Source organism: Sinohyriopsis cumingii, unplaced genomic scaffold (assembly GCF_028554795.1).
Source record: "Sinohyriopsis cumingii isolate HCF-2022 unplaced genomic scaffold, ASM2855479v2 utg001527l, whole genome shotgun sequence".
NCBI lineage: Eukaryota > Metazoa > Mollusca > Bivalvia > Unionida > Unionidae > Sinohyriopsis > Sinohyriopsis cumingii.
This window is the reverse complement of record NW_028316012.1, coordinates 785,883-857,971: the sequence shown is the minus strand read 5'-3', so window position 1 is coordinate 857,971 and position 72,089 is coordinate 785,883. Positions and strand designations below refer to the sequence as shown.

At 37.9% G+C, this 72,089-nt stretch overlaps 1 protein-coding gene and 2 long non-coding RNA genes across 3 annotated transcripts; all 3 read right to left on the bottom strand.

Moving 5' to 3' along the window:
• Positions 1 to 13,235: 13,235 nt before the first annotated feature.
• On the bottom strand, positions 13,236 to 14,438 carry LOC149771996 (uncharacterized). The gene has a single exon (XM_089947960.1). The coding sequence runs from the start codon at positions 14,436 to 14,438 to the stop codon at positions 13,236 to 13,238; it is 1,203 nt and encodes a 400-aa protein (XP_089804086.1).
• A 15,741-nt stretch (positions 14,439 to 30,179) lies between these two features.
• On the bottom strand, positions 30,180 to 33,879 carry LOC149771995 (uncharacterized). Its single transcript, XR_016418052.1, has 2 exons — positions 33,139 to 33,879; positions 30,180 to 30,827 (listed from the first exon to the last, which is right to left on the bottom strand). It is a non-coding gene; the product is annotated as an uncharacterized LOC149771995 (long non-coding RNA).
• Positions 33,880 to 39,986: 6,107 nt separating this feature from the next.
• LOC149771994 (uncharacterized) lies at positions 39,987 to 43,035 on the bottom strand. Its single transcript, XR_016418035.1, has 2 exons — positions 42,728 to 43,035; positions 39,987 to 40,495 (listed from the first exon to the last, which is right to left on the bottom strand). It is a non-coding gene; the product is annotated as an uncharacterized LOC149771994 (long non-coding RNA).
• Positions 43,036 to 72,089: the final 29,054 nt, after the last annotated feature.

Here is a 72,089-nt window from a genome sequence, read left to right as displayed (position 1 = left end):
AATTGTATTGGATCCAGTGACCTTATTGCCGGAGTGACAAACGCGAAATTGTTTTCGAAAATTGACCTGTTGAAAGTCTACTGGCAAATTCCAGACCGAACTGAACATGGAGCAAGACTTGTCTTTGCAACTCCATATGCAAAGTACCAATGAGTAGTCACGCCATTCAACTTATACAGAGTGGAGTTACCGTACAACCATCTAAATTCATTTTACTTTTCACGAAATTAACCTACCATGGTCACACACTCAGTGGAGACACATTATTCCCAGAGATCTCTAAATTTAACCAACGTAGGAAGCGGTACATTAAACCACTAAGCCGGAAGTTCGATCTTTTTTGGGACAGGCAGGGGAATATTGTCGTTATGTTGCTAACTTTAGTGCTACTGCTAGCCCATTTACCATCTTGACTAGGAAGAAGGCTTCTCCGAAAGTAATTTGGACAGACGCATGTAATGTGAATTTCAGATGTTAAAGGACAGGTTGACGTCAGATGCAGTATTAAAATTACCAAAGGTGACAAAGGACTTTATCTTGCCTACTCACGCTTCTGAAAGAAGTTTAGAGGCGGTGCTATTTCAAGAGCATGATGCAAATTTATTTCCGGTTGCATAAAGTAGTAACATATTGTCGACTGCAGAAAGTAATTATTGTTAGTCTCTGCGAAAGAATGCTTGGAAATTATTTTGGGAATATCGAAATTCCAACGATGCTTGTATGGAGAAAAAAATATTATTTTCTAAACTGAAAACCGACCACTTGCCTATTTACCTTAAGCTAAATTTACAATAGAGCGGTTCATGAGATGATCGTTTTTTGTTCAGAAGGACCAGGTCCAGGAAAGTTATATTAATGGTAATAAGAATGTAAAGGCGGATTGATTAAGTGGTATAGGGACATGCGAGATAAAGGGTTCTCTTGAGGACTCGGGTTTCAGCTCCAAATTTTTGGAGGGTACCAATTCATGATTTTGCACTTCAAAATGGAGGTGAATTTTCCTTTTTTCTTATTATGTATTGTCATAATTAAAATGTACGAACTTAATGCTTCAGAAATGTAATAGACGGAAAGTCGAATGAGTGAGCATTGCTGTAAAAAAACAGTTTCGCGACGAACTTAAAATTAATACGAACGAATCGAGATAAACTGGAAATGATAGGAATTTAAAAACCTTTGAAGCCAAAACGTTTTGCACAAGAGATGCATGCTTAAGACCGTGCAACATAAGAAGCCACATTATTGGCAATGGGTGGAATTATAGATATATTGTATAGTCTTTGTAAACACGTGATTTTGGCGATTTCTTGCAATATACAAGGCATTATTGATATATGTGACGTGTACATCGTACAAGTAAAACAAGGTGAGAAATAAAATACGCAAGAACAAATTCCACTTAGATAAAGCTATAAAGAAACTAAGGTACACCACTGAAAGTTATTTGTGTACGGTAAGTGTGATCGTATCTAACGCAGATTTCACAGTTAAGGTTACACAATATTAGGCATTGCCAAACTTTATGATATGATGTGTATGTGTGCAATGGAGAAACTAACTGCTACTGCAGTAATTGACGTGTAGATCAAAATAATATAATGTATCACATTTTCATCTGCATTAACTTTAAATAATACATACAAGTTTATGTCCCATTAAAAATATTTACGTTAATTACATTTTTTCATCACTTTAACCGTCCATTATGCAATGTTACATGTAGACTAAAACCAGCAATTCAAAGTATATATTTTAAGATATTGGTTGTAGAATGTGGCATCGTGTGCTTCGTACAGCCGGCGTAAAAACAGTTGGTCAATGGTAAAATAAAACATGTGGTTAGTTCTAGCTCCTAAGAAAAAGGATATGCATGTTTTTTGGGTCGCAAGTATGAAACAGGCTGGCGTAGCATTATTTGCCTATTGGATATGGGGGTGGGTATTACAGCAAAATCTCTCTCTCTCTCTCTCTCTCTCATATTGAAAATTACTAGTTTGTATTTTTGTGAACACCCAGATAGTCTCAGCATTCTTTAATCTCTTGCAATACACGTACATGAATTTTGAAAGAATAAAACTAAAAAGAATCTGAGTAAGATAGAGCTTGAAAAAGGTATACCCTCAAAAGCAACATAATAATTCGCCCACTGTGTCAAAAGCGATTGACGTTTTTCATGCGGTCAGTTACAAAGATGTTCAAGAGCAGTGTAATTAGACAATGACTTCGACCATAAGTGTAAGAATGGCATCCGAACCCAATTTATTTTGCAATACTTCGGAACTCACAAAAGAATTTACCTACGGGCTGTCGGGTCAGCTAGCAGCGGATGTTAACATAGGTAACAATTTAGTTCGACTTGTCAATGAATATCTGATCAAACGTGGTGTTACTAAACCCTGGTATGAATTGTCATGTAATATTGGTAATGAAAGAGTATAAATTCCAATTTGTAATCAACCTGATGTATCACAACACCTCAAGGCCAGTTTGGAATAATCGTATTATTATTCGAAAATGTTCACGCGTTTACTGCAGTGCCAGATTATAAACCTGACCTGTATCGTTTCTTCAATGGCAAAGTGGAATTCAATGATATATCCACCCTATTTAAGTTCACCATAGAATACATTAAACCAACATTGATTCAGCTGAGAAAATACAGATCTCGACTGTAATCGAACAAGGCCGTACGTGTTCGAGTAAACGGTATTGGGCAAACACGATGGATGAAAAGATGCTGGCGTTATTAACGTGTTTTGAACGAGAGGGCTCCAAACCACCAGAACGCACAATCACATGCTACTTAAGTATACCCGAGGAAGAGGTTTTTATAGCTGCATGATAATTTCGCCAGTAAAAAGGAATAATTGGCTAGAAATGAGCGTTAGTTTTGCGCCTAAGGGTGCTGATGAGACCGTACAAAGCCTGTCTGTCGTACAACTGAAATATGAGATTTTATTTTTTGTACAGAAGAACAATGACGGACCCCAGTCTTGGAAACATGAAAACAAAATCGAAGCGGATCAACAACTGCGAGATCAAAATACCAAGAGAACCTCGCTAATCGTAAGTGCAGAACAAAGGTGTTGTCGTAGCTGTTATTTGATATCTTGCTTCGGTCGCAAATCTCGGTCTCAGTGTGACTGGAAAAACGACATTAACTATTTTAGGTGCACATATCGGTAGTGTTGTTGGAGCTATATCGATAGTAAATGTTGTCCTTGATGTACATGTAAATTATTTTGATGCGACTGATCCGAACTGCTTGGTGCTGCACAGAGCAACCTCAACACAATCAGTGAAATGTAAATGGTAGCAATCGACGATAAAATAGTCAGAGAGACTGAGTTTGAGATTGTGCTACCTTAAAACAAAATCACAGAATGTTACGAGCACAAGTACGAAACAACGGAAATTTACAGGCAGACAAAATAAACTAAAGAACAATCTTTCTGACGCTTGCGTATATTGATCGCTACAATGGGCATGTCTATCTGAGAACATCGCTCTGCGGGATAGTTTTGTCGTTTCTACAATTTCTCCAGACTAGAGTAATATTAGTATATAACTGTCATCATTGACCCTCTTTGCGGGCTTTTTAGTCTACAATGAATGCTTTGGTAAACTAAAATCTGAATTTGGTGTTTTAGAGGGACTGATTAAAACGATTTTTGAAAGGTAAGACGACTCCAGCCTTACAGAAGTCAGCGGACAAAAATCGGTGGGAAATGTTACGTTGAAAATTGCATCAGAAAAATAAACTGTTGGACTCTTCCTGACAATTATAGAACTTCATGACTATAGGGTATTATTAATTAAGTATTAATTTGCTCCAGAGAGCTTTGCACTAACTACTTTGCTTAATAAATATACCTTGATCTCTGCTTTATATATCGTCAAATGATGAAGCATTCACTATCAAAACTGGGACCTCGTAACTGTCGTGCTCCACATAATTGAAGAGTGATAACTCTTCCGGACATGTAACGGAGTTATGAAATAACATATGGTGAAATATATTCTCATCTTAGTATTAGTAATAAATAAAATGGATACAATTCAGAACAGAATTACTGCAGCAAATCGCATTAATATAACTTGTCACTGGAAGCTACGAGAGCACGTCCGAGAAAGATGTTTAAGTTGTACAGTGTTATTTTCTCTTCGGATTTTCGCCAATTATTGAACAAGGAGGTTTGACATCAATTATGCCCGCAGCGCCTGTGTATCTGCCGGGTTAAGAAATAACATACAGTGAAATATATGAATGGCATAAGCAGTATGATTGTAGCGATATTGATAATTTCACAACAATGGAGCTCAATGAATATTTCCCGTTGTTATTTGCGAACAATCAATGCAGCGAAATATGTAGTTGTTAATGAATAACATACATGCTACAGCCCTATCACACAGTTTATAAATGACAAACGTAAATGGCGCAGGTAGCGCGGCTTGCAATATTAGAAGCATTAAACCATTATTAATTTAACACCATGATTTTACGTCTTGAATTCCCTACATGGTAGTACAATGGGTAACCTAATACAGGTCAATGGCACATAATCAAATTTTGTATTAGTCTCTCTCTCTCTCTCTCTCTCTCTCTCTCTCTCTCTCTCAAACACACAGTATCGGTCATTTCTCGTGGACATGAGCCTTCGTACGTAGCATACATACACCTCTACACGGTAATGCACTGTCATATCATACATAGTTTCTACAAAATATTTTGACGTAAATCAGACCATACAGACGTTCATTTCGTTAATTACAAATATGCACAATTCAAACAAGCATATCAATGAAGAGAGATAACTCCATCAGACTTAAATCGCCGTGAAGTAGTAGCATATGACATCAAGTCGAGAAGAGCTTTAGAAGACCAGTAGCTACAACCCTTGCGCATTCGATTAGAGTTAGTGCTTGGTTGCCATGCGATTGTTGCTACGGAAAAATGTTCATATCCACGAAGAACGCACCTCCTCCTCATAAAATAATCGAAAGTAACACATTTTGCAAACTACAAGCGATTGCGAGTAGTATACATAGTCCCGTTACCGAACACCTCCTATCATTGTTGTAACACCACGTAAAGGGATACATAAACACCATGAAACAATAAAAATCATTAGAGCGCTCATATGCTTCAGTTTTTACATCCGGTTTGGGGATACAAATAATCAATTGATCACATATATTCTTGTTTATCATACACTTTTATACGTATTCAGAATAATACAAATCAAAGAAAATATCAGAGCCGTCATACACTCGTATTTTATAAAATGTTTAAAAGTTCACTTTACCAGTTAAACAGTGAAGACATTTAGAGAAACACAGTGACGGTGAGAGCACAAGATAATTAGTTGTGAACTTTCAAACATTTTGCTATTTTTTCATATTAACTTTTAAAGAACCATATATAATATCACAGACCTGTATTGCATTGAATTTACGTAATATCATTGGAGTGATAGAAACAGTTCAGGTTTATAAAATGAAAGCAACAGCCTCTGTAACAAAACCTTTTCTTACAAGTTTGGACAGGATACGGGTGTGGTCAAACCTAATTATGTTTGAAAACACCATTAAGAATTATTGATATACTAATTTGTTGATGTAAAACCTTCATAGCCGCAACATCATTAAAGGGTATGTCCCAATGCAAAAAAAGGTCAAATGCAGTAGTCGACAAGCTATTGACAAGCTGGATGAGCTATCGGGCCTATTCTGTGTTCAGGAACAAGCAGGAAAATAAACAAGACATAAAGCAACTAAAGTGCATTGAATTGTAAATACTAATTAATTGAACAGACTACCTACTTGTTACAGAAACCAGCGAGAAACGATTTCCATATAGAACAGTCCATGTCAGTCACCTTGATGATCCGTGGCAAACAGATGTTGTTCCCAAGCACAATGACTGATATAAAAATAGTTAGTCAGTGATATATATTTGATTTATTTATTCCTGAGCTAAAATGTGATAGCTATTTCATTGGTATCCATCCTCATTGGAAATAATTTCCATGATTCAAATCCAGAAAGGATTAGTTGATGCAGGAAACGGAACGTTATATAATATAGCGTACAGGTACTTCGTTTAAAATTAAGCCAAAATTTCGGTTTACGTTTGGTTAAATTTTATTGATGCCTAGAGTAATGCACATCGTCGTTGATTAGATTCGACTCCGATTAGAGCAAGAAAGGCAAAAAATACATTCCAATGTTATGAGCCACCCTATTATGTGAAGGTATTATTTGTAATAATTAAATATAATACCTGTCAAATAAGCTAAACTTGCAAAGTGCCGTGCATGACATAAAGCGGACATGTTTCAAAAAGAGTTCTCTTTGACTAATGGAATAACATCCACACAATGATTTTTTTAAACTGTCGAAAGATAAATAGCATGTACGCGAGAAACGGAAAATATATGATGAATCATTGAGCAGTAAAGGAACGGGTAAAACATTATGACACTCAAGTAAGTAATCTGCCAATATAACATCTCTGCAACCGAAGTGGCGGAGGTATGTTACAACGATGGAAGTAAAAAGATGTATAACATATTTCGAGCGTTTGAAAAATAACGAATTTATTGGACGTGAAAAATGTGGGGAAATAACAACGAATTATAGCAAGAAACTGTCCAAACATCCGATTTTATTTTTAGTACAATGGTCTAAAAAAAATAAGAAAGTGTGTCGAAAATCATCACGTCAATGTAGTCAATAGCTGCAGTTCGAAGCCTCTTTGATAATCTCTGATGTTGTAAAAAAAAGATACTGTAGAGAACAAAATAAATATGTGTGTACATATATATGCAAAGAAGAAGGATTATGCTCATTAAGTTCCTAATGTCAGATCCAGCAGTGCGATCCGATGCTTAGACATTCAAAAAATGCGTCATAATTTATAACATGTCAGCAACAATGTTGCCAATACATTTTAAAATAAGGAAACGATACTATATATTTGATTTAACTGTATCAGAGGCGATGAACTTCCCTCTTTCACGTTTTGCAAAAACACGTTATGAATTCTTTTTCGACGACGAACTTTTGAAGAAATACCTGACCTGCAGTGACAAGCTTCGCAAAAAATTAAGTTCTGGTATATACTTTCTTTACGCTATTACTCATCATCATCGTCATCGTCGTCGTCGTCATCGTCATCGTCATCATCGTCATCAAACCTTTAACCCAAGACGTCGTTGGGCAGCACAGTTGACTTTGTAACCAATTCACTCAATCTTTCCCTGTTCCTTCCTGCCCTTTGGAAATCTCCAAATACTATGCCTGTCCACTTCTTAATGTTCCCTTTCCACCTCTTTTGATGTCTGCCTCTTCTTTTGTACCCTCACATTGTGCCTAGCAAGATTGTTTTTAAAAGTCCAGATGATCTTTAGACATGACCGTACCACTTCAATTTACGCCTTTTTACAGTGGCCAAGAGGTCTTCACAGGATCCGATGGCTAGTTGGCTCATGTTGTGGATGTCTTTGTTGGTAACATGGTCAATGTATGACATGCCCAAGATCCAGTTGTTTTTAAAAGACAGCGTTTCCACTGCAACACCAGTTCATCTACATTAGGCTAACCGAACAAAATGATTACCAATATTTATTAGACCTTTTTATATTATCATCTTGCTGATCATTTTCGTCTCCTAATGAAGTCCTTCGTCCTCTTGGATCACCCCCACCCCCTCCTAAACTTTGTACATAATTTGCTAAAGATGGTAATATAGTAAATAATGTCACGCCACCATCAATGCCTAATAATGTTATTATAATTTTTCAAATAGTTCATATTATCTGCTGTATTTACAGTTGAAGAATTTACAGATATGAGGATTGCAGGAAAGAACGTGAGAAATCATTCATTGAAAGAGTGCTGATAAGAATGAATCATCAGTAGCCATGCTCTGAAAAAAATTACAAACAGTGATTTAAAAATAGTGATTTGTACAGGAATGTTGGCTTCTGACACTTTCTGCTATAAATTTCACTAACGGAAATAGACATTAATTTATTCAAACACGATTTCGGATATTTTAGGATATTTAGTGTTTGAAGTTAACGTTTCTAATTTTGCAGGGCATTCTTTTCTCAGAATACCCATGGGTACACCAATCAGAATTGCTAAATTTGCTATAATCCAATATTCTCTGTTAAGTTTTAAAAGGAGCAACTATTTTTCACATAACAAAAACAAAATTAGATTGTGTGTACTTAACGTTCCGTGTACATGGTGGTTAGAAGCATAATTGACGTTCCGTGTCTATGGCGGTTAGAAGCATACCTGACGTTATGTGTCTATGGTGGTTAGAAACATACTTGAAGTTCCGTGTCTAGGGTGGTTGGAAGCATACTTGACGTTCCGTGTCTATGGTGGTTAGATGCATACTAGACGTTCAGTGTCTATAGCGATTAGATGCATACTTAACGTTCCGTGTCTATGGCGGATAGAAGCATACTTGAAGTTCCGTGTATATGGTGGTTAGAATCATAACTGACGCTCCGTATATATGGTGGTTAGAAGCATAATTGACGATCCGTGTCTATGGCGGTTAGATGCATGCTTGAATTTCCGTATCTATGGTGGTTAGAATCATGATTGATGTTCTGTTTCTATTGCGGTTAGAAGCATACTTGACGTTCCGTGTCTATGACGGTTAGATGTATACTTGACGTTCCGTGTCTATGACGGTTAGATGTATACTTGACGTTATGTGTATATGGTGGTTAGATGCATACTTGACGTTCCGTGTCTATTGCGGTTAGAAGCATACTTGACGTTCCGTGTCTATTGCGGTTAGAAGCATACTTGACGTTACGTGTCTATGGTGGTCAGAAGCATATCTGACGTTCCTTGTTTATGGTGGTTAGAAGCATACTTTGGGTTTTTGGACTAAATGAATAACACAAACACAGTGTGAGCAAGATGGAAATTTATTAAATGAATTAATAATAAAAAAGATATATGATGTAAAAATATTATGATTCTCTCGCGCTCTCAATATAAGACTGACCCAAATCACTCTACACAACATTCACACATTTAAAATAAACCAAAATATTAAATCAATAAGAAGTACAAATCCAAGAAACCTCATGGACTGCAGATACGCTTCAAACAATATTTTACACTACAAGAGAGATTCGCATAATCTCGAATATGAACTCCTTTTAAGATTCAAAATAATCTTATGAACACAACTAAGATTCAAAATGACCTTATGAACACAACTAACCCTCAAAATAATCTTATGAACACAACTAAGATTCAAAATAATCTTATGAACCGAAAAATGCCATTGGAACAATAATTGAACGAAACGTAAGCTTCTAGACCCCTTGTTAAGTCGCCCGATTCCTTGGGTTGGCCCACACTTTTATCGGCCGATCACATCCTTTATGGATCCACCACATTTACAGTCGTACGTATACACGTACAGACAGCATACAGCACCCTTTTGAATTTGCTACGTCTACGTCCGTGGCACAGACATACGTACATACATACATACGCATCGATAGCACGCAGCCAAATACTCTGGAAACTCCAGACAGCTCTAAACAACTTTAGACAGCTTCAGACAGCTTCAGACAGCTCTAGTCATATTCACAGTCACAATCACAGTGACAGTCACAATCAGAACGACAGTCACAATCAGCTACAATTAAACCAAATTGGTCATACTAATAGTTTCTGTATAATCTCTAGATCTAATAGTGACTTGTAATTCAAAGTTCAAATCTGCGTTGTAATAAATGCATTATTACGCTATAAGACATTACAAACCGAATAAGCTTCGCATATCAAATGAAATGTAAATTTAACACTTACCCCTATGGCTGGAGAACAATGGAGAGTGTACACTCCTTGACGTGATCCAAAACGACCAGTGTCGGTTTTAGAAATTGATCTTACTTAAATCCATAGGAAAGTGAGCAAAAGTCAGGGTAAAATATCCGTGTATATCATGTTATTGATGTTCCTGCGTCACAAGTAATTTCTGGCGAGGTACATGTTAATACAGTCGCTTACCTGGAAAAAACAGGTATTCACCCTAGATAACGTTGTACGCATGTACAACGAGAAATAGTCAAATAATTCTAAGGCAAAACCAAGTTATTTCTTTGCCTAATTATGTGACAATACCTCTCCCCAAGAGAAAAACAAATGTACACATTTCCTTTTTTAAAAACCCTCACAGAATAAAATAAAAATAACTACTAATGATATGTTACAATATTTACACCGGTTATACTGCAATCTGGATTTTCTATGCTAGGTATAAAAAAAAATCAAAATTTCAAATCATGCCCTACTCAAGTAGTCGCCTCTATATTTTCATCTCCTCTTATTGCCTCTACATGGAAGCGATAAGGATGTAGTGTCAGCACCCAACGCATCAATCGAGCGTTAGCGACATTGACCTTGTTTAAACACAATAAGGGTTGGTGATCAGTCTCGAGAACGAAGTCTCTCCCAAAAAGATACGCATGATACTTCCCAGTTCCCCACACTACGGCCAAACACACTTTCTCAATGAAGGAATAGTTTTTCTCCCTGGGTAGCAATTTCCTACTCGAGTACGCTACGGGTAATTTATTGTTATCTTGCTCTTGCAGTAAAACTGCTCCCAACCCAGTTTCAAAGGCATCTGTTCTTAAAATAAAGGGTTTGCTAACATCTGGTAACTTTAATAAGGTGCACTTTTTGTTTCTCTTTCAGCGCGCAAAAAGCTCTATCTTCTGGCGGTCCCTACTCTGCTTTGTTGGGTTGCCCCTTCTTTGTCAGATCAGACAGTGGGGTAGCAATGGCTGCAAAGTTTGGTATAAACTTTCTATAGAACCCTACTAAACCTAGAAATGAATGAACTTGCGTTTTGTTATCCGGCTTAGGTGCGTTCCTAATCGCTTCCACTTGCTTGGGGTGAGGTTTCAACTGACCCGAACCACTGACCCTATGACCCAAACATTCTAAATCTGTACAGCCAATACTGCATTTAGTGGGTCTCACTGTGAGGTTGGCTCTGCGGTGTCTGTCGAAGAGTTCCGTCCATCACGGACACGTGCTCACTCCAAGTATTTGTGTACACAAATATGTCATCTGCAAAGCTATCAACGCTTGCTAAAACTCTTATCAACTTGCGCATCAAACGACAGCAGGTGGCACTGGCACCTACTAACCCGAATGGCATTACCATGAATTGATATAATCCTTTCTGGGTCGCAAATGCTGTTAATGTACGGGACTCTTGAACAATGGGAACCTGCCAATATCCCTTGGACAGATCTAATTTGGAAATCCATCGGATGACCGACAACTTCGCAAATAGACCCTCCATATCTGGCATTGGTTCTGCATCGAACACCGTGATTTTATTTAACTGTCGAAAGTCGATACAGAATCGGTTCGTCCCATCTTTTTTGTGACTAGCACTAAGGGAGAAGAATTTGGCGAGTTGTAATGTTCAATCACCCCCCAGATCTAACATTTTACTCACCTCTTCGTCCACAGCTTCTTGTGTGTTGTATAGTACCGGATAACCTTTGATTCTAATGGGGTCAGGTGTAATTTTGAGGTCTACCAAGGTTGTACAACCGGGTCTGTCGGTGAATACATCCGAGTATTTAACCAAAAGTGCATTAATTTGGTCTTTGGTCAACTCTGCACTCAGTCGACTTGATCTCCCCCTTCCCTTGCAACACCCAAGGAACACTCAATGGAAACCTCGTGTTCTGATTCTCCCACGTCGTCGTCGATGACTGCCGTATAAACGACATTCAAGACCCCTTTTTCTATATTGTCGCTCTGTCTCTTGAGGTACAACTTAAGCATGTTAGCATGGAATGTCTTTAAATTACCGTCTATGTCAATTGTATAGTCCATGTCATTGTTGGCCTCTTTAACTTCGTAGGGACCTTTCCACTGGACTAGTAACGTATTTGTGCTAGTAGGAAGAAGCAATACAACCTGATCTCCTACAAGAAATGTCCCATTTCGTGCTCTGCGGTTATAATACTTGGCATAGCTGCGTCCCGCTTTCATTAATTCGTCACTTGCCATCTGGCATGCACTTTCCAGTTTCTCTCGCAGATCTAATACGTACTGGTAGGTAGTTTTTATTTCCTAGCTCGCGACGTCACCTGTCCATAGTTGGCGTAGTAACCGCATCGGGCCTCGAACTGTTCTTCCGTACAGCAATTCGAAGGGTGAAAACCCTAAACTTTATTGCGGTACTTCACGGTACGCGAACAGAACCACGTTCAAATAGCGGTCTCAGTCCTGTCGACGTTCCGCGCACATCTTTCGTAGCATATGCTTTAGGGTACCATTAAATATATCCACCAGTCCATTGCACATCGGATGGTATGGGGTAGTATTTAGCTGTTTGATTGATAACAGCACACTTATTTCACCCATGAGGTCAGAAGTGAATTGGGCACCACAGTCCGTAAGGATTTCTTCTTGCACCCCTACCCTATTGAAGATGTCAACCAATGCTTCAGCCACCCGTTCCGTTTCAATAGTTGGTAACGCTACGGATTCGGGATATCTGGTTGGATAATCCATAAGAGTAAGAATATACCGGATCTTCCTTTTGGTAACTGGTTGTATTGGACCTACAATATCCACCGCCACTCTTTTAAACGGTGTATCTATTAATGGCATCTGTCCTAAGGGAACCCTTGTGACTCTTCCCTTACATACGGTTTTCTGGCATACGTCACAAGACCTACATAACCGTGTGACATCGCCATTAACACCAGGCCAGTAAAATTCATCGACTACACTGCTGGTTGTCTTCGCCTTGCCTAGGTGACATGCCATGCTAGACTCATGGGCCACCTTAAGTACTTGAGATCTGTATCTCTGGGGTACGACCACTTGCCAATACCTCTTACCCTCCGGAGTGATAAACTCCCTATGACTTAGCAAGTTCCTATGAACGAATCTAGAGCTGCCCCCAACCTTGCAGTGTCTAATTGCACCGGACGCTATTTTCTCAATAACAGTTTTGATGGATTCGTCAAGTTCTTGTTCTCGTTTGAATTCATCACACGAAATTTCGGAGATCTATTCATTATTAATTTCTGAAACGCGTTTTTCTCTCGTCTGGTTTGCGCTCGCGTTTCGACTGCCTGGGCCAAAGGTATCCTGAAATCTGCCATGGTTGAAAGACGGGAACCTTCAACATTACCGATAGTCAGATCTTAAATAGGGTTTTCCATACAAAGGGCATCTACAGTTCCGGTTAGGAAAGGTGTTTCTACCGTGATCCTTGCTACGGGAATGCGACCGATCGTCTGATCGAGAAGCATACATGGGGACTCTGACCCGAGCATTTGGTTATCCTGCACGAGACTATGTTTGATCACTACACCCGTGCAACCAGTGTCACGTAATGCTACGACTTCTCGACCGTTCACGAAACCTCTCGGGGTTGGTACTTGCGCATCGGGGAAAAGACACGTGCCAAGTGTATGAATACCTGGTTCTACCTGCCCCAGATTATCAGATATAATTTTTCTCCGTATAGCCACTGCTACCTTATGCACGAGTCCCTTTCTTTTAGGACATTTTCCTTGAACATGACCCCATTCCTCACACAAGTAACATTGTATACCCTGACGACCTGTATCCCTAACTGACCTACTAGCCTCAGCTGATTTCGCAAGCTCCCTAGGCATCGGTCTCGTAGACTGGTTTCCAGACTTAAAATCTTTTGAAACCATGTTCTGGGTTCCCCCATGAGCCTCGGTATAGAAATAGGCTTGTTTAGCCATATCCTGTACGTTTGAATAGACTTTCTCTTTCAGAAGCTGACTTAGTTCCCGCCCAACTTTGTTCAACAATTGACCTCTGAGCAAGAAATCAGTTAACCCTTCAAACGTTTTCACCGCTTTGCTACATTCAATCAACCGCTGAAAATAGCTCGCTATTCTAGCGATGAACTGATCAAAGGTTTCTCCCTTTTGGCGCTTGCTATACCTGAACTTTTTACGGAAACCCTGTTCAGTCAGCTCGTACCTTTTTAGAAGTGCTTCCTTCAGGACGTCGTATTTGAACACATCGTCTCTAGGAAGTCGCGAGTACACATCCAGCGCTTTACCTTTTAATAAAGCACTGAGATGCAGTGCCCAGTCATTTCGACTCCTCTTCTGATTCTCGGCATACCGCTCAAACCGATGAAGATAACTATTCATGTTATATTTTTCATCGTCAAAGGGGGGTAATTTGGGACCCTTGAATTTACTAGAGACAGAATCGTGTTCTCCTTTTCTAGCTGTTGGTAACTCTACCTTACGTTCATGATCTCGTTGCCTCAATCTTTCTTCTACCTCCAAACCTTCTAACCTTGCTTGTTTTTCTAACTCTATCTTCTCCCTCTCAGCTCCACTTTCCCATTCTATCATTTTCTTTTCGGCCTGTTTTTCTAGTTCTATCTTATCCTTCTCTAATTCTGCTTGCCTTTCCTCTGTTTCCCTTTTTCCCGTTCAAGTTGTTTGGTCATTTCCATCTCCTTTACCCTTCCATCCCTCACCCGGGCCTGTTCTTCCCTTTCTAGTTTCCTCGCCCTTACCCTTTCATCCCTCTCCCGGGCTTGTTCTTCCTTTTCCAATTCCCTCGCCTTTACCTTTTCATTCCTCTCCCGGGCTTGTTCTTCCTTAATAATTTCCCTTAAACTTTCTCCCTCATACCCAAGTTCTGCAGTGTGGCAGTTTACAGTGATGTCTACTACTGAGACATCATGCCTCAGACATGTAGCGTGATGTCCCACCCAGTCACATTATCCTGACACCAGGCCGACCAGTCCTAAAACTAACCTCTTAATGCTGAGTGCCAGGTTTGGAAGCTATTTGTACCAATTTGTATAAGTCTTAGGTATGACTCGGCCCGGGTTCGAACCGGAGACCTGTCGCATCCTAGGCGGACGCTCTAACCAATGAGGCCAACAGAGCGGTAAGGGAAATCTAAAATGTTAGTAGGTAGTTATTTGGATCCAAGACAACTCATTTAAACTTATATGATTCCCTTTGTAGCCAGACTATCACGTTCGCATTGTTCAATGCAAGAGTTAAAGTCATTTAAAACAAACATACTCCCTCCCCCAAAACTATCTGGATTTATCTATAAATCACTGCCGTCTTTGTCATTTTGCAACTTGTAATCTCTTTTCTGGGAATGTGTTAGAGTTGTTAAGACCACCATTAGCTTATCCTCTATACGAGAACACTTGTGGACCACTCATATTTAAAATAATTCGCGATACTTATATATATATATATATATATATATATATATATATATATATATATATATATATATATATATATATATATATATATATATATATATATATATATATATATATATATATATATATATAACCAGTCTTCGCCAAGCCTGGCATTAATCAAACACTTATTTATAAGTAGTATCGATTAGATATTTTTTGTGGTGTTTTTTATTTTTTTGTGGTGTTTTTTCGTTTTGTTTGGAGGTTTTTTTTCATAAACCAATGACCTAAACTCCACGAAACAATTATAGCTTAGTATACACTTGTGTAACCGACCAGTATCAAACCATATTTTATTTATTTAAAAAAACAAACAGCTAAAGACGTAAATATAATCTCAGGCCGTATGCAATTAAGCTCAAGCCACCACATCTGTGTTTTAAAACAAATAAATTAAAAAACATTAATACAAGAGGCTGTAACGCTGTATAAAGTATCAAGCTCTACTGCCGTCTCACCTGGAAGTATGCCACGAATACCACACAGATCTGTTTATGATTAAAACCATGAACTAGAGCAATTGACAGATTGTATTTGCCACCAGCTCTGGGGTTATGAGTTGAAATATAAGGATCAAAAGTTGTTAAGTAGTACCTCTTGCCAACCCTTTCTCCGTATTTTCTACCGTTAAATCAAGAGATGTATTTTATGATACTTATAGCTGTAACACAACATATATTGTTACACCGCTCTTAATAATCAGCCCTTTCAGCCATACTAACGACTGATTCAAGGTTATTAATATATAATCTCAACATGCAAATCTATTAAACGTCCAACTAATTAATTTTAAACAGTTACCAACACCTTTTATTGAACGTCACAACTTTGACAGCTACCAAATCTATAGTTGCTATGAGTCAAGGAAACTGTTTTAAAACACAAGCATTGCCTTTTGAATGATACTTCGTACATCTAAATAGCCGTACTCGTTCTTAGATCGGATTACATGCGATCGATCTCCTATCCGGGACCTGTTTGGACGACGACTACAACTCATCAATCAATATGTTAGTCATCACTACGCAGTATACATAAGAAGATATACTACAAAACTTCTAGGACCAGAGCAGAGACGAAAGTTAAACAAACAAGACAGACTGGAAAATGTTTCAGTTCCTTAAGAATCAAATTCGATAGCTGATAGTTTTACAACGTAGCTGATCAAACACCCTTATTTACAACTAAATCCTTGATGATCCTGGGTATACAATGCCAGCAAGTTTCGTCTATTCCTAGACATGTCAACAACCATTATTTGATCATCCTTGCAAAGGCGGCACCAGGAAACGGAGAAAGGTCCTGTAATATTTCAGTGTCGATCCAGTAACTGAAAAATCTCAATAAATACCTTATATACCGAACCAAACACATCGGGAGGAAAACTAGGATATAATAATAATAATAATAATAATAATAATAATAATAATAATAACAATAATAATAATAATTGAGTACAGCGCCTATATTAGATAACAAATAAAATATAGATAAGGACAATATTATGACAACAAACACCATCAAATTACCAAACTGATAATAATCAAAGGAGACGAAATATACGCTTTTTAAGTGCACTCTTTAATGAGATCACATTTACCTTGTGTTTAACATCTATTTGCAATTCTTTCCTCAAAGCTGGGCCCTGGTTCCCGGTCTCTCAAATTCTTCCAGACTGCATATCTTGGACGATTTGTTTAACGAGACAAATGTCTTCTTAATTTCCACGAAGTCCCTCAGACTTACCTTTCCGCAGATAAAACTGGGCTGCCAAATTTCGCAAGGGGAATTACTTAAATCTTTGGATTTCATCTTGAAAACGAACCATCACGGTTAGCTTTGCCAATCATGATTAATTTACTCTAACCGAAACAATTATAAAATTCCCATCCTATTCTCAGAGTGGAAAAAAAGGATCAAAATCAGCAGATACTAATCAATAGTATGGAACCATTTGGTACTTATTGAATTTACTATATACGAAAGGGATAGGCGGGGAGAGAGAAAAGAGATTTACAATTAATAATGGCTGTTCAGTTATCACTTTAAATAAACTGAGATTAATAAGGTATTGTTGTACTGCAAGAAAGGAAGAAGCAACATTTAATTTTCAGCTAAATGTCAAATTAATATGCAATATACCCAATTCTAAATTTGCCTCACTCATGAGAGAAGGGGGTTGGTGTGAAGCGCCACCGTTAATAATGAGCCCAACACTGCCTAAACGTTCTAAACCATACTTATATTTTGCATATTTAACCAGTTTTACATCTATAAATACAGAAGAGTGTATTGTATGTGCATTTAAAGGCAGAGATATATACCTTTATGCATATTTTCAGACGACTGTGAAATAAAGCTAAGGGAAACAATAACGGGAATCGATTTAGGGGGGATTTTCGTTCGCACAAATAGAAAAAGTAAACATAATTTGCCGTGCCTAGTTATCATTATCTTTTTTTTGCATAATTAATTTGAACATATTTGACGTTTAATGTCAAACTTAATCTCGCATGCAGTAGCATAGACCGATATTATTTCCCATAATTAAGCTAAATAATCGATATATATATATATATTATATATATATATATATATATATATATATATATATATATATATATATATATATATATATATATATATATATATATATATATATATATAGATAGATAGATAGATAGATAGATAGATAGATAGTGTGTGTGTGAGTGTGCGAGAGAGAGAGAGGGAGAGAGAAATACATGTCCATGTGTACTAGTTTTACCTACTGGTACACAAATATATAAATAACATAAATATTCAAATAATAGTGTGTGTATGTTTGTGAAAACTTATAGTATTTTTATATATTAATGACAGAAAGACAAAATGGCAGACAAATGTGACAAGGCGTTTAGATTAATGATTTTGTTATCTTCGAGTTGATTAAAAGAGGTACGTGACTGAACATGACTTTATCAAAAGAAACAGATGAGGGAGACGAAGGAACGGAAAGAACCAGCGAGGTAGGTTGCCTATCTCGAGATCCCAAGCAACCTGTTGTATTCAAATGCACATCGCATAGACTATACAAGACACGATACAAAAATGTGCACAGTTTCATGAATATGTGTGAAAGTTTAAGAAGTTATTGAACAAACAAAACAATGTGACAGATCCACATGCAGACGCTGATATGACATAACCAGTTTCGTTTAATACATCACACTAAAGTCATATCTATGTTACAGAAAACAACGGGACTGTGACGATTCATAGACACACCAATAATCACGACATTTTGACAACGATACGATACGCCATTACAGTACCAAGATGATACAACACATATACAAAACTTCACAATGTGCATTTATAGGTCGATGTCTTTAAGCGAACGCAAAACCATTAGAGAGCACACAAAAAGACGGACAGACAGGATGTATGATCGACCGCAATATATTCACACTAGAGCATATATACGGACACAGAAATATAAATCAGACTTGAAATTTTAATATTAAAAATAATATGTGTTCAGTTGCAGTATTAGCACTAAATGACACAACGATGACAAATGTCACAATTTATTCCTTTCATTGGCAACAATGATTTCAGATTGGGTTTTACTAGTGGAAATAGAGTCGGTAAATGTAGCAAACGCAAGCAAATGTCATTTTGTGGCATTTACTTGTGTTTGCGATGTTAGGTACGCTATATGTCAGCACGTGGAATATAATTCCTTCCATTGTCAATCATTCAACCGTTATCAATTATGTTTTAACGTTCCGACCAGGAGACGGCAATACGTAGTGAAATCTAAAGTGTTACCTCCCCTGTAGGCAGAATTTTCTTATTTTCAACATTCATCTTATCTCTTGCCGCGTGTGATACCGTATCTGTAACGAATGTATGTTTTATTTTACGTACCTGATTCTGTTTTGTATTGTGTGCGTGTGCGCGGTATGTGTGTATACTTTATGTTGTGAGTTTATATGCCTCTGATAGGACTGTATAGTTGTCTGACACAAATTGCATTTTCATGAGCATGATATTTCTTATTATCTTGCAATATTCAATTCATGTAAATATGTCGAAGTCTACGTTATATAATGGTACATTACCCAGTATATCGCGTCAATAAAAATCATTTAAACAAATAAATTAACGAGGAGGAAAAAAGCTGCCACAGCTTTCATTATTAACAAGTTGTTAAATTATTCAATACAAGTCTGCTTTAAATACTTCATAAGTGAAATTCTTTTGAAGCAGTATTAATACTTTTGATTGGTGTTTATTTCTAGCATTTTTGAATAAGTACCTAGAAACAAGAATGTAAAAAGGGAAATGAATATGCATTAAATGCAAGTCATAATCAAAATGAAAGTTGATTGTAAAATGTTTATTTAGGTTTCAAAACTAAACCAAGTCCTGTCATACTTTTCGTTGAACAAAGCAACCTATACGCCATCTTGTAATAATCTATTTCTTTGTTAAATTTGTCAAAACATCGTGCCATAAAAATTCTAATTTTGAATTGCAAAAGAAAGCAAACAGATATAACCAATAAGACAGCATCATCTAATGTGTTCTAATCATGTTGACGAATGTCTTCATTTCAGGAAGGAAAATAAACGTCGAATATGCATATAGTTACGACGTTATCAATATTGTTCCCCTAGTCTTCGGACCCTTTGCGTCCATGACGTTTATTGGGGTCGGGTAAAAGGCATATGAAGAAGAACTGAAATTAAAAAGACTTGTAAAAGAATAGTAAGGATTATTCGGGATTTACTTCACAATACCTTAAGCTCATTTGAAATTTATATTGGAGGAAACTCTATTTGCTGAATTTCACTAAACCTTTCGGGTTCGCGTTTCTGTTACGTAGTGTAAGACACTAGAGTCAAATCAAACTGTATTTGACAGTTGTTTGAGTTAAAAGGTGATTCCAAAAAAGAGGACGTTTGGTATTCTTATGTCTCATAGGATATATCATTGGATATGTTTTTCTGAAGCTTTGCTAATACTTTGTGAAATTGACCTGAAATATTTCACGACTCAACTTCAAATTATGATCAATTTACGTCGACTTCAGATGAGATTTTTCCAGCAATTCAACCCTTGACCTTGACGGTCAACCATTTTACCTGCCATAGTTTACGTTTTTATACATATGTGCTAGCTTTGATAAAGACATGTCTAAGATAAACTGCACTAGGTTGACCTCCTATCCTTGAAATAAACAGTGATCTATCCGCTCATTCTATTAAACGTAATATCTACAGTCTGATCAGTTTGAACACTGTAGAAATGGCAGATATCATATTGACTTTAAAATCATATTTATCCAAATGACGAGGTGAAATAATTGGAACGGCAAACAGGAAGAGGAAATGACTTGATCTGCTACACCTCCCTTTTTGTGGCAGGTTTTATCGACTGGAACAACACATGTTTATGACCATTCACCAAAGAAAACCTAATATTTCCTAAAAACGTGTTTGATAACGTTCCTAAACTTTTAGACAATGTTATCAAAGCAGGCTTCAACTAATTTATCCATTGACATTGAGTACCGACATCTTAATTCATATTTATATTTCATGCACAAACTGAGAAAATGTTATGCAATATCATTTGACGAGTTATTCATGGAAACAGAAAAATGGAACACTTAAAATATTTTTCATCACATGACCTTTAATTGTCTTCACCAAATGCTTACTATATATATTTATTTCATGTTCTGTTGTAAACATATTTGCAGTGTCTGATGACGATGAATCATAGCCAGTATAACTCAGAATGCTGCAAAAGGGAACCCCAATTTACTTCACTCTCTTCATATTTTCTTTGTTTTACAAATGACTACTGGGAACTGAAAGGCAGATAGACTGAATATTCTAACAAATGACTTTCTTTGTAATACCCAGACCACCCACCACTAGCCCAAATTATAGATCTCGTGTTTTTGGGAATATCGCTTCTGACTTTCCTCTCATTCTATAACGTCGACTTCGACATAATTACATAAGTTCTAATCTTCATCTAAATACGTAGGTGTGCAGGTTGTGAACTGTGCAGTTGTGACTTCAGTCTAGACGATCGAATCATGCAAAAGGGAGACTCATCATGATGGTGGAAATAATGGACTAATTTTTGTTTAAATTGACACCATAGGTATCAAAGGATAACAGAAGGATGACTTATTATAACAATATATATTTTCAAATGACTGTGTTTTCTACAATTTCATTGGATGCAAACGGTCACGTGATGCTGATCCGGAATTGTTTACACATCGAGCTACTTTTAGTTCCTTGATTCTTGATCATGTTCTGTGAAATTTTATCAATAGCAACGTTGTACACCATAATAACAATAACAACAACCCCAGAAATACCCAACCCTGTGATTTCCGATCAATATTTACAAACGCCAGATTACAATCACCTGTTAGAAATTAAAACAATGTAATTGCACGAACCAGACTGCGTCCCTTTTACGGAAGAACGCATATGGCAGACTTAAGGAGCCACTCTATAGAAATTATTGCATTTCTCACATGTTTCAGCAGACATATTTAAAGGTCATGATCATATGACTATGAAGGGATCTCAATAAAATGGATACGAGTTTGCTTTTGAAAGATCAGAATGCGCTGAACGCAAGAACAGTGAAGAATAACAAATGTTGAAACAAATGTGCCATAAACATGGATTATGTTAAAAACAGGAATAGCCTGTCTTAAATGGCATGAAACATTTTTTAAAGTTTACACAAATGATCAAAACAAGCCTCTTAGACAACTGACATGACCCGCTCTGACACTCTATCCAGTATTACTTCACGAAAAATCAACCACTCTAGGCTCCCGAAGACGGGACTATATATGATGTTACACTGAAGCGGCTAATGAAAGAAAACTTCCAGTTACCTAAACGTGAACGCTTTGTGAAGGAAATCTGTATTTTCGATGACATGGCAATATAGTGGTAAATTGAAATCGTAAGGATTAAATTATCATGGTTGGGAATTTATTGATGGGTAAATTGTTATATAATCATTCGCAAAGTTAACCTAAAGCCCTTTGGACTTCATTTACTTTGTGATAGATCAGGTAAAATTTACACATCGATAAATATAAAACCTTGATCATATATATATATACTTTACTTTGTGATAGATCAGGTAAAATTTACACATCGATAAATATAAAACCTTGATCATATATATATATATATATATATATACATATATATATATATATATATATATATATATATATAGAGAGAGAGAGAGAGAGAGAGAGAGAGAGAGAGAGAGAGAGAATTATAAATATACACCAGACAGAATGGAAAGTACTATCCCTGGATTCTATAGGAAAATACTTGATAATGGTTGGCAGCTTTAGTATTTAATACAAGAAACACTATCATAACTTATTCTTCATTGCCGATACATACTTTATGATCATTATAGTTTTATGAAAATGACACTATTCTTAATAAATTCAACATGGTACGTAAATATACATCGTTACGAGTGTACTATATTTCCTCTCGTCTGTTCAGGTATGTTCTTTTGGTTTTCCTGTACAACAGCCACATTTCCTTTATAATTCAGTCTCACACCAGACCGCCTCTAAATGTTCAAACCCCGATCGATAGACGGGAAGATCGATAGACGGTTGGAGGAGTGATGGACAATAGAATTGATGAATTTACATGTTTACATTAACGCATGCATATATATGTTTACAAACATAGATAAATAATTGCATAGAGGCATGCATACAAACGAAACGTACATACATGAAAATGTACATGAATATACAGTGAATTGCCGATATAACAGGGTTCCTTTGTCATTGAAACAATATCTTTGGGATTCATCATGTACATTCATGCATATGAGCAACATTTTGAAAATTCTTTTATACAAATACCATTCTCAACCTTCTCCTAAATGTATTGAAATGTTAGCGATGTTTGATCGTCATCAGTATATCATCCAAACTGATTAACAAGGAATAAAATGGAAAAGCCTGCGTTTTGTTTATTTTAACTGATAATTATATAGATTACTGAGACAATAATAATGATTATAAACGTTCGTTAAATGATTCTAAAATCTTGTTACACACAGCAATGCAACAGTTATATTTGATCACCTTTATAGATCATTGACATATGATCTTTGTCTGTGTCGGTTGAAGTCTCGGTTCCACCAATGTGGTTATGAGAAATCTTGCTGGTAGTTTCCCTTGGGATAATATTTCTTCCCAGGGCAATTCCGGTTTTATCCTGTTCGCTATGTATGGTCTATCGTGTGCTGAAAAGTAGCGTTAATCCCACAAATCCAAACCCAAAAGGCATTCACGTACTGATGATGTTCGCTAACAAATCAATTCAAATATGCGATATATAATACAAATGGGTTCATTAGCTGGGTAAAGTGATCGAACATGCTTACCTTCAGAACTACTTTCCAAGCTGCCAGAAGTTTCCGCACATGATCTGTATTCATCACACTTTGTCTATTAGAACAGCTATATTTTGTTTCTGAAGTTGTGTTAATACATTAATCTTAAACTCTTCCACGACCGATCTCGGCAATATATTTAGTTTCATCTACTTTAAATCACTTGAAATTACCTGATCAGTGAGGTGCATACGTCTTGTACTCGACGGTGGACCCTTTGACCTGCCATTTCCGTAAGACTGTACACATCTGTGGGAGCTGCGATTAACACATTAGAAACATGGTAAGGTTACTCCAAAACTTTGCAAGATACCCCAGCTGTCTTTAACACTTGGGATTGTGTCCTTAAAATCAGTGGAGATATTTATGTTCCTCTTAAAGATTAGTATACAATGTATGTTGACAGTATATATTAGAAAAATTGGAAAACTTATAGACATTACCGGAAGATGACAGACAATCGAGAGGTATGAGAGACAATGACCGACAATCGAAAGGCATGAGAGACACTATAGCTGTTATATCTGGCGCTTTCGACAATTTTCATGGGTAATACCAAACATTTTGTGAATATTTATCCATGGAAAATTTATGCTTTTCTAAAACCGAAGTTAATGAAGTTCGTAAAACGGTCGTCAAAATACTTAATATGTTTAAGTTAATGTGTGCATGACCTGACGAGATTTAAGGTCCTGTCCTGAAAAAGGGTACGGTAGGAGCCGAGGAGTGAAATTTGTTAGTTAAATTTAGATAATATACTCATAGACATAACAAAGCTCTTTTGATGAACATGATGATAACATAAATTGGTTGCTGATTAAAAGTCTACACCTCTTTTATCAAGCTAATTAGTTTTAGCGTAAACAAAAATATAGTTAATAATTACCACCTTATGATATGAATATAGAAAGTCATGAGATTGTCCTCTCGTCTTTTCAGTATTTGCTAGCATAACTGTTAACCTACCGCCATCACGGTTCCTCTCTCTATCTGCCATTATCCAACCAGATAGCCTGTCGAATAATTAACCACGGTTCTAAATCCAGAAGGTAAATATATGGAGGAAGGGATAAACGGGTTGAGAAACGGTTGAAGGTAGAACAGTGAAATATATACATACAAATCTTTGTGTACATACATATATACGAAAATTAATCATTATCAAAATAAAGAAGGGAACAACGTGGGACACTAAAACCTCAGGCTAACGTGGGATACTAAAATAAACATGGGAACAACGAGAGATACTAAAATAAATAAAGGAACAACATAGGATACTAAAACACTACATTATAAGGAACATTAGCTTTACTTTAGTGAAACAAGGAAACAAAAATACTATTTCAATGACAAATGAACCATGACGCATAAACCATCCACTGGAGTGGCTATTAAATATATTAAATAATGACAATTCTATGGAATGATTGATTTCAAAATTATTAGTACTGAAATAATTGTTGTCATTAGGCATCTCTTCATCATTTTTAAAAGCGTACTGATTTTAATAGTGTACCGATTGATGAAGGCACTACACTGAATAATAATGTGATAGTTTGTGTTGTGCAGATGATAGTGTTAGTCTCTCTGCTTGATGTAGACGACAACGACGACTCCTGTGAATTAATATTCATAACGGTGCTAATAAATATGGTAATTCCACACAATCAGTTAAACCAAAAACACAGACCGTTTAGCTACAATATCAATTATCAAATGCAAAAATGATAGGATATGAGTGTCACAATAAAGGCGAAACAAACATGACTAATTTTCTACATGCATGCCTGATATGTCAAGTTATATATAAATAGTTTCATCGATGTGTGTCCTCGTAAGTATACAATCCATAGTAAATGAATTGATTCAACGGATGTATCGTAGAAGGCTTGTATTATAAAGATCAAAAAGGTTCATATAAACTATATACAGAATGGAGAGCGGGAAGGAGGGAAAAAGATTACCTGGTGTTATTTGAAGTAGTTTTCCTATTAAATGGCTGCAATTAAACTCTGTACTAAACATCTATTTAGCTATTAGATATTTAAACTGTGACCTATAACCCTATTTCACTGCATTCGTCTGATATGTATTGCTCCTTGGTTAGAAAAGATATCTGAGTGCTCAAGGCACATCATGTATACACAGAAATGATTCTGCATCGACCTGTTTAATATACAAACTACAGAAATAGTAGAGGACACCAATCAGGTGAGAAAGGTACATATTTTTGGATGATTATAAATTAATCAAATTATAAGAGTATCATTCGTTTGACTTGACAAGTCAATTAAAGCTCAGTGCAAACTGCGGCTTTTATCAAACATATAAATTGTTTCTGACTTGGTAATTTGTGATATGTAATGATGTTCACGGTACAAATGCAAGATCTTTCCTTATGTGACAATTGCCTTGAACCCGTCTTGTCCACTGCTGATAGTGGCTAGTTCTTCTTAGCCGACTATTTAGTACAAAACTATCTAGATGCTATAGTGCAACGATGTGATGTGTACATACATCATATCAATTTCAAAACAGAACATAACAGAACAGCTAGTTTATTCAGTATTGTAGGCCTCCAGCTTATAATACAAAAATAAAATAAAACAGATCATAATACACAGTGCGCCATAAACCGTATAGAGACATACGTTTAATTTAGCTGTTGATATTGATGATTTGAACAGCTGATCTCTTAGTTTAAAAACAAAATACAAACATTTTGAAACATTTGTAATAAGGCTGAGAGGACAGTAAACTTATACGTTTATCTTATGAAGGCTTGATACAATGCATCTCGTCGACATAAGAAGTACATATACATACAAAATGATATTCATCTTCTACACAATTAATATTTTCTTTAAGACATTATTTGAAAACCTTTGATCTCTTTCATTGTTAGGGTGTCTTCCTTGTTCAATCATCCAATCATGTTTAGAACATCGAAAAGATGCAAAATATTTTTTTGTCTGAAAATGAAAGTTAGATCTAATGTTAAATATTTCTCAATACCCCAAAACGACTTATATTCACTATAATAAACATATTTTGTAGCATTTAACTGGCCTGATCTGTATGGATGAATCAGATAGATGTTGTCACAATATGGTTAGAAAACTGTTTCTTTCACCAATTTATTGAATATGCCATGCATAACCAAAACCATGAGAAAAAAATATATTTTACTCTACTGACCCATATACTTTTACATTCTTTTTAACATAATATAATATGTTGGCGCATTAATAATTTTCATCCAACACTGTACACGTCTGAACATAAAGTTTGCACTCATATATATTTCAAGAACAGCACAAGCCAGAATCGCTTAGTTCACACATATATACATATGTTTTTTCAATTAACGCTAATAGCTGAAAAACGCACGTGATAGCTTTGAGTAAATACATATAAATGGGGCCAGTTTACAATACGATTATTTGTTTTTCGTACCTGTTACTTCATAAATTAGTTCTTTCCTTCTTTAGTCTGAGTTTGTTTACATGGTTTTGTCAGGGATGTGATATAAGACCCTGACGCAATACTGCTCTGGTGGAAATGTGTGTGTGTGTATGTGTGTGTGTGTGTGTGTGCGTGTGTGTGTGATTTCGATTTTTAACGTAGCTTTAACAATCTGTCAGTCATATCGCAACGATGTCAGCAGTGTGGCAGTTTAAAGTGATGTCTAGCACTGGGGCATCATGCTGCAGACATGTAGCATGATGTCCCACCCAGTCACATTATCCTGACACCAGGCTGACCAGTCCTAACACTAACCTCGTAATGCTGAGCGCCAAGCGAGTGAGCTGATATTACCAATTTTGTAAGTGTTTGGTATGACTCGGCTGGGGATCGTTCCAACAACCTCCCGCATCCGAAGTGGAAATGTAGTTTAGTTGGAAGTCGCAAGTGCATGAATATCCTAGTCGACTCATCCACGTTCAACCGATTTCATCCTGTCTAAGCAATACAGTTATATTTGCAATTTAGAATTTCGTTCTAGCGAAAGAGAAAGAGCTATTGCAATGAATTACCCTCGTATCCGTACAAAAGACAACTCTGTACACATTCGTAATTTGTCAAAAAAATATCCCCGGTTCGCTGAACTATTATTAATTTAATAGAGTCTCATGCTAATGGCATGTTTTGGTCATTATCGAGGTCATCATTGAAACGTTCGATCTTTTTAAGCTACGGTATTTGCAACATAAGTGAGTCCAGGGTGGAGGTAACAGTTTCGGTGTCGTGCCTAAGGCGACGCAACGTAAATAAAATATCTTGATAAGTTTCTTTCTTCTGGTTTTCATCATTGTAATATGTTAGCTCGTGATATTCATTACAGTGCTTTCTTTCCCATCGCTTTTGTTGCTCTGTGCATTCATTATAACCATCTTTGCCTAACATATATTTTCTATTTTTATTTTATTCGATTAGGTTGGTTAATTTCTTCTTATTTTCACAAACCTGCAATGAATACAGCTCACCAAATTTGTCTTTATGTCACATTTTGCACATGACCTTTTCCCCTACTCTTTTCTGTGTCATTTTATATTAAAATTATAACTTTGTTACAATATGTTTACTGTGTCATTTTATATTGAAATTATAACTTTGTAACAATCTGTTTACTGGGTCATTTTCTATTCAAATCATGGTTTTGTATCTGTCTGTGCACTGAGCGATTTGGTATTCAAACTTGACTTTTTATCCATCGTTGGCTTTTAAGTAACTACATTTCATTCTACAATGATTGAGTTAACAGTCAAATTTTGATTGACAGTTAAATGGAGGATGAACAACCTTAAATAATTGAGAAATTGATCAGAAGAGAAAGAAATTGTAATATAAGTAATCATACCACGTTATAATTGAACTTGGGAGACAATTTAGAAATGTTCACATATATTTCTGTTTAATCATAAAACGTAAATGAACTGTCTTTCACACCTAACAAAGTGAACACTTTTGCCAAGATTTTGTTAACAGTCGTTTAGACTAACAACGATCGCATCGTGTGATGCGGGAGGAAACTAAACGTTATTAGTTTCATAACACTCGTACATCGCTCGTACGTGCTTTGAAAATATTTGTAAACTATGATCAAACAGTAGAAACATTTTTTTTAATGTTTCAAACGTTGCTGCTTTTTTTAAAACTATTTATAATTATACAGTTCAAACCTCAGCAACTCAAAAGCCGTACATGCATGGCGTATAATCGATGTCCACGTTTCATTACCTCATAGATTCTGCAAAATGTAAAGTTAATTCCTTAACGCGATTAAACTTTAAGCAAACTGATCCATACATGTAGCCTATTTGTGCGTTATTTAATATGCACTATTCTCGCAATGACAGATAACAATAATACCTCTAACAAGTTTTATATATAAGTCACCAGTAATATCAGTGCATTTGTATGAGCAGGACAGTCGATTTCGATTGCGCCAGGAAGAACAATCTCGTAAAATGAGAATATCAACCCACTGATTCAAGGGCACGACCTGTTATTTTGATATATATATATATATATATATATATATATATATATATATATATATATATATATATATATATATATATATATATATATATATATATATATATATATATATATTGTCTGGATATAGTCGGTAAATAAGCCCCGCATACCAAAAGATTGTATACAAAAGCGACAAAGCCGTTTTATAGATATGGTCAATAAATTTCAAAATCACGTCGATAATTTATCTATGCGTTTCTAGGTGACATAGAGTATATGGCCAATATATTGATCCACATATTGACACCTTTATTTAAGTTTACTTTCCAAAACATGACAAACATTGACCAATGAGTTAGTGTAAAGCAATTACATTTATATGAAAAAATAAAGAACACAATCATGTATATCTTGGTAAATGATATGCTGTGAGGATAGATATAAATAGATTGATATGTGACTAGAAGAATACGATTGATTGATTTAAGGACAGATATAGGTTGATAAGAATACTGATTGAACATAAGTTATAACTGAGTTCAACGAGTATCAAACAGAAAAGAATCAAATACCCCGACTAAACTACTTCCCAAATATATCCACCATTAGTTTCCAAATGAAAAAGAAATGTGTGCTTTGAGAAGTTTTGACATTACTATTCGTCGTCTTCTATACTTCATTTACGAACGTTTTGCTATCAATATATCCATCTTAAAAATTATTTGGTAGAAATATAATTCAAGATCATCCTGAATATAGACTTTGAATCGTTTCAAAGTTTAAGGTAGCATAGAATGTTCAAGAAAACAAAAATGAGTGCGTAACTAATAATGTAGATATTTATAAGTAATACAGACCATTATATACTTGCTTGCATGTATATTAAATAGCAAAATAAAATTAATGGCTAGAGAACATTTTATTTTTGTATCAAATGTCTAAACATTTCTCGGACATATTCAAATTGTTTCCTAGCAACAAACTGTGCTTATATAATAAAAATGATAAATGTGTAATACATCATTTATATCCCTTTATATTAATAACGGAAGTCGTCATTTCAAGAAAGAATGCATAAAAGAAGATTGATTACACAGAAGCATCTGCATAACACATTACCGTTCTCATCATTCTACTCCATGTTTGCTTCGTGTATTTGGAACCTGGTCCAGGCCGAAGGCATTGTATACATTATAGTCACTCAATACGTCGTTGCAGGAGGGAGTGGAAGAAATACAAAGATTGATTATGTATAACTGTATTATTTCAACGTCATCGTTCGTATCATTTCAATCCTGATACACCTATCCATTCTTCTTTAAATACTTGGTGATTCGTCGAGGCCGAACGAATCCGGAAAAGAACTGCACCTGCATTCCAGGGTGCCACTAACTCGATAGCACGTGCCGCCCCAATCGCTACATTTCCCCCTTAGGTCCCCCTTGTCATAACAACGGCCAAACCTGTACCAGCACTGTCGCCCGTCCGTTCGAGCCATAAGGATACAGATGAGAATGACAGCAATGGAAGCAAACCTCATCTTGACTTTGATCTGAAATGAATATATTTTGCAATTTCCATCTCATAGAAATTTATTATAGTGTATAATCCTGTAAATAAAAGCACACCCATAACCTTCCCCTCCCTTTCCAGACCTCTCATCTAAAATGATTTAACTTTCAAAGAGCCTACATTTGCAATTGCCATTTACTAGATATTAGTGATTATACCACTATAGGTAAAGGGTCCCAAGTCTCAAGATGAGCTTTCTGTCTTGGAATTATTTTTTAACATCTGACTATATTTCCCGTCAAGTAATAGATATGAGCGGTCCATAATATGATGTGCGGCAAGTATCAACTGCGCGCCAACGTTATTTTATAGGATGAGTTTTCAAACTGTTATTTCCCTCTTTTTCAGGAAGTCAAATACGATATTTATGCACCACGGAGTATCCACTCTCATTTGCAGGCATTAAGACGCATAGCAAACTATGCATTTAATATAATAACATACGTAATCTTTGGTGCGCGACGAATACAATAATGGTTATATTTCGGACTAGATTCGAAGTGCCACCAAAAATGTGCTAAAATCGGAAACAAAACTAAGGATACTAAGCTAAAGATGACTAAGAAATTGTGTTCCTCAATGACGTTGGGTGTTTCCAAACTCCTGCCTTCAAAAGCAGCTCGCCATCTGATAATGGTTATCGTGCATGATTTGTGCATATAAATCTCTAAATAACTGATTTTTTGTTTTGTCATTACGATTTAAACCAATCGGATTGGCATGGCCATTTTAAATTTCTGGGTTCATACCTGTATGAACCCCATCTTTTCAAAGTCACTCCTACCTGCTCTACTTTTCTGAACATAATACACGTTGACTATTATATTTAGAATAAAAGATCACTCAAACTCAGACATATTAAGCTATATTTAAATATTAACCAAATACTGGACCTTTTCCTAGATAAACGATATACTGAGCTATTTTTGTTTGCTAATGCTACAAGTAAAATACACTTTAAATGAATAAATAAGCATGGTCTGCCTTTATTTATTGATGTGAAAGACATGACGATACCGTAAGCAGGTCATCAGTGTGTTTATGTATTAATGCCTGATATCAAATGTATATACCGTTGCAATATGGAGATCTTAAATTTGTTTTGTAGAAGAAAAAAAATATAAATGTAAGAAAAGAGATAAACACTTTGTGGCCACAGGTGGATTCGAACTTACAACCTTCGCGTTAGAAGTGCAACGATTTAACCATTATGGGCTCAGCAAAACGTCTGACATATAAAGTTTTAAATAATGTATAAAAAGCCTATATAGTCTTTTAGCGTAAGATTTATATTCATGAACCAAATACCTCGCCTCTTTTTCACATGAATGAGATATATTTGATAATGCTGCAAATGAGAAGCATTTTAAATGAATAAATAAACAGCGTCTGGTTACATATCTTTGATATGACGACACGACGCGTATACTGGGAAATCTCATTTTTCCCCCGTGATTTGTATGCAGTCCGAAACACTGACGAGAATTAAAAATAAAATAGTGTTTGCCTGAGAAAACAAAACAACACAGTCTTTATGGGCGATGATTTCTATGATAAAAATATTGATTTCGATTTTGTAACTAAAAATGTGGCCTCATTTGCAATTGAGAATTGTGTGTGGCTTTAACAAGATAATGGTTTTCTATCATGCCAGAAAAAAAAGATTCAGTTCTAAAATCTTCGGAATTATTTCTCGAAAGCGCAAGAAATGTCTAAGATTAAAATTGGTTGTCTGCACTTATCGCATTGTTTCGCATTGTACAGATACAAAAACGTTCACACGTTATTGACAGATAGAATACATACAGATATACAGTCCGACACAGAAATTACCGGAGATATCTTCGAAGTCGTTTTCCTCCTGAATGATAGCAACATAAACTCTGTACTGAGCAACACTTCCAAAGCTCGTTAAGTAACAATCCATTTCATGTTTTTATTCTGATATTAATGCTAATTGGCTTAAATTATAGTTCGGTATTCAATGTAATATTAAAAAAAGGTTTGACAAAAAGAAAGGAGAAATTAACACAGAAAATAATGGTCCAATGTAAGACAAATATGAATGCACAGAAATCAGCTATGATTGCTGCATAACAGTTAATATAAAATAAGAAGACGTATTCTACAAGCATGCCAGAAAAGAATGATTCAGTTCTAAAATCTTGGAATTATTTCTCGAAAGCGCAAGAAATGTTTAACATTAAATTTGGTTGCCTGCACTTATTGCATTGTTTCGCATTGTACAGATACAAAAACGTTCAAACGTTATACACAGACATAATACATACCGATATACAGTCCGACACAGATATTACCGGAGATATCTTCGAAGTAGTTTACCTCCTAAATGGTAGCAATATAAACTCTGTACTGAGGAACACTTCCAAAGCTCTGTACCTATCAATCCATTTCATGTGTTTGTTCTGATATTATATGCTAATTGGCTTATAGTTCGGTTTATACATCAATTATTATACTCTGTTCCTATAATGTTCATTCAGTAACTGATTTTTTATTTGTCTTGATTTACAGTTTACAATTTGGACTTGATTAGTGTATGGCAACAGTTTACGTGAATATTTCACAGGGCTTCGTCTAGGAACAATATTGTATAATAATGTTCTTCGTTAACATTCCCTAATGAAACTCTAGCAGATTAGTAGATAGCTATTTCGATCCGAGACAACTCAGTTCAAACTGATATGATCCTGTTTGAAACCAGGCTGTCACTTTTGTACTGTCATATGCAATCGTTGATGTTTTTTAAAACAAATATTCACCCGCCACAGCCACCACCACAATGTATCACTACATCATTAAGTCTTAGCCATTTTGCTATTTTTAATTTCACTTCTGGACCACTCATATTTAACGTAATTAGAAATTCTAGATGTACGGAAGACTGGTATGTAATCGTCGTCAAGAATTCCACAGGCATCAATTATAAACATTGTATTTATACGTCGTGCCGATTATATGCGTCATAGACCAGGCATTAATCGACATATTTTCTTCTATTCTCCATAAACCAACAGCCTACACTCCACAAAACAGGTATAGTTTTTTAAACACTTGTATATCAGACCAGTATCAAACCATTCTTTACCTGTTGTTACACAAGAAAACAGCTAAGGATGATAAACTCAAATTCGGTCGTATGCAACCTAGCCCAGCGCACCACATCACTGTTTGTAAGCAAGAAAAAAAGAATAAATACAAGACTTATAACTCGTACTATATAAAGTATTAAGCTTCACATGCCGCCACACCTGGACGGATGCCACGAATACCACAAAGCTCTGCTTATGATTAAAACCATCAACTATAGTAACTGGCAGGATGTATATGCCACCAGCTCTGAGATTATAAGTTTTCATATAAGGATCAGAAGTTTTTAGGTCTATCTCTTGCCACGCCTTTCTCAGAATTTTCTACTATTATTTCAAGAGTTGTTTTTATGATATATGTAGCAGTAACACAAAATATATTGCTACACCGCTTTTTTGAAACAGCGCTTTCCGTCTTACTAACGAATATATTAATTGTTATTAATGTATACTCTTAACGTATATTATAAATCTGTTAAACTAATTAATATTGAAGCGTTTCCAATAACATTTGTTTCACTTGACTTAAACGACTACCATACTTCTTGGTGCTGTGGGCCAAGGAATCTTAAGACTGTTTTAAACGACAATCATTGCCTTCTTAATTGTACTTCGTAAATCTACATGATCCAGTTCTGTCTTAGAGATGATCATATGTAATCGATCTCCTTCCCTGTACTTCTTTTTAGAAGCTGACTACGATCTATGTATTGGTCATCGCTCTTCAATAAACCTATGATACCAAACCTCAAGGGCCAGAACAGACATTGAAGCTAAAAAAAGACAGATTGGATAAGTTTACAGTCCCTCTACGAATCCAATTCGAGAGCTGAGGCTTGACAACGTAGCTGATCAAGTACCCATGCTTGCAAATTAATCCCTGATGATCATGGGAAAAGGATACCACAAAGCTTCCTAAACGTATCAAGAAACCCTAGTAGTATCATCCTATCAAAGACAGCATCAGTAAACGAAGAAAGGTCATTTAACAATTCAATGTCAATCCAGAAACTGAAAATCTGACTAAATACCGTATACTCCTAACTGGACACTGGAGGAGAAAAATCATTGACGTAATAATAATAATAATACAGTATATTTAGTACAGCGCCTTATCTTTAAAATCTCTAGACGCATTACAATATTAAATATCATAAAAATATACCAATGACAAGACTGAGAAAACAAACAACCTGAAATTACAAAACAAAAAGATGCTCACAATGATTATGACATATACATTATTAAGTCTAAACTTCAGTTGTAGCAGTAGAAATATGTGCGTTTTAAGAGTTCTCTTGGATAAGACCTGTGTCCTTGTATCTAAGATTTATTTGTAATTCTTTCCTCGTAGCTGTGCCCTGGTACACTCAAGAATGGTGTCCGTATGACTACTTTTCAACAGTGGAAAAATGAGAATGCGAGTGTCAGAAGTGGAGCATACGTTTCGTGATAAGATGTACACAAGCATAACGTCAGGTAGGTATACTGGACTGCAGCCAACCGATGAAATGTGGCATAGTGAACAGATTTTTGTGTTTGATTCTGGATCGAAAAGGTTGACAGTGAAGGTTACAAAGCAGATGAGATGTGTACTTGGTCCTTCGTACTCTAAAGATAATGACACCTAGGCTTCGTACTGACTGTAAATTTATTTTTGATATCTATAATCGTTATTGCTTGAGGTCAGGAATGTGAATGAGGAAGTCTTCGATGATGATCGCGATGGCTTCAGTTCATTATCATCATTCAGTTACAACGTTTTTACATGCTATCAATAACTTCACGTCGGAAATGCACATTTCTATGCCTCAGGTGATAGCATCAATTTCAGTTAGGCCGCTAAATTAAAGTTTACGAGTGTCATCAGCGTACAACTGGTAAGACACCGGATGCTGATGAATGACGCCTCTAAGCGACTGAGTCTATATTATCAAAAGAACGGGGCCGAGAACAGAAACATGTGGAATAAAAAAAGTGGATCATTTGGGCTGGAATATTTTCCATTTACTGACACAATTTCACTAAGTAGGAATACGAAATACAAGCTGGAGATGAAGAAATAATATATCATGGTCTATTGTGTCAAATGTCGCAGACAAGTCAAGGAAGGAGAGAACTGTTAACACTTCACTATACAAAGCAGACTGGATGTATTTAACTAATCTCAGAACGGCAGTTTCAGTACTATGGCGAGGATTATAAGCAGATTGTACATTGCTAAAAGACTATTTTAATTCAAATGATACAAGCTGGGATAGAACAACTTTTACTAAGCTTTTCAATGAATGAGAGGTTGGAAACAGGCGGTAGGTCTTTAAAAGTCAGGTGTCAGTTTTTTTAATAGAGGCTTTATAAAGTCAGTTTGAAAAATTATGGGACTTACCCGGATGAGATAGAAGTATGGATGACATCGATTAGTGATGACCATATAGGATCCAAGCATTCGAGCAGCAGTCATGTCGAAATTCAATTGATTGAAAACTTCGACAAACATTCCTTAAAAAGTAAACCCCTATTAGAATGTGACATCCCCCTTTTAAAGCAAAACGCATATCGTGTAAATCGCATATCAACACATATACCTGACTCATCCATAGAGATACTGTGTTGAAATGTCTTTCAACGCTAATACATACATACATACATACATACATACATACATACATACATACATACATACATTTCTTGTTTCCCAAGTGAACTGTTCTGGATGAGAAAAATTAAAGGTGGCATACAGAATAACACGATGTATATCTAAATGTTAGATACAAACGTTACATCATTTTCGAAATGAAAATATGTTTCGTAAACATTTGTATAATGTGAATAAATTTCGTAAAATTCAATTTATGGAACACCAAGCAATTTTTAAACTTGTATAAGATTAGATGCGATGTTTTGTTGATTTAATTTTGGTTGTAACTTCCAGTTAAGTAGTTAGTTTACATGATTTCTATACTTTGTTTTCTAATGTATACAATAGTGTTTATTATTCCATTCCATTTGTTTAAAATGGTACTTATAATAAGTCTTGCTCTCGCTCTTCTTCCAAAATATCTAATTACCTTTCTTTATCATGTATTATCGCATATCATGCTCTCATCTCTTTTGGCCCTTTATTAATTTTATTGTACAACTAACAAGGTTCTAATTTTACCTTTCAACATGAGTGTATGATGGGTGCAAGTTTAAAAGAAAGCCTGAATAAAAGATGGCAATGAACTATTTCAATTAGCTGTAAAACAGGAATTTCTTTAACTGTAGATAGTTTGGCCTAGAGAATGGAATGTGGAGAGAGACAAACTGAAGAGTTTTCAACCAAAAATGAAACTTACAAAATAAAATCAGACCTTGAGTTGCACTTATAAAGCAACTTAGAAAACAAGCAAACAAATTTTGAAACGATAAAGCAGCTAACATATAGATGAAATAAAAACACATTTGAAGAATTCACGAAAGTAATACTGGCACACTGAATCGTTTCACTTCTTCCCACTGTGTAGCACAGGTGTGGAGATATCCACCTTCAAATAAATAACATGCAACCTAAATATTTGTCAGTATTTTATTATTTTCTGGCGTCGAAGAATATTCCAACTTTTGTTTTGCCTGATCGTAATTCAACATAACTAAGCAAATGGGGTCCGCTCGCAACCTAGTATTGACAGGCAATCATATTGTCATGAAATTAATGTATTTTTCATTGCTGCTAGCCACATTCATAACTGGAACTATGACAAAATGATACCTTTCAGATAAACTCCTTCATCCTACTGTGGGCTATCCATTTCTAGCTCAACGGTATATATAATTTAAGTAACATAAATTAATTCTCACATTTCATGTCAGGGTAATGCATTAAATTCCTCCAATAAATGATTTATATTGAATACTAACCACTAAACACATTCATATCAATGATTTATTCTATGACCTTGTAACAATACATGAAGCTTATAACATTGAAGACAATGGCTTCACGATTAAATTCTGAACTCAAGTATTGTTGAAGTATGAATTTAAAACGAATATATTCAACAAGTGATTACAAACGTACTCAGCGTACATCTGGTACGGAATTGATACAATACCTCTGTGCCTTTTCGAGGCTTGTTTGTTCTAAGCTGCCGAATCTAGCTGGTTCCGGGACTCTCAAATACTTACAGATTCCCGTCCCTTCGACGATTTATTTAAAGAAAACAAATACTTTTTAATTTCCTTAGAGTCCCTCAGACTTCTCTCCAGTAGATGAAATGGGACTGCCAAATATCGTAAATAAATTTACATAGAGTTTTGAATTTCGTCTGAGAAACGCTACCCTCTCTGTTTGCTTTGATAATCAGGATAAACATTCTCTAATTTCAATCGAAGTCAAAATTATTCTCTCTAATCCGCCATTATCAACAACTATTTCATAATAATTTTATTTTATGACAACTATTTCCAATGGACCAATATTATTTCTGGCTTGACTTAACTTTGTCATTTTTCGCTCATTGACCTTACGGTAACATCTTCTCTCTTACATTTATCCGAACAAACTCTAAACTAAATTTAATCACGCCCCCAAACAATAGAGTTTAAATATCGCAAGCTACCAATTTATTGCGAGCAAATCCCATTCGTCTGGCGTAATGATTACATGTCAAGCTGACAGCGACAAAACGTTTTGCACCATTACAAATGTGTATTGAAACGTTTGCGTCTCTAATATCAGATTCTAATTTTGCTTGCATTACCTGTCAATTATTTAAACATCAACGATTTGGTTGTCATTGAATATGGTTAGAAATATACCTATCATAATTCACACGCAATAGAGCTAAGGAAAACTGTAATGGATGTCGGAACAGGTGGACTTTTATTTGCAAAGGCTAGAAACATAACTTGCCGTGCCTATTTTTCATTATACTTTTATTTGCAAAATTAACGTAACAAATTTGACTATTACTGTTAAATATGATCCTCGCTGCAGTTGCTTAGATCGTTATGGTCATTCCTACAAATAGGCCAGAAAAACAGAATATATATATATATATATATATATATATATATATATATATATATATATATATATATATATATATATATATATATATATAAAGAGAGAGAGAGAGAGAGAGAGAGTATTATGGTATCATGATATGTTTGCAACGATACGATACTATAAACGATACGCCATTTCCCGTACCAAGATAATTATACAGATCTATCAAACTTCACAAAGTACATATTTCTTTCGATGTCTTTAAGCGTGCGCAATACCATTAGAGACCACACACAAAGACGGACAGAACATGTCAATAATCGACACAAAGCTTTGAAACAGACTTCCAGTTTTAATATAAAACCATGTGTCTTCAGGTGAAGTCTCAGCACTACATTCCGCAACGATGACAAATGTCACAATGTATTCCTTTCATTGGCAGCAATGATTTCAGTTTGGGTTTTACTAGCGACAATTGAGCCAGTAAATGTAGCAAACGCCAGCAAATGTCACTTCGTGTAATTTACTTGTTTTGCGATCTTAGATAATTGAAGAGGGTAATATGGAGTGAAATATACAATGTCACTCCCCTGTACGCAAACGTTTCTTCTTTTCGATTGTTTTACTTATCTCTTTTCCCGTATGATCCAGCATTTGTAAGAGATATGTTTTAATGTTACGTATATGGTTATGTTTTGCATTGTGTGTGCATGCTATGTATTTGTGTATACTTAGTGTTGTAAGTGTTTATGTCTATAGACGTATGACACACAACTGCATCTTCATGAGCGTGATATTTCTAAGTATGACCAATATGCAATTGAAGTAAAATATGTCGAAGTCGACGTTATATAATGGTATATTTCCCACTGTATCGCCTGAATAAGTATCATCTAAACAAATAAATAAATTTAAAATGAACCTTAAAATGTTTGACACAGCTTTCATTATTATCAATTTATTTTGACTGCCATTCAAAACAAGTCTGCTTTAATTATTTCCTAAGTGAAATTTCATTGTACCACCATAAAAAATACCATTAATTTTAATTAATATTTATTTCTAGTATTCTTGACTAAGTAACAAGAAGCAAGAATATAAAAAGGGGGATTTGTGAATACATCGTGCCATACAATTTTAATTTTAATAGCAAAAGAAAGCAAACAGATATAACAAATATGTCAGCATCATCTAATGTTTTCTATTCATGTTGACGAATGTCTTCATTTCCGGAAGGAAAATTAAAGTCGACTATGCATATAGTTATCACGTGTCACTATTATTTTCTAGTCTTAAGGACCCTTTGCGTCCATGAAGTTTATGGGTCCGGTCAAAGGCATACGGAGAAGAACTGCATCTGCATTCGAACTTTCCTGGAAGAAGACGGCAAGTACGGCCTGAATCACCACATTTTCCCCTCATGTCCCCCTTGTCATAACAACGGCCAAACCGATACCAGCACTGCCGTCCGTCCGTCTCAGCTATGATATTACACAGTGTAACACAAACGAAGACAATCACGGAAGTGGACATCGTTTTGATTGGGATCTGAAATGAACATATTTATTAGAAAAATCAGTAAATTCATTTTCGTCATTGAGCTTTCTCTCAGCTGATGCAAACCTCATGATGTGTCTAGCTTCTCGGAAGAGAACCAACATTTACGATCAATCACCAAATAGACATTGTGCCGTATCTATTTGTTATGAAGAACAAATCAAACACTGTTTGAAAGGTAATTACGTGAAATTACAAGATTTTTAACAATAATTCTCACCAGTTGCTGTCAAGGAGAATGATTGGAAAGTCAACTTTACAAGCATTGTTGGGTCTATCGATCTGAATGAATACGTTATGCATTAGGGAAGAAGGATATGACTTATTTTTCTAATCGGAAAACGTAACTCCAATGTAGATGAATATCTTGCTTGTTTTAACATATTTATTGTGTTATTATATCTGTCCTCCAAGGTAAGGTATTTTACCTTCTTTTCAAATGTTTTCATTTGCTATCTTATACACAGTGCTTGAAGATTTTTATAAAATGTTTATCATTTTCAGACAAATCAAGAAAGGCACAAGATATCACGTGATCAATGTGAATGCTGTCATCAATATCAATGTCGACATCATTGAAGCCATCAGTCATTGCCATCTTCTGTAGCAGTCAACGGATAGTATGCCTAATATTTCCAATGCAGTGCCTGATGTGAGATCTCTTAACGTTAAATGTTTTCTTACGTTTTTACCATGATATACCTCAATATCAAAACAATCGCTGACAGCCGCCGTCTTGCTACCTCGCGATAAAATAATTCCGAAAAATATTTGTTCACTATGCAAAAAATTTGCTCGCCTTTTCGTCGATGTAGTCTCACAGGTTTCAATCCTATCTGACATCCTTCTTATACTTTTTCTTACCTACTATTCAAATTTCCTATGTAAAAAAATGGTCAAATAAATGTTCAGTGATATTGTTCATTTTGATTATATTCAGGATATTTCGTATGCTTGTTCGGCGAAAAGAAAATAGATTTTGATCTTCTTCTCCTCTCTACAGTTGGTCGATTTATAATCGTTAGGTCTAGCCGTACCTCGAAGTATCTTTATATACGGCACTATGTTTCATTTCAGGGACATGTTTCAAACCAGCAAATGAGTTAAAAGTACCGTTAAAATAAACAATCCCACATTATAGGTATACATTCAGTTGCGCTTTTTTGTTTAGTACTGTATATGTTTTTCTCACAATTACAAAATATAACGTATATACATTGTGAACACACTGCCTTAAAATGTTGTGGTATTTATATATAGCTAGTTAGTTTGCTTGAAGGAAATCGTGACACCGCCTTATTTCACAAAAATAAGTTTAATTTGGCAGAAAAAACATATATAAAATGGTAGTAGCAGTTCTAACAATCGCGGCAATAATTTATCTAGTACAGTTTAGATAAAATATATATAAAAAATGACTGAAAGAGACCTGCACGTACAAAATATTGCATCAACCAAATGGCCAGCATAGTAACAATGATAATGAATATAGTTCGTAATTTTTGATATATTGATTTTTAATATCTAACAGGTAGATGAAATAAAATGCTTGGTTCCATGCAAATTTATATACAAATTCCTGATATATATATATATATATATATATATATATATATATATATATATATATATATATATATATATATATATATATATATATATATATATATATATATATATATATATATATATATATCTTGAGTCAACTGACACAAGTTCATAGCGGACAGAATTAGTGCATCGAGTGTTTAAAAATACAGGTGCAATGGGAATATATATCCCACTTAGTATACATCTTTAGTGAGAAAAACCTTGATTGAGTTAGGAACTAAAGTTTGTACAAACATGCAGAAAACCCAATGCAAATAAATGGAACGTATTTTGCTGCTTGCAGAAAATAGAATTCATGAACATCCTAATTATGTTTGACTCAAAATGTAATTTGTAACCAGGTCTAAAAAGGTAACTGATATTTTCATTCTGTATAGCAATGAAAACGATATATCTTAAAACTGTATAACAATTTGCATGTGTTACAAGTATAATCAGTTGTTGATGGATTCTAGCATGCATATAATATAGTATTTCTTCTTAAAACTGTAAAATATACAGTATCTGCAATATTTCAATTCCTTTAAAAATTCCTTTTCAAATCAAAGTTTTTTTAAAATATTTGTACCAGACAGACAAAGAGACAGACAAAGAGAGAAAGCGTACTCTTACCAGTATCTGTTTATCTTTGTAGGCTCCCTACGAGAAGCAGTCAGTGATAGTTTAAAACAGGTTCGAAATACTTATAATAAACACACTGACACAGGAACATTTAATTATATAATTACACTTGTTTGGGGGCTTTTTGCATCATTAAAAAAGCTCAGTCATACGTTAATTATCATATCATTTTGGTTGAGTTTTCATCACTGCAGAGAGGGAGAGAGAGAGCACCGGTTATCATCTGTACATGATTTTCTTAAGCACAAGAGATTTCGGGTGTAAGATTTTATCTGATTATCGTTGCTTCAGTCCTGACATTTCCGTTTGCCTCTAAATGAGAAATTACAGAACGAAGTTCTCTGCCAATCAAAGCTCTATGAGTAATATGAATTCAGACCGCACCACGGAATTTTAAATACCGCTTAATTGCATTGTCCCTATTATACAAATATGTCCAGATTCCAAAGATGGCAGTGGGCAGGAAAATATCGAAGTTCTCAGTTAAATATTAGTATGGCCGTTCGATAAATATAGTTCAAGGGAAAACGTGATATTATGTGCAAATAAAGGGTAAACGTATTATTATCTGCAAAGGTTCTCAAGGATTGAAATCGTTCATTATATTTATTCATTATTTTCATTTTCAATGTATGAATCAAAATAGCAAAGAAACTAATCAAGCCGTATAATACAGTTTTGCATCTAAAAAATTTGGAAATTATCAAACATTCTACTAAATATCTACTTTTTAACCGCTGCTTTCTTTCCCCCTTATTTCTTTAACTGTGCACGAATAGTCTATGTACAACCAATCGTGAAACGTGCAGCAGTTTCATGGCAACCTGCCAAAAACTTACCCTGATAGAATAATTAAGCCCTTTTAATCAAATAAAATCCATTGTGGATCATACAGAAATAGCTGAAAAGCAAAAACGTTTTTGTAAATTCGTATAGGAATATAGTAATACATCCATATAACAAAATTTAAGAGTAGCGCGAACCACAGAAGCACACAACTTACCTTCCTTAAAAACAAGGGTTTAGTGTGTGTGTGTGTGTGTGTGTGTGAGTAGTGAAGTGGGGCACCCTACGTACAATGGGAATTCCACTCAAAACACCCCTGGGTCACTCTACGTACAATGGAAATTTAACATGGCGAAAAATCGTGGGTCACTCTACGTACAAGGGGAATTTAACATGGGAATAAATCGTGGGTCACTCTACGTACAAGGGGAATTTAACATGGGAATAAATCGTGGGTCAATCTAGCGTCAAGGGAAATTGAATATAGGATTTTTTTTAAAAAATAAAAAAAATAAAAAAAATTTTTTAAAAAAGGGGTAGGCAATTCAAAGACTATCTCTTTTCGAGATATATGGGGGCCCTGAAAAGGGCCTTTGGGTTTTCTTCTTCTAATTTCTTCTTTTCCTCCACCAACTTCTTATTTTATCTCCAACACTCTTTCTCTTCTTTTTTTTCTCCTTCTCTTCTTTCTTCTCTTCCTCCTCCTCTTCTTTCTTCCTCTTCTCATTTTCCTCTTCTTTTTCAATTTTTTCGTTCCATGTTCTTATTCTTATCTTTTCCTCTTCATCCTCCTTCTCCTCCTTTATTTCTTTCAACAGATCACTGATGATTACCTTCATTTTTCGTAAATTGTTTATCTCCATCTTCACTCGATGGGGACTATATGAATAGTGATCCTCGTTTAGGTTAACCAACATTTGCTCTATCATTCCTAAATTGTCGAGGACGTTTTGCAATTTTTCCATTTTGTCCATTTGGTTAGAAGCCATCTTCTTTGTATTCTTTGCAGAATGGTTTGAACAACGAGCACTGTGGCTTCTTATACGAAAAGCGCGAACGTGAAGGAAAACATCCCCCTAAAACATAAAATGGATCTTACCTAGATGATGACCCAACATCGCGCGAACGTGAAGGAAAACATCCCCCTACTTTCTCATTTCATATAATAAAACCCTAACTATACTCTTCACATACGCTAACAAACCCATAATCTACTATCCACACTAACATACCTGAGCTCTTACAAACACAAACACACAAACACACAAACTCATACCCTCACACTATCTAAAATAAGAGTTAGTGTTTATATACACACTACTCTACCTACACACATTGGCAAATTAATAGTTATTTCTTTTCTAGAGTATTGGGTAGCCCTGAAAAGGGCTGTTTTTGTTTGGAACTTCATGGACACCTGGTTAATGGTGGCACCTTCCAGGCCTGGCGCCACATACACATCTTATCCCCCAGTTACTTTTTACCTTTTGGGGGGAGAGAGCAGAGGCAGGATATGTCGCTTCAGAATCCCAATTTTCGCTCTCTGGGATTTTGAAATTTCTTCTCTCCTTTTCCTCCTCCTCTTCTTTGTTTCTTCTTTCCTCTTTATATCTTCTTTCTTCTTCTTTATATCTTCTCTCCTCCTCTTCTTTGTTTCTTCTTTCCTCCTCTCTTATCCTTCCCTCCTCGACAATGGCTTCCGCGGCCAGTTCATTTAATATGCGCCTGGCATATTCCAGATGCACATGAAGCTCCAACAGTTTCTCAAGTCTCGTGTTCATTTTTTGGTGTTGATCAATCAACAAGGGTAGCTGGACTGCCGAACGAGTTTCAATTTATACTGAAAGCGCGGACGTGAAGGAAAACATCCCCCTAATAACATAAAATTCATCTTACCTAGATCATGACCAAGAAACAACAACAACAACGCGCGGACCTAAAACAAACACTCACTCACTTTTTTATGCTACCCATCACTATTTTAAAATTTTTTTATAAATCACTTCAATAGACTATCCACATACGCAAAGCAATTCAATCTAACTCCAAATATACACCTCAAACACTAAGAAAAGATATCATTTTAATCTACTATCCACACCAACTTACTTGAGCTCTTACTAACACACCAACACATACCCTCACATTTTTAAAAAGAGTTAGTGTTTATTTTCACACTACTCTACCTACACACACATTGGCAAATCGATCGTTACTTCTTTTCTAGAGTATTGGGGTAGCCCTGAAAAGGGCTGTTTTTTTGTTTGCTATGGCATTCTTTTTTAGTTTCTAAGAATGCGATGTCCTCTGAGGATAGACTTTCTGGCGATAGGTCTGCTTCTTCGGAAAGAGAAGAAGAACTCTTTGGTGTCGATACGGCAATCGACAAAGCCTCTGTCAGGTTCAGGTTGCTGCTGCTGTTGTTGTTGTTGTTGTTGTTGCTGTTTTTGAAGTCTGTACTTCTCCGTCCATTCTTCTTTCTCCCTGTTCACTTCTTCTCTGAAGAGCTCTTCTATCAGGTCTTCAGTGATTTTTAACATTCTCACATTCTCTATTTCTTCTGGCTTCGGTATCAGACTGTGTCTGACCCTATGCAAATTCACGTAGGCTTCGTTGAGCTTAGCTAGTTTGGAGCACATCTTCGTAGGAGGATGAGTCGACAATGGATGGTTAGACTGGAAACAACCCCGGTTCTTAAAGTGAAAGCGCGGACGTGAAGGAAAACATCCCCCACACGGTTTTCGAGTCGCAACGTTCAGTGATTGTCATGAGAGGGATAGTAAGAAATGAAAGAGCATCAATTCAACATTCTTATAGCTAAACAAAAGACAAAAGCATTTTTTCAAAACACAACATTTTTTATTCAAAAATCACTTAACACTAAACAACAACATTTCTAACATTTTTAACAATAATCCAACACTATAACATCAAACAATTTTTTTCAAATCACAAACATTTTTTTTCTTCAAATACTAACTACTTTGAACAGGGCTGACAACGTTGTGAATGAAATTGTGATTTCCACTGTTGGAAATCATTAGGCCATTAATGGACACTACGTTTCCTAGCTTGAGACAAAAGATAAGCATAATGGTCACAAAACCATCGATCTACTTTCACATCATTTCTAGCAGAAGAACGAGGATCGAAATGAGTCACTAAATGTTCTAAGGAATAGCCCAGGCTGCGATGATGCAGAAAATACACACAGTACTGTCCACACACCAAGGAATCTGTGCCTTGTAATTTCACGTTATTGAATCGGGTGGTTTGAGCATTTCTTCTCATAAAGTCGATGATATCGTCTTCCAAAGGGGGCAATCCGTACGAATCGAAATATTCCACACATCCTTCTTGAGGAAAGTAGACGGCTACCCAGTGGGTTCCTGGGAGATGACTTTCGTCCGTGTTGATCACGTAAGCTTGATGGTCTTTAGGTTTGCGATGAGGGAGTTCATCTTTAGCACAGACGACAGGATTCCAAGAAGCCGTATACGAACTGTGGTTCAAAAGGTAATAAAGTTCCCAGGTATCCATTGATTTGTGTTTTTTTCTTCTTCACAGGTAATAATAAGTCGTCAATTCGATCCTGACTTTTTGCTTGAAAATGTCTGACGAATAAACGGTTATTCGTTCTGTTTCCTCACTCTGATTCAGGAGAGCTTCGATACGATGGATCTCTTGAGTGGTTAATGGTGGACAAGAATGTTCACGCAAGTCTTTATACCACTGGTGCAACACGTCTTTGTTTGAGATGAGACTCCAAGCTTCGTCCAGATACTCGTCCAATTTTTCTTCTTGACTCAACATCAGGCATTTATCGTGTTGAATTTGACTGGGATGATCGTTTTGACATCCATAACAATTTTTCTTGATCAATTCCGTCATTTTGTCGACCAAGTGTTTGGCAAAACAGGAGACTAAATGGGCTTCTTGTTCTGGCCATCTCGACTTCATCATGACAATTTCTTCGTCTTTGTCTTGGGATTCTCCTTCCACGGTCTCCTCACATTTCATGTCCAAAGTTTCTTCACTAGGTAAAGAGGGATAACAGTCTTCCATGGCTTCTAGTAATCTAGAATGACTTCTCTCAAACTGTTGATTTCTATCGTATTGTCAAATTCTGCATACAGGATCACGTTCAACGTTGGATCAGCAGGGTCTCGATTTGCAAACTGAATTTCCACACGAATCTCGCCAGATTTTATAGGGTGGAAATGTCCCTCGTCTCTGCCTTGGTCTGGAGTGAAATCAAAGGCCCACAAAGCATAGCCTCCTGCATAATCCTCGTACGTAATACCGTGACTGGTATTGGTTCCTAACTGTCCGGTGGCTTCGTACAGGGACAAGTACGATCTCAAGTAATTGTTCTGGGCAAAGTTAGGCTCAAAGGGTCGTGTACACAAGGTCTTGCCGTCACGACTGACTTCGATTTTGGACACGCTAGAGTGTCGAAACTCAAAAGGATTTTCGTTATGAAGTCCATTGAAAGCTGAATTCCTGACGATACCAACGATCAAACGCTTGGGTAACTGTCCTTGGAACAGATGATCTTCGATCATGGATCGCTGTCCAACAGGAATGGTGAACGTTTTCACTTCCACACGTCTTATGGGATACTTGGCGGTCGTTCTGCTCAACGTCTGACTGATGTCGTTTCCCACTTTAGGTAACACTTCCACACGGCGTACGTAAAGTCTGGCTTCTTGGATAACAGTTTTGTATTCGTTGGCATGGGCCATCAAATGGAAAGCGGCAGTGCTACGATTCAGTCTCAGGCGAATATCAACTCCGTTCAGTAAATACTTTTCTTGTAACCACATGTCCAAATGCAAACGATCCATCAGTTCTAAACTACGTCCTTGCAAAATTTTAGTTCTACGTGTGTTAAACCCCACATTGTGAGGATTGTCATCTTCTGTCAGGGCTGTGTCGCTAAACGTGCCTGCACCTGCCGTGTCAGGTTTCCATACCATGCAAGCATCCAGATGAGTATTCTTGGCTTCTTTTCCGTACGTCAAGAGATTTTCCAAGTAGGCACGATATGGGTAAGTATCCATGCTGCTGCTGACCAGTTTGTTATTCAAGTACAAGTCCACTTCGCTGAACAAGGAATGCATGAAATTGTTGACGGGCGCTACCCTATCATTGGCTCCAGGATTGGTGTTGTCAGTTTTGATCACTTTGACTTTCAAATACAGGTAACTGCTATTCAGATCGATGTAATCTTCGGGTTGTCCTTTGATTTCGAACTCGATGGGAGCGGAATCCGTCAAAGAGGAGACGGGATGAAATTCCACCCACTGGGATTCTTGCATCGTCATCATGGTGGGGGGCATGGCAAACATATCCAGTTCCGTCTTGGAACAAGCACATGACTCTCGGTGCATCATTTTTTCTGTGTCTCAATAATCGAAAACGTCTAAGTCTCGAACGGTTCTTCTTTTCTTGGCTTTTCTAGCTTGAAGTCTGGTGAAAGGGTGTTTTCTTCGTCGTCTCTTTCTGCCTTGTCCTTGCTGAATGCCTGACTCGGTAGCGTGCAGGGCATTTATAGGTGTGTCTCGTCGGCCTAAAATGTCTTTACCCGTTTGCAGCAGGACATTTTTGCCTGCCCTCATGAAGGCTTCTTTAGGGTTTTGTTTGTCGATGATGACATTTTGGAGAAATTCTTTGCCTTGCGTCAGTGCCGCATCTTTCAAGGCGTGCAATCCGCGTGTCACCATCGGTTTCAACACCGGGGCCACCGAACGAAAGGCCGATTTTAACATATCTCCTAAACCGTGTCCTCGCTGTCGTGCAACCCCTTGGTACACTGGATACATGACTTGCTTACGAATCGTGAGAGAACCGTTTTCGAAAATGGAGTTTCACCGTGACTTTTCCTTTGGTGAATGGAATATTTTGTCCCAAATCTCCTTTTATAGTAATGTTGACCGTGTCCAAATACGACTTGCTCACCGGCAAATAATGAGGATGGACAAATTCGCGGTGAACGTGGTAAGTGTTTCCACCTTCCTCGTCAGCGTTTGCGGCAGAATCCACTTTGAAAGGAATGACACGCAGTAACGGCACGGAGGTGTGTCCCACCACGTTGTATTCCACCACATCGGAGTACACGAACATCAAATTCAGTCCTTGGTTCAGTTCTACTGGGGTACGAAATAACTTGCTAAAAGACTCGTTGTCGTAAACGATGGGTAATTCGTTGTTCTTGAGTATGCTCATTCTCAGGTTCATGTCTCCGCCCAACATGTCAAACAATTCAGGACAAAATAAAATGGACACGATTTTACTCCGCTCAAATCTCATCGAGAAGCGACGAGCTACTTTGTGGTACTCCATGGTGACACTTATTTTGGCATGCTCCAAAGCTTTCCCAAACACGCCATTAAACTTGGCAGCTATGACGTTGACCAAATGTTGACCACTGAAATAATAACCTGGGGGAATTAAAAAGTGGTAGGTCCATTTTTGAGTTTTCTCATTATAGATTTTATTGTCATACGTGACTTTCTTATTCAACTCCTGTTGCAATGACTCGTCATGAACTTCCACATTAAAAAAATTTTGATTGGGAATGACATTGAGGACTTGGGTCGGGTGAATGATTTCCACTAAAGCCACTTCCCAATGGGCTTCGTGATCTAAGGGGATGGCCTGAGGTAATTTGGCCGTGTAACAGCACAACGTGTTGTGGGGAAACACCTCCATGGAACTGTCACTGGGTAAGGTTAAGTAAAATTGGTTTTGGTGACTCATAATTCCAGAGTTCTGTGGCTGTCCGAGGGAATATTAGTGGATGTCAGAGGTGTGTCTCCGCCCAAAATGGGGTTCTGGTTGTGGTTGTTGGAGTGGTGACTGGCACTGGCACTGGACACAACGTTCCCGTTCGAGGAGAATTTCAGGGAGGGATTGGGAAGCAGGTAACCGATGCAACTGCTCAATAAAATGGTCCACAATTGTTTGTCTCCTTGTTGCAAACTCAAATTGGCGATGGCTGCCCCGATGACACAATACACCACGAAGATTTGGCAGAAAAAGACGATTTGCGTTTTAGGCACACGTTCTCCACACCACACCCACAAGGGTTGTTTTTGTAAATCTTGCACAGAAGAACTAGGGGAAGAAGGACTGGTCGACGTAGCTGCGTCTGCTACTGTGTGAAAGGGCATGATGGTCACTTCTTCTTTTTATAGTCGATGACTTGCGAAGCGTCGATCCAAGAATCGAAACTGGGTGGATATCCTTTCCAACGTACTTTGACTTCTTTGACACGTCGTTTGCCCACTTTACGGGTTCTGCGTTCGAGAATGCTTTCGATGTCGTACACGTCGTCTTCTTTTTTGGTGACACGTTGTAACTCGGGCAAATAAAACGTTCCTTTGAGTACTTCTCCGTTCATGTCTTCCAATTTATAGACGGTAGGATGACGGCCATGTACTCGTCCAGTGACGCGAAACAGTTCGGTCGTCCAGTTAGGTAAGTAACCTTTGTCGAAAGTGCGTTTGGTTTTGCCAATGCGCACCCAATCTCCCACGGTCAACTCTCCACTTTTCTTGGGGACAGCCCTCGTCGGGGACGTACCGAACAGGCGCTCGAACACCAGCACTTCGTTGTCGGAAGTCACGTCTTGCGGGGCACGTCCGATGCTTCGATGGTAAGATTGGTTGTACGCTTGCACCAGGTGCGGTAAGATGTCGATGTACTTCAGAGTGTGGTGATGCGTAAAATATTTCCACATGCGTTCTTTCAAAGTACGTTGAAAACGTTCCACGATACTGGCTTTGGTTTCGGGATTCTCGGTGGTAAAAAAATGAATGTCACGTTTCTTTAATTCTTTTTGGAAAGCTTGGTTCAGAAATTCGGTGCCTTTGTCCGTTTGCCATCGAAGAGGGCGACGACCGCTTTGTTTCAACACCCGTTGCAGGGCTCGCACTAACTCGCTGCTCGATTTGGAAGTCAAGGGCACGACCCAGGCAAATTTGGAAAAGACGTCGATGACACAAAACAAATATTTGTAGCCGCGATTGTAGCTGGCCAAATGAGAGACATCGGCTAAATCGGCTTGCCATTGATGATCGATGCCTTCCACTCGGGTGCGACTTCTGGCAAACTTGCGTCGAATGGGTTTGTGTAAAGTGTAGGTAGCTTGTTCTTGTAACCATCGTTGCACTTGAGGTAAACGGAGACTTTTCAGTCGAGTTTTGGCAGCACGATACAATTTTTGAACTCCTGCGTAACCTGCAGGATGGGAGGGATCGTAGTAAATGCTGGCTAAGACTTTTTCCATTTTTTGTGTTGGTTGATGTGTTAATAAGGCACCCACTCTTGGAAGAGGCTACTCTTTTTCTCTTGGGGTATTTTCTTGGATTGCAAGGCTTTGCGTGTGCGACCAGCAATAGGTGTCGAAGAGGAGGAGGATGTCTGTGCAGGGGATATCTGTTCTTGTTTCACTTCTGTCTTCACTTCTGTCTTCACTTTCTTTTTCTCTTGTGATGAAGAAGGGGTGGCCATCATCTTTTTAATCCATCCAATTCTGGAGGTAGGTGGTGTTGTTAACTTGCGTACTTTTTCTGGTGGAGTTAGAAACCCTTCCTCTTCTTCTTCTCCTTTTTCTGTCTTGACCACTGGTACTGGTACTGGTACTGGTGATGGTGCTGGACTTTTCATCAAGGTCTTAAAATCTTTCAGAGTGGGTAGAGCTGTTTCGTCTAAAGCTTTCTGGTGAAAGAGTTGCAATCGTTGCAAGAGTTGACCGTACTTTTGCGATTTTTCTGTTTCGGACAAATCTTGGCGATCCATCAAGGACTGCAATTCGTGTTGTAACTGGGACATTTCGCTCAAATTGGGATTGGGAGGTAAATGCGGGGTGCGTTGTTCTTGCCACCGATGGTATTCCATCCATCGTTTGTAAGGCACTAAAGCTAGTTTTCGTCCTTCCATGGGGTTGTCAGGGATGAATTCTGAGATCTTGGGACTTCCGAAGGCCTTTTTATCTTGCTCCCATCAGTCCTCCCAACATGGTTCCCAAGACTCCTTTTAGTATGGGGCCTAACAAGAGAGGTAAAATGCCTCCACGTTGGACCAACATCTTCTTTTTTTGACGAATGGGAATTTTCTTTTGAACCATTTTCCGAAGAACGTGACGATGTTTGCCTAAGCATTGTTTCTGGTGTTTGGACAAAGGGATCGTGCCTTTCAAAACGTTCAAACAACATTCGCACACGGTATCGATGACCTCTTTGGAGGCCGTTTGAATGAGTTTTTTTCGTAGGGGTGGAGAAGCTTTGGACAGGACAGATAACAGGTCCCCATGTTTGGCTAAACGTGGTGGCAGTCCTTTCCTTTTTTTTCCTTGGGGTTTTCTGGAGGGTGACATTTTTGCTTGTGGGTTCCGGGACATTCACCGAACAGACACTAACGTCGATGACTTAACGCACACCCTTTTATCTTTTTTTCTGGGACTATCGCTTTGTCATAAAGGTGACAATGTTTTTCCGAAAATCGCCAAGGAATCCTCCCCTTTGTTGACGCCTCTTTTTCTTGGAACGACTGTGTCTTTTTTTAGGGTAACGTCGATGCTTGGCTAAGCGCTTTGTCGGATGACGCGTCTGCCTTTGTCTCTTTCTTTTGTGGCTTCTTGGAGGTGACATCTTTTACAAGTTCACTGATACCCCCGACTTGGTCACAGGTCTTTTTATACTGGAACTCGTCGCCACTGATTGTCTTTACGTTTTATCAGTTTGAGGACAGGCATGACACGTCGTGCAGGGGTACGTAACGGACTAAATCGAGCCAGTTCTTGCTTGGACAAATCCAGTAAACTTTGTAACATGCCCGATCTTTCATGGACTTTGATTTTGGGAGAAGGTACTTTGTGAGCAGCAGCCACTGCCGCTAAATTGGAAGGTCCTGCCACTGGGGAAGTTCTTTTGGGGGTCATCAACGGAGAAGTTCTTGGTGTGATCAACGTCTCCAAGTACTCTTCAGTTCCTGGTGACATCAACGGAGAAGTGGACAAACGTGAGGCTGCCGGAGACACTGTGGCAGGTCGTGGCTTGCGAGTGTAAGGTTGCGTCCTGGCCGAAGTGCCTCTCTTGCGACTAGTTTTCTTCTTCTTCTGTGGACTTTTCTTTTTCTGGGGACTTTTTCTCTGTTTCTTTTTCTGGGGGCTTCTTTTCTTTTTCCGGGGTGATGGTGGTGGTGTCTGGTAAGAGGAGGGTCCTGCCACTGGAGAAGTTATTCTTCTTGGGGACTTGGTCTTTTTCTTTTTCTTCTTGGGGCTTCGTTGGACTTTTGTCTTGGGGATAACTTTGGGGGCATTAGGATCCCATCTTAAGAGTGAGCGAATGATGACCCCTCCTAGAGTACCGCTCCCTCCAGGTTTCAAAATGATTTGTTTTTTGGTTTGAGTGTCGATGCGGGGATCGGCCAGTTGGACCAAAGCGACTTTGTTTCGATCGAAAAAGCGTTGGGTTTGATGAGGAATCTGAATGATTCCTTGGAGTAATTGACGTGCCGTCACCGTGAACCATCGTAAGACTTCTTTGAGACTAGCTTCTAAGACACGAGCTCGTGTTTGTGGATCTTTTTCTCGGCTGATGCCATACAAGGCACGAATCAATTTGACGGGAAGATGTGACTGAAGGGACGTCATGTTCACACTGTGTGAGACAGACGAAAAAGGGTCTGAGGTTTTTATAGATTTTTTTCATGGGAGGAGTGAAATGAAGTCGAGGACGGAGACGTGTACAGGACAGGCCCTCCGTCTTGGCACCAGTGGTGAAACAAGTGGGTACGAAATCGCAAATCCTCGGGAGTCGTAGGTTTCAAATCGACGAGTAAATAGGCGTGTGGCGTTTGAGTGGCATCGTCGTACGCCTGAGTCAGCCAAGGCGTTCCTAACTGTTTGGCTAAGACTTGCACTTGCGATTTATCTCGAGGGCTTTTAAACAAGACCACGTAATGCGCATTGAGACTGATGGTGCGATGGGCTTTACTTTGTTGAAACAAATTTTGGGTGATGTAAACGACACTGGCATTACGGTGATGCCCTTTGCGCGTGAACCACAATTTAATTTCTTCTTCGTCTTCTCCTAACATGTCGTCGAAAATGACCAAATGGGTTAGACGGGAGTCAGAGACGATGCCATCGTCTTCTTTAGGAATGCCTTCCACAAACACGATGGAATCGCCTTGACTTTCTCGCAAGAGGTTGTACGCCGATTGCCACTCTTTGTAACACCACACGATCCGTTGAGGGGGTCGATCGATCAAATGATGTTTATGTTCGATCAAACGTTTGACGAATTCGGTTTTGCCTGAACCGCTAGGTCCAGCAATGAGCATGTTAAAGGGATGGCGAAGATACAAAGCCTCCCAACTGGCACGATCTAAGTGTTCGTCGATGACTTTGACAGTAGAGGAAGAGGGAGCAGAGACAGCAGAGGTAGCCATGGCATGAGAAATGTCACTTGTGACACGAAAAAACAAACAAGACAAGAGTTTATATACTTTTTCAGAACACGTTTATTGAATGTTTCAAATATGAACACGAAAGACAAAAATACATACAACCCAAATAGTGATGTACAGGAATATAAAACACAGCAAAGCGATCAAAGTGGAATATAAACAAGTGTCTGTACAACATGTTTTGGTTAACCAAGATGTCCTAGGGACAGTGTGTAATGTTCTTACAGTCTCTACATGAGGTATTGTCACACAAGTGTCCTCCCGGAATGACCTTTCAGGCATGTCCATGACAGTCCTGTCCTGAAGCGAGTGGTTGTTCTCGGTGACGGGTTCTTCTGGCACCGTCACTAACACGGGTTGAAAAGTAACTTTTTTCCTTGAACAACTCTTGTGCATACTGGGCCACTTCTTGGGTCCAAGCCTCAAAACCCCCCTTTTTCCAATCACGAACATCTGTCCAATGAGGGTGTAAGTCACAAGCTACACACACATCGTCATACACGTCTTGGGTCGCTAAAAGTTGACGAATCTTTTTTTCCTGTTGAGGTCGAGAAGTATCCAGATGAAAACGCAAGGCTTTGAACAAAAGGAGTTTTTCGTGACCATTTAAGGCCATGGAGGTGGTAAGTACTGATCGTAAAGAGTCCACAAAGAATCGGCTGGTAAACGAAATCCCAGAAAACAAGTCACTAAGACACACACCACTTGTCGTCCAAAATTGAATGGATACAGTTCTTGTAATAATTGATGGTAATGATCCACGGTTTGAATATGGTCATTGAGTTCCTTCCACGGAATCTGTTGGATGACATGTGACATAAACCGTGGCATGGCAGCCTGTTTTTATATTCTCTTTTTTTCGGATGCAATAGACGTACTTTCTAGCCAGAGATCTTCGTTCTCCAGTAGGGAATCTAAATCTTGCATACTGTAACCGAAACGTCAGAGTTCGTTTAGGTGTTTCCTCTTCCTCTAAGTAGATTCCACGTAAAATATGTTGGTAATCCTTTAACTTGTCTTCCTCAATGTATTGCTGTAGGTGAATCTCGAAGTAACCATAATTATGAACATGTCGATCATTAGCGACCTCAAAGTGTTGAACAATGTCTGACCATTGAAAGAATTTCTGACGAATCAGTTCTTTTATACCATTCAAGTACCAGTGGTTAAAGATCTGGTGACGTATCGGATGCAATTGTTCTTTACGTTTCACTTGTATTTTCACCAGCTCTCGGTAAATGCGTTCTCTCAACTCCACAGGCAAAGCACGAATGTTCTCTTGTAAAGTATCCATGAATAGGTCATACTAAATCCTCTTTGGTCTGACACAAGAAATGTACTCTTTGCACAAACATGGTTTCACTTCAGTGTCGAATTTAAATCGTTGAGTCACTAATCTACACATTACAATTCGTTCAGAAGTTTCCTCTTTCACCAAGTTGACATTGTGTTCAAAAAGTTTGTAATTCGTTAACTCTTCCTCTTGAATTCGATGCAATACGTTTACAATGTAGTAACTACAATCGTCCATACCAAACCTTTCCTTTTTATAACCAGAAGGTCGTTGATCAATGTCTGTCCAATGGAACACTTTCAATTGAATCAGTCCTTGTATAGCCTTCAGGTACCAGTGGTTCAAACACCGGTGACGTATCGGATGCAATTGTTCTTTACGTTTCACTTGTATTTTGACCAGCTCTCGGTAAATGCGTTCTCTCAACTCCACAGGCAAAGCACGAATGTTCTCTTGTAAAGTATCCATGAACAAATGATTATGGTAAGAAGTTACTTCAATGTCTCGGTCCCACTAAAGGTAAGTAATGACAATTCGGTGACCATCGAGCATGTTCAACGAAGGCCGAATCTTGCGGTTCCCAGTGGTGAAGTGACACACCGCAACTGAAGCACTTGACTTTATCTCCTTCGCCCAAGTAGAAAAATCCGGCTCTGGCTAATTCTTCGGGGGTCGGTCCTCCCAGATACTTTGGCCATTTTCCTTTGAACGATTGAAGACGATTTTCAAAGTCGCAGTATTCCGACAAACGCACAGGAAACGAATATTCGTCTTTCACAGGTTCGTTTCGATGAGGGTTGAGTGAAATGGGTAGGAGTTTGCTCAGGGCTGGATGACATCCGTAGGGAGGTAAACGTGAAGGTCGACATTCCCCTTTAAAACGAAACCCAGTAAAATGTCCAAGAGGACGAGCAGCATCGCTTTCGCATCCCACAGGTTTGACACGCACAGCATCACTTTCCATGACAGGGGTAGGGGCACTAAAGTTCCCATGATGCTTTACGGCATCGCTCAGGTCACAAGGTACAGCATCGGTCCCATCGCAAGGCTCACAATCGCACTCGTCTGCAAACTCCGTTACGCAATTACAATGGTAACCACATGGACAATCGCAGTTTCCTTCCGGACATTTTCCGTCACAATGCATGGGTCTTATCCATCCAATATTAGTCACACTAGAGGAAGATACAACTTTTTTACAATCCCCAAACTGGAACGATGTCTCTTTCAAAGTATTCATCTTGTTTGCTCGGTCTTGGTAGTCACAATGAACTATCGATCTTGCCTAGGGTTCCTTTTTTATATACAGACCAATACCGACGTGACCGTACGGTAAGGTGAAATGATTGGGAAGTCGAACTCGCTTCTGGTATACAATTTGATAGACTTTTTCCAAGGGTCGACTGACGATGTGGTGAGTGGGTAAACGTACAATTTTGTTCGGTTGATAGGTGGTCATTTTAAAGTTTCCATCCTCTCCCGATTGCAAGGCTTCTTTCAATACCCCAAAGTTGACCACTCGACTGGTACGATAATTCAGAGTCAGTCCTTTCACTTTGCACGTCGTGTGCACTTCTCCTTGTTTGTCACGGTATTCGTAGCCGTAATTTTTGGGACCGCCACTGACGAAACTTAGAATCTTGTCGTCGGGATGTTCGTCTGTCCAGGCTCCTAAACGGTCTCCTTCGATGTTAGGGTGATGTTGAATCGGGTGATGGATGTAAATGCAACTGTCCGTGTCAAAGTACAGGACGCGTTCCCCTAACAGTTCTAAAGCTTCGTACAATTTTAAGCGAGCATGGGCTGTCACGTAAGCCGCAATGATGACATTTCCAAAAGGGTCGTCTTGTACAAAGTCCAGATCTTCTTCGTAATTGACCAAGATCAAATTCTCTCGAACGACGTCCACGTGTTTCATGTATTTGGTTTTGTCGTGAATCATCTGGAAGTAGCGGGAAGGTTCTGTCAAATATTCCGTCTTGGGTAAACACGGTCGTTGTGCCATTTTACCCCACAAGCAATTTAACATCACTTTGGCAAACGATCGCCTGCCTTCGTTTTTCTCGATGTGGTCTAAAGTGATACCTTCTTGTTCGTAATATTTCTCTTTGAATTTTATTTGGTCTTGGGGAGTGTGACACCAGGAAGGATAGCCGCTGGCTTCTTGCTTCAGTTTCAAAAAGGCATCCACGTAGTCTGCGAAAATGCCTTTCTGCGTGGGGTCACCCTTGCGGTACTGTTGTGTCTTGGGAAAGTGGCAAATTTCGTACACTTCTAACAGTTGGTATCCCATGTCCAGAGCTTTGAACAATTCCACGCTGACCCAGGTTCCCGTCAAGGCCCGTTCTTCCTGGCTGTGCTGACAAGGCTGGTCTTGGTTGCACGTTTCGGCACAAGTACGGCACAAGGGAAACATCAGTTTGCCTTGACAATGGTGAGGTAAGACGGGATGGTATAGGTTGGTGGGAGGCAAAACTTTGCACTTGATCAAGCCTTCGTATTGTCGAATGTTTTTCAGGTCGATGTGTTCCGTCAGCAATTGCGGGTGCCCTACGGGAAAGCGACAATATTTGCACACGTAGGGATACATCGAACACACGTCCAAGTATTTGATTTCTTCTCCTTTCTCTTCGTCGGCTTGGTACAGCAAACAGGTGGCATTGGTCCTTCCTCCGTACAAACTATCCCTCGGGTTCAGCGGGTCCATGAACTGGTAACTTTCCACGAGGCGTTTAAACTCGGGATCGGTTTTCATACGGTGATCGTACTCGTGTTCCCACATTTCCACCACTTGGTATCCTTGCTGTTCTAACTTCAAGCGTCGCTGACAAGTGTCCTGGTACAGGTCTTCCATGGTCCGTTGCAAAAACTGATTTTTAGTACCACGGTCAGGGTAACAGACGGGACATCCGTGAAATAAGCAACCGTTAAACTCGTACACGATCTTGGGGTTTTCTAAGTCCCAGCCATCTACCGAATATGTTCCGATGGTCTTTTCGCCCCCTCCGTTGCGGGCATGCTGAATCCACTTGTCTTCCTTGTCGCACAAGTAATGTAACCAACGTAGGGCTTTGACCGAGTACTGACGTTTGACAAAGTGGGTCGTTTGAGGACTGATGACAGCCACGGTGTTTTCAGGCATGAATCGTTGTCGATACACTAAGGAACACGCTTTGGCAATGGTGCAAGCTTCTTTCAAAGGATCGACCCCTCCGTGTTCCATGAACAGTTCTCGAAATTTTCCACAGCAACGCCGTAAAATGTCCACGTCGGAACGACAATACTTTAGCATTTCTTCCTGAAAGTCGAAAGGGTCCGAAGCGTGAGCCTGGTACCAAGCGTAGAAAGCTTCTCGTTGTTCGGTACGCATGTTGTCGGGGTCGTAATAGTGAGCCTCAGGTAAATGGGGTAGAACGGCGTGTTGATTGGCTTCCGTATTGAAAAAGTGTGGAAAGTACCCTTTAGCCATTTCTGTCATTCCAAACGTTTTAGGCATTCGACTCAAAGGCATGGCCAAATAGCTCATCGAATCTTTAAACTGTACTTGTCCCACTTGCATGAAAATGATTTTGGCTCCGTTCAAAGTCACTTTAGGACGCTCGGTGCCTTGTTCCGTATAGTACCTCAAAAGAAACTGTCCATCGTATCCGGAGAAATTGTGAGCCATCACCGTGGCATGACGATGACAATCTCCGTAACGTTCGATGTCCTCTTGGCTCCACGTCTTGTCGATGGGGTCTAAGACCCATCGAGCAAAATCGGCTAACGTGTTCGGTCCCCGAAAGATTTTTTCACGTCCTCCAGGAATCTTGCTGCAGTGAGGGCAATGACTGAAGATAGGTTCTTGAATGCACTTCTCGCACGCTCGATGAGCCACGCAAAAATTAGGAATGTGAATGCCGGTCTCTTGCATGCATTCGAAATCGAAAAAGATGAAATTGCCTTTCTTCTTGTGACCGTCCTCTTTCTCTGGTGAGGGTTGGTATTTTTGCACGTAGCATTGGTGTTCCAAGTCCACGATGTGGTGACAAATGTGACATTTTTTCTTTCCTCGACATACGTGTGCCTTGGCATTATTGGTAAGTATGCCTTGTCCACACGTAGGGCACAATCTCAGGAGTTGACAAGCGCATTTCTTCTGTGAACCTTGCGTCTTCAAATGTTGTTGGTAACAGGTAGGGCTGACAAACGTGCGCAGACAAGTGGAACAAGGCACTGGTTCTTCGCTCAGACAGGGTGGAGAGGCCAAACATCCTGAGCATTTCCATCCACAATGTTTGTGTTGCTCTCGATTATTATAACCATAGTCACATTTCTCACAATAATAAACATATCTCAGGAATCCAGTGATACTGGTAATGGTATCGAAATGGTCATCGTGATGATAAAGGTGAATGTATTTTCCGTCCTTAAAATCTTGGCCTCGAAACAATAGAGGCCCGCGCATTTCTTGAGGGTGCACTTTCAAGGTGTATCGTGGAGCTAGGACATCTTGCAATTTTTGCATCTCGGGAATGCCACAAGGTGTGTCTTTGGGCAGTCCGGCTTGTTGTAACAGGAGTTCTGCTTCGTTTCGTTGTTTGGCTCGGTCGGAACGTTGAATAGTGTTCCAGGTTCTTTTCCATTCTACCGTGTCGTTCTTGTTGGCATAGGTTCGTCCCACCACGATGGCACGGGCTAAACACATCTGGTCATGAGGGTTGTTAATTCGGACGAGACTCGTTTTGGTGTTGCGAAGGTCGTCCACCAATAACATCTTTTTGCGTCCAGTCCCTTGAGGAGGAGAGACGTGGGTCATGTCCAGTGTGGCTTTACCATCGGTGATGTCAAACTGATCATTAGATTGTTGTACGTGTTGAATCTTGTCCATGACTTTGGAAGCAGTTAATTCTGCAGGGGTGCTAAACTCGATCCAAACAGGGGATTTCAAACCGTCGTGTTGTATGGAAAGTCTCAAGCGATCGTCTTCTTTGGGTTGACATTGTCGCTTGAGTGCAGTGAGCAAAGAATCCCACACCTCGGTGATGAACCCTTCTGCTTTCTCTAACGGCACTTCAGCCTTGAAATCTTTAAACTTCACCGTGTATTTGTAAGCCGTGGTTCTAAATTTTCTAGAGGAGCGCTTTTCCGTCTTTCGAATGGAATAGTAATTTTCAGGGTTAACTAAGGGTGATGAACTTGGTTTAGAGGGTTCGGATTCTGGTTCACTCATGTCCTCTTCAAAATCACTGGCATGAATTTGTGCCAAGATCTCAGCCCTGGTACGAGGCGATAGATCACGTTTCTGCCTCTTACTTTCTTCTTCTTTCTTCTCGAATGAATGGGATCGTTTCATCTTGAAAGCAAAAAGTCAAATGACTCAAGTTCAAACACCATAAACTACTTTATAGTCATAGCAGACCAGCGTATATAAAAGGGTGTGTGTCTTGTCCTTTCACTATTCATTTCACTCTCGAGCCGAGCACAACGATGGAAGAGACTGACCAGATGGAACGTTTCGTCAGAGCTTTGCGAGGGGTCATTAGAAAATTCTCTTCAGACCAGCCTACGGACTACTCTCCTTCCTTTAGAGATAAAAGTCAAGATACTTGCTATATCTGTCAGAAGAAAGGGCATTGGTCTTCAGAGTGTCCAGACCGTCAAAAAAGAAAAAAAACAGGGGATAAAAGAGACAAAAGTCAAGATACCTGTTATTATTGTAAAGAAAAAGGACATTGGTCTCCAGATTGCCCAAAAAAGAAACAAGAGGAGTCAGAAGAAGAGAGGAATTCTTCAGAAGAAGAGAGGGATTCTTCAGAGGAAGAGAGGGATTCTTCTGAGGAAGAAAGAAGACAGGTGAAGAAAAAGAAACAGGAGAAAAAAAGAAGAAGGGAAGAAAGCGAGGAGGAAGAAGAGGAAAAGAGTGTGACGGTGAAGAAATTCAAAAAACAGAGAGACTAAACAAGGAGAAAAGAAGAAATTAATGAACTTTTTATTAAAGTGTTGTGTTATAAATTGTGAATTGGATTGTAAAAAATGGAGAAAAGAATAAATGAATGATATAAGGTAAGTGTCTTTGAGTTGTGATTTTAAAATAAGAAGCTACACTCACGCACTCATACACAGACACGTATTAAAAGGGTAACATGGGTGAGTTTTTTTTGAGTTATTGGCAAATTGAAATTGTATTTCTTTTCGAGAAATGTGGGTGGCCCTGAAAAGGGCCTTTTTTTCTTCATGGTGTAGGGGTGAGTTTAAGCAATCAATTTTAACTGCCTTAAGCCTTTGCCACGGCCAAGGCCTACTTCTGGACTGCGTAATGTTGATGATAATGATTGGGTTGAAATCACTAAGGGTGGTACAGTAGGCTTAGTCACAGGGTTGACATGTTTGGCTCGGGAAGGTCGTATTCTCTTCGGTCGTGATAAAGAAGTCTGATACATTTGTTTCAGACTTCTTAACTCCGCTAAAATGTCCAACAGTACCGTGACCGTTTGATTTTCACCCTCTTGTTTCTTTGCTGCTACTTCTTCTTGCTGTTGTTGCTGTTGTTTTTTTCTTACCTCTTCTTCTTGTTGCTGTTGCTGTAGGAGAAAAGTCTGTTCCGCTTCCTTTTGTCGTTGTATAAATTTCTCCAATTCTTCTTTCTGTCTCTGTCTAAAATTCTCCACTTGCGGTAATGAAGAAAGTAACGAAGGTTCCGGAACAAATTCTTGCGAGGAGAGAAAATCCACAAAATCCCAATTCACCTCTTCTGAAAGTAAGTCCGGGTTCCCTTGGGCAGTCTCCCCTGCTGGTGCACCCCACTGGATCGTTTTCTGAGTTTCCGTCATGTTGAATCACTGTCGCATAGATTGACTGCACACAAGCGCTAGCGAATCTATATTGACTACGTGACGTCACAGACTGCTCTCTTCGGATTGGATGCGAGCTGACTGAATTCTGTAACGCGTGTTCGGATTGGTAAATGAACTCAATCCGTTTCAATCCTTCCTCCGCCTATAAATAAGCGCCGTTCAATGCATTGATTCACCTGTTCTCGTCGCTTCAAGATGTGGACTACAGTTGAGTCATCCACCCTTGTGTCTTCCATGATGTTTCGGACAGACTTGCTCATGTATGTCCGATCGAAGTGGACCGTTGTCCACAGGACAAACACCAGCCTGTGGATACGTAGGATCTACGTCGAAAGACAAGGATGCCTGAAAAGAGTGCTGATGTACGGACCAACAGTAAGACGCAGCCTAAGGACAAGAAGAAGACCAATGCGGTGCCATTTATGTTAATGAATACATTAACATAAAACCCAAAGGCCCTTTTCAGGGCCAGCCATATTTCTCGAAAAGAGATAGTCTTTGAATTGCCTACCCCTTTTTTAAAAAAAATTTTTTATTTTTTTTATTTTTTAAAAAAAATCCTATATTCAATTTCCCTTGACGCTAGATTGACCCACGATTTATTCCCATGTTAAATTCCCCTTGTACGTAGAGTGACCCACGATTTATTCCCATGTTAAATTCCCCTTGTACGTAGAGTGACCCACGATTTTTCGCCATGTTAAATTTCCATTGTACGTAGAGTGACCCAGGGGTGTTTTGAGTGGAATTCCCATTGTACGTAGGGTGCCCCACTTCACTACTTGTGTGTGTGTGTGTGTATGTTTGTGTGCGAAAATAGAACATACTTAACAGCAACATTTCTTAAACACCACTGCAGAGACACAAAAGACAGGGAAGAAATAAAGAATATAATTTACTTAATCGAATTGCGATGTAATAAACAAAACTATTTTTTTTGATGAAATTGATGGCAAATCTTTATAAACGGCAATGGAAGAGTTATTGTGATAACAATAAATAAATAATGTTTCCTTGGATAACGACAGTGATGGTTTTCCGAAATTCAGACATGAATAACTTCAGGATATGGCCAATCAAGGAACCGTATATAGATCAAAATTACTTATTAAATATATTTTGACCACCAGCATCAATGATGATATGTGTGTCTGTCTGTATGTATGTTAGTCCGATGAAGCAAACTTTTAAATCTGTCTTGATATTGATTGTTCTCATCGGATTCTTAAAATGTGATATTTAGCTGCGGGAAAATCTTCGTAAACCTGCGTACAGTTAAGACAAATACCAGCATTTTGTAACATCCGTATCTGTCGCGAAATTCAAAATGGTCACGGAAAGAGGGTTGAGTTATGACCCAAATATTTACAAGTCGCCAAATATAGGGTTTAATCGGAAAACGTTATTTACATATCGCCAAAAGAACCATTCATCCGACGGTAGCTCAACAGCCGCGAGCGATAGAGTAAGTGCAAAACATTTACTCCAAGGTGTGCAGGCAAAATTGTTTGCAGAGTTTTGCAATTTTTTTAAGAATAGGCACTATCAGACCCCAAAAAGCCAGATGTGTGTGTAATTTATCATCCTGTGTGTGTGTGCTGGGGGGGGGGGAAAGACATTTGCAGTTGGCAAACTCGTTAAATAACAACGGGTTGATTGTTATTTTTAAAGAACCCGCGTAAGTATGTGTAAAAGAGAAATTCTAGAAACTTAGAGTTTGGGGGCAGTCTTGGTCAGGAATGTGCAACGTCATCCAGAGCGCGGACCTGATAGCGGTATTTGAAGCCATGTCATATGATTTATTTGTAACCGAATAAAACCAGATCGCAGGTCGTAGCTAATACATGCCTGATCTAGGTCGTTTGGACCAGTGTTAGCTCTCGGCGCTCTGCTCAGCGTGTCTCTCGTTGCAATATAGCATTATTGCTCATATGTACTGTTTTTTATGACACCATTTTTGCACATCTAGCGATGTGCTTCAATGTCCTCCTCGTGGCATAAAGAAGTTATTCATTGGCATCTGACAAATATGTTGGACGGGCTTTGGTGCGTAGCAAATATAAAACATCCAGTTAGAGGTTTTGGTAGCACAAACATATTCTAGTACTAAACTAGTGTGCATGTATAATTTCGCAACCTAGTCACAAATATCCTTGTGGGCCGCACCTCTCCTACACTGCCCAAGTCAGGTTATACGTGTCATTCCTGTGCACACCATATCGAGTCTGACACGGAAACCTAGGAGATTAGCGTTTGGAAAAAATTGCGGAACCGCTTTGGCATACCCCTACGTTTCTTGTATTTGTGGCCAGGATCAACGTCTATTCTGGAGTTGAAATCTATCTACATGCAGTCGTGCCAATGATCCATCCCAACGGCTATGGAATCAATCAGCCTTAATCAGTCCAGGGATTTTCTTTGTTGACGGAAAATTTAGAGATTCCTATCAGAAAATGTCGAGCTATAAAAACAATATATAATGTAAATTTAGCTTGCTTGGTTCAACCTGCCCTTTCAACCGTGATCGCATGGGGAAGAAAGTGGAAAAGAGGTGCTCAATCTTTTTTTCTAAAAGTGCTATGAACGTTGACAAAGGAGAAACTTAATAATAAAAGCAAAGAACATCATTTCACATTTTCAGTGTACAAATAGTCAAATATATGTCAGTCAGGAAGAATACTTTAAAATCAATTAAGTTGTTTCCTTGGTTAGCATAATCTATGACGTTAAGTACTTTATGACTTTACATTCTCTATGATGGCAAATATTTGCTCAAAGGAAGAGAGACATTCTTATGACATTGACGTAAACAATTCGCAATGTGGGGTACATCCCTCATATTAATATATGCCAATAATCTACGATGCAGATGACGATCTTGGCAGTCCGTCACAACGTCTTATCTTACAATGTATTTTACCAGTGATTCTCAATGAAATGGATGAAAAGTGTCATTTGGTGTTTTCTTTCAATTCTCACAGTTAGGAATCAAGCGAAATTCAACAAGCGGAAGCCAGTCAGATTACTAAAAGCCATAAAGTGAACTTATGATTTCATTATTTAAGGTTCAAACATTTATATTTTCGAAGCTCCCCAACAGTCTAAACCGGAGAAAGAAAACGCAGTGCAAACTATCAATCAAACAGCTTTACGTTTTTGTTTTTTGTTTTATTCTTTCATGGGAATCACCCTTCAATGAATTAAACAAAATTGGTAAATTATTATAATTAAAGTTTACATTTATTAATAACAAATGAAAGACACCTCCGTCCAAAATATATTAACTAGTCCAATAAGTTAGAACCATATTCTACACCATTATATGCCAAACTATATGAACATATATGAAGCCAATCAGGACACCAATTCCCTAGCAACACCGAACTGACCACTGGTCATTACATCATCGTAAGACGAGCCATATAGTCAAATTAGACATACGCAAAATTAAATCTATAGTGGATAAAAAAGGCAATAATATGTTCTGTTTGTTAATTATTTAAATCCACTTGAAAGGAAAAATAAGATAGACAGACGGAAAATATCACTACTGTGAATATGCTGCATGAATGCATGACTTTATAAACATCACAAAAGAAATCAATTCTGGTTCACGAAAAGTTTATACCAAAATTGTATCAAGCTAAAGAAGGACGTGTATGGGAATTTACACTGCGATTGGTATCATTGAACAATCGTTTCTTAATAAAGAAACTAGGCAGTTTATGTTGCTGCTGATCTTTTCGGAAGAGGCCAGGCATATGTCCCCTGAATACATGTATAATGAAATGGCCTAAGATCAAGACCGACATATATTTTTCATCGACTGCAGATATGAAAATGTACTTGGACTAAGTGAATGTGTATGGAAGGTAGACATACAGACACACACAAACAGCACATGCCACGTAATTTGATTTAGGTCAAATTAAAATCTTTAAACATCATTATAAACTAAAGCTGCTGTTTATGTGTCCAGAAATCGATTGTAATGAATTATAAATTTATGCAAAGGAAGGAGAAAATCCCTTCCATACTATTAAGAGAGATGGCTTGTGTAATTATTTACTTGTCAACGCTGAAACTAATGTTTCAGTATATTAATATCATCTTTGTAAACAGTCTGTAATCGTTTATGCATCGAGTCAAACTACACGAAACATATCCTGATCACTTATCGCATAATTATGGTACATGCTGCTTATTCGGTTGAGTACTGCTAACAAACTGCAAAGACCGAGAGCTGCCGAAGCAGTATGCGAGGCGGATGGATAACAAATTTGTTCATTTAGACAAAGGACGACCGACAACAGGTCATCACATAAACTATTGTTTTACGAGCAGTAGAATTAAACCTCTCAGACCGTTGCGGATATGGCGACCAGGAAATGAAGCTGAAATCCCACTTCAATTTCACTTGTTGAGGGAAGGCCCCTTACTAATGTTAACTTCTTTTGTTAGAGCTTGTCCTTATTCTTTGCATATTCTGAAGTCAATGACTGGGGTGTGTGTGTGTTTCCATAGACTCAGTACAACTCCTGTGACTTTTGTCTGTTTAAAGAACAATTTAAACAGTATGAACATGGTATTTGTATGCACTGTTATTAACATTTATGTAATTAATTTTGTATTTCTGTTTGTAGTATTTTAATTTCCGAGATTCCCACCGGAACGTCAAGCAGGCTTTGAGGACGTGAAAAAATTAAATGTTTTATATACCAGTCTTTACCAAATGTTTACTGCTTGGTGATTAACAGAATGCTTGCAATGAAATATAAACTATATTTATTCCTTTGATATTACAAACGTAACGATAGAACGCTTATATCTCGATATATGTTACCCGTTTGGGATATTAATTCATTTCCGCGATTACCATGGTGGTCTGTAAAAACAGCCTTAAAACAATTTTACTGACTCCAACTAATATAAATATTAACATCTTCATAAATTTCAAGAGGTTGTTTGTTTTGCTTTCAGATAATTTGGCTCGAAGATTTACCAAAGCGTCTTTTTACTAATATCGAAAGACATGTTTCTCTACTTGCCAGCTTACCTATTTTCTGTCAAACTGCCTGTATCATGATGCAATTTTATCTTTGATGTTCTTCATAGAGTTGCTTCTAACAGCTTGGTGGCAAATGCTCACGTCGGGTTAGTAATTAGATACTAATCAAAAATACATCCCTCCCTATTCAAGAATGTACTGTTTATTATTTCGATAAAGGGGGATAAAACGGTTTATGAAAAACAAATTGCCTATAAAAAATGGTCCAATTAGACCTAAAAGATGATTTTGATGGTCTGAAGGAATTACTAAAATTCATGCTGAAGCAATTCTTGTAGATTTGCAACAACCATGAAATTATATTCGAACTACAAAGGTTCATAGGAAACAAGTGATTTCGAAACGATTGAACGGATGAACGAATGAACGCCAAATGTGTTTTAGCCGGGCGGGACAGCTCGTCTTATAAACGTGTATCGTCAGACTCAATGTCGGCTGTGAATTTCAAGTGCGTTTGAGAGACTGACACCGTTATCATGGAATAGTCTCATTGCTTCAAGTAAATGGTACAATTTCTAAAAATGACTATTACCAATGTTTACGACGTTTATCGGCGGTAATGCCTCCAGTAAATGCTACATAGTGAGAATGTACGACTCTGCATGCAGTCACCGTTAAATGTAACGTCTGAGGCACTCCACCTCTTGTGACGTTTGTAGGCTTGTATAAGATTTAGTGGCGTTTGTGACGGTCACTGCCTTTTGGATACTTAATGGTCCATGACATTTGTAGGCCTTTGTTTTGTAACGCTCATTCGGTTTATTACGTTTACATGCCTTTACCACGTGTCTGTAGTATGTTTACCTGAATTTATAACAAGGGCATGCCTTCATTGCATGTACAGACTATGCAATGAGTTTCAAATAGATAAAGGACGTCTAGCTACTAAATGATTTCAGGTATAATAAGAACACAATATGTGGATAAGCGAAATATGTGTTAGGCCGTTTGATCCATGCTTAGGTCTGAAGTTGGGGGATGGGGGGTACGATAAGAGGCTTTGTATCAATTGGAAAGTCGTCGGACTCTTCCGTCAAGTCGATGCTTAGACCAAGGATGTAATTTGCCGACACTGAAAACTGCATCCTGAACTATTTTTGTTAGTAAAATAGCAGAGGAAGAAGATAAAACAGATGGATGAGCATAAGAACTAAAGAAAGCAAAGAAAAAGGATGGACAAATATTGAGAGTGAACGATTGCGTTATATCCGCAAAACAGATGATAGATTGATGCAAACATATGCAAAGGGATTTACAAGTCTTATGTAACAACAAGATGTTTACCGTTGACGATATATGTACTTAACGGCAAATGCCACATTTATTTACATTTACAAGTGCAGTGCCAACAATAAAATTTCAATCAACGGGAAATGTCAGAAGCTATTCCCTTTGATAGCAACTATGTTTTAGTAGTGGCTGAGTACTCTCAGTTGTGACATTTACCGGCGAGTACAGAAGCAGAATTAAATATAATAAACGCTATATGTCACTTTCTGACACATACTGACTTTGTCAAGCTCACAAATGTCATTGACCACAAATGTGGAATACAATTGTATCCTCAATCAGACATTCAACGTCTTCTCATTGATTTAAATCCTTACTGGTGGACGGTAATCGGAAACGTAAAAGCCACTTCTTCATGCAAAATATTATGATCATTTTCAATATTTTTGGGGGGATGTGTTACCTCTTGACTTCTACATCACTGTATCTTATTCAGTGTATGTGTGTTCTATTCTGGTTAGGCTTTGTTTTGTGTGCAGTGTACATGCATAGATGTGTGTTGGGATGTACGCTGTTGAGTGTAGTATGTATATATATATAGGTGTGTTTGTGAATGAACCTAGATACCATGTTGAGATCGGAAGAATCGGTACGTAGTATGTTTGCTATGAACCGTTGACTGAGTGACTAATAGCCAATAAAGTGAAAGAAACAAGAGCAAATGAAAATTTCAAAAAAGCAAACTCGAAGTGATAATTGCGATCCACGCAGTTTATTTGGATGTGAAACAAAACTAAAAGCTGCCATAATTTCCATTAAACAAAGAAAAGTGTATGGTCAATGAACCTACAACTACGGTAAATGGTCCTATAATGTTCTCACTACGGTCAATGAAACCTATAATGTTCTATTTATGTGCTGACTATGTCAGTGAATCTCTGAAACGTTCCAACTTTCTGTAGCAAGAAATACGTATCCTAATGATGTAAATATCATCTACCTTTCTTTCGATTCTGACAATGTCATTGCTTCAAGAAAGAAAACAAAAATTTAATACGTATAAACATAGTATTATAGCGCCATTTCTCTTGTAGTTCTGGACTTGTGGAACTTATATAAGCCGTCTGAAAGCAAATGTCTTAGAACTGCCTGGAACTTGGACACAATTACCTCCCCTATCACATCATTTTCCGTTTTGGTCACTCTTGTCATAATAACGGTCAAACCGATACCAGCACTGCCGTCTGTCCATCTCAGCTACGAAGACACACAGTGACACACCGAGGAGAAAGACAATCATAAAAGTTGCCGTCATCTTAACAAGCATATGAAATGGATATTTTTATTAGACAAATCGGTAGCTTCACTTTCCCCATGACGGAGAATGTATATTTAAAGTAAAACCCCGCCCAAACACAGCTTTTGTTCTAAGACCAACTCGCCAAAACTACAGAAAACAAATCAAAGAATATAAATATTTCCATTAAATATTCAGTCACATTTGTTAATAAGGCAACCCAGTATATTAAAAAGGACAAGACGTTTCATAGAAATGTCTTAAAAGGTTTCAAAACTTGTACCTTTACAAAACGAAGGCTTGGTAATGGATGGATGTTCGCTACCTTCGAATTGTGCATTTCGTAGGAATATAAGTTATTTTTATTATGTTGTAGAGATCATAGAAAAGATATGTCCTGCCTGCTACATGTAATACATTACATTCAGCTAGGAATTTCTTTTTAGGTATGAAGTAGAGTATCTAGGAAAGAAAAAAGCCAAGGTAGGGTGACAGATAATAATGATCTTGAAGATGATAAATGTGATGGTTGTGGTCGCAGTGGTTGCATTGCTGGTGGTAGTAGTGGCATTCTTGGTGGCAATCGCAGTGATGTCATCGTTGACATTGTTGCTCAAATCCTCGTTGTTGTCTCCAACAACGAGGACTCGTGCAACATCGTCAATGATGACAAAAATGTTTGTTCGTTGGTTGGTTTATATCGACACTTGCAACATTATGTGCTATGCCATGCATATGAAGTGGACGCGAAAAGAAAAGGATACACCAAGGCATCCCAACAGCGGCTACTGATATGATGTAGGAATTGAAGTAATATTTATAATAGTATTGATACAAATTATTGCACACATTTAGAAACAGGCGCAATAAAAATAAACGAAGAAAAGGAGGACAAAATAGATGCAACGAGGTAGTTATGATAGTAGCCACAAAGACGCAGAAAGCAAAAAAAGATCAAAAGGTACAGTAATACCAAATGATGAATGCAGTGTAAAGGTACTTATCCTTTTTCTAGATTTGCGTTAGGCAAGATTTGACATGCCAGGATTGATCACTAATTTTAATTGTTCTACATATTCCAAACCATCTCACCATAATAACAGAGGGACAAATAGACAAATCGATAGAGATAGTGCCGGAGATATCTTTCGAACGTTTTCTAACTAAATGGCGGGAATAAAACCTGTACTGTTTAAAGCTCTTGACCAACACCCCTTTGTTTTGCATCTGACGTCTAATGCAAATTGGCTTACATAGAGAGTGATTTCTTTATCAACGTTCAAAACAAGTTCCTTCTAGTTCTGCCATATATAAATAGCCATATATAAATATGTCTTATATCTGTAGTGGTACTTGATTCGTGA

Bases quoted from the DNA above. Each gene is read 5' to 3' on its own strand.
- LOC149771996 (XM_089947960.1), bottom strand. From the start codon at position 14,438: ATGATAGAATGGGAAAGTGGAGCTGAGAGGGAGAAGATAGAGTTAGAA.